The sequence below is a fragment of the Dipodomys merriami genome, unplaced genomic scaffold (assembly GCF_024711535.1).
Source record: "Dipodomys merriami isolate MVZ:Mamm:240054 unplaced genomic scaffold, mDipMer1.0.p SCAF_3, whole genome shotgun sequence".
Taxonomy (NCBI): domain Eukaryota; kingdom Metazoa; phylum Chordata; class Mammalia; order Rodentia; family Heteromyidae; genus Dipodomys; species Dipodomys merriami.
The window spans coordinates 16,518,369-16,590,457 of record NW_027204492.1 but is presented as its reverse complement, the minus strand read 5'-3'; the positions used below and the strand labels follow the sequence as shown (position 1 = coordinate 16,590,457).

General features: G+C 40.2%; 1 protein-coding gene across 1 annotated transcript; it reads right to left on the bottom strand.

The window, feature by feature from the left end:
- Window positions 1-18,467: 18,467 nt before the first annotated feature.
- Window positions 18,468-64,121, bottom strand: Usp26 (ubiquitin specific peptidase 26). The gene is given in 7 exon segments (XM_070039307.1): window positions 18,468-19,765; window positions 19,768-21,274; window positions 56,962-57,011; window positions 59,143-59,207; window positions 60,970-61,014; window positions 62,054-62,130; window positions 64,072-64,121. Coding segments are annotated over 2 exon segments (2,727 nt in total). The 5' UTR covers window positions 21,197-21,274; window positions 56,962-57,011; window positions 59,143-59,207; window positions 60,970-61,014; window positions 62,054-62,130; window positions 64,072-64,121.
- Window positions 64,122-72,089: the final 7,968 nt, after the last annotated feature.

The following is a 72,089-nucleotide window of genomic DNA, read 5'->3' as shown; positions in this document are numbered from 1 at the left end:
AGTTAGCCTTGAACAGAGGGAACTCAGAGACAGTGCCTAAGCCCAGAGTTTGAGCTCCAGGACTGGTGGAAAAAAATATTATTTTTAAGTACAAAGGAATTACCATTCAAAAAAAGCAGTTTATGAATACAATATGTCTTGAGCCAGGTCAACCCTTCAACATTCTCACCCATGCCTCCCAACCCACCCCCTCCTCCATTTAAATTTTGTAAGATGCACATTGCATTCTTCATTGCATTCTTCCCCCTCTCTTCTTGAATCTTAATAACATTAAGAAATAAATAATCATGAACAGCTGGACTCTGTTGGCTCCTACCTATAATCCTAGCTATTCAGGAGGCTGAGATCAGAGGATTTCAGTTCAAACCTAGCCCAGGAGACTCTGATCTCTAATAAACTAGTTTGTTTGTTTAAGCCAGGCCAGGCACTGGTGGCTTATCTCTGTAATACTAGCTACTCGGGAGGCTGAGATCTGAGAATCATGGTTTGAAGCCAACCCAGGGAAGGAAACGCTATGAGACTCATCTCCAATTAACCACCAAAAAACCAGAGGTGGAGCTGTGCCTCAAAGTGGTAGAGCACTAGCCTTGAGCCAAAAAGCTCAGGGACAGCACTCAGGCTCTGAGTTCAAGCCCCAAGAGACTGACAAAAAAAAAGCTGGAATTAGAGGTATGGTTGAAATGGTAGAGCTCCAGCCTTGAGTGATATGGCCAAGTAAGAATGAGAGGCCCTGAACTCAAGCTCCAGTAGCAATGTGCACATGCACATGCACGCACGCACACACACACACACACACACACACACACACACACACACACACACACAAATAACTAAGAGCAGACTGGCAATCCATGTCTTCTCTATCCAATCTATTCATCATTTCTCTTGCGTTACTGCCAAGTTTGAAAACTCAACATGCATTTACCAGGCCATCTGGCCACTCTTGTTGGCCATATGCAGCCTGTAATGTGTGAGGATGCAATAGTTGGATTAGAAGAAGAACCACCAAGCCAAGGAGGGCTTAAGGAGGGCTGAACTGAAGCACTACAAAAACATCACTTTTCACGACGCTGTCCAGCCACTGCACTACAATCAGGACGACTCCCTTGGCTCCCCTCAGTACTATCTATTGTGGATAGATAAGGTTCCACTGAAGTTCCATTGGGTTTTCAGTTATGTGCAGCCAAAGGCACTCCCACCTGCCTCAGGAAGAGGCAACACCTCACTCTTCTTTCTTTTGTTCTTTCTTTTTAAATATTTCTTTATTGAGATTAAGTGAATACATAAAGTTCACAATACTGTGGCATAGTTATACTTGGCTAAAGTCACAAACACATTTTAACCTTCACAATGATAATCATCATTATTTTAATCTATAAAGCCTATGAACGCTATGGGCTTTAAGAATAAAACGATTTTTTACAAATCAGGTGATATGTACATGTCTTTCCTTTTGCTTAATAGCAGTTGATCCCTCTTTCTCTCCCAGTCCCTCCCTCCCATCACCGCCCTCCAGTTGCTTAATTGGCTTTCATCAATGTCCAGTGCAGCTGATGGGCCTCTCTGTTGTATATTTCCGCTGTTTCCTTTTGATTTTGTGTCCTCCTCCTAGCTTCCCTCAGATGTGCACATGTAAACACCATATATGAGGTAAAGAATACAGAGTCATTTTAAAGCAGTGGGACAAATTAAGATAAGGTCCTTGGGCTGGGAAGATGGCTTAGTGGTAGAGTGCTTGCCTCACATGAATGAGGCCCTGGCTTTGATTCCTCAGCACCACATAAACAGAAAAAGCTGTATGTGGCGCTGTGGCTCCAATAGTAGAGCGCTAGCCTTGAGCTGAAGAGCTGAGGGACAGTGCCCAGGCCTAGAGTTCAACCCCCAGGACTAACCAAAAAAAAAAAAAAAAAAAGAGGTCCTTTGCTTACTTATCTTCAGGGCTCTTTTCAGCATGTGTATTATTTTATATACAAATGAAGAGGTGCTTAGGTATTACAAGTTGGTGCTTTTCTCCTGAGACTATCCTCTTTTGGTCTCTCACTGTGTATGGGTAACTTGAGTCCTATTTGTCATATCTCATTGCATTTTAAATCTAACATCCACATGTCAGGGAGAACATGCCCTGTTTGTCTCTCTGATTTTGGCTTACCTCGCTCAACAAGATTTGTTCTAGTTCCATCCATTTCCCTGCAAATGAGGTAACACCTCCCACCCTCCCCTCACGTTTGCTTTTTGTCAGTCATGGGCTTGAACTCTGGGCCTGGGTGCTGTCCTGAGCTCTTCGGCTCAAGGCAAGCACTCTACCACTTGAGCCACAGCGCCACTTTGAGTTTTCTGATACTTAATTGGAGATAAGAGTCTCACAAATTTTCCTGCCTGGGCTGGCTTTGAACCATGATCCTCAGGTCTCAGCCTTCTAAGTAGCTAGGATTACCGGCATGAGCCACCAGCGCCTGGCTGAGTCATCACCTTTCTAAGCAGACAAGAAAGAATTGGTTTAATAACCAGATCTCTGAAAGGTAAAAAAGGAGAGCTCATTTGTAGTGTTTACAACTTCTCCTTCAGAGTAAGTATTTTAAACTTAACCAAATTCTAGTTAATAACAGATGCCACAAAATATGGGTCTGGACAGTAGGGATGGGAGGGAGAACATGGGGGAAGAATGAAGGAAGGAGAGACAAGATCAAGAATTATACTCATAACCTGACTTACTGAATTGTAAAGCCTTTGCACAACTATGCAATAATAAAAGACAAAGTGCTGGTAGGTAGCCTGTAGATACCCTTGAGCAAAAAAACAAAAAACAAAACCAGAAAACCAAAAACAAAACTCAGGGTCAGCACTCAGGCCCTGAGTTCAAGTCCCAGGATGGACACACAAAAAAAAGGAGGGTAGAAGGGGGAGGAAGAATGTGGTTTTTTTTTTTTTAGAGTTGGTAATTGCCTATCAAACAAAACCATTAATGTTGGCTCTTAGGTATCCTGGGATATAAAGAGCTTTGAAACTCTATGAGAGCCACAAGTTGGAAGGCAAATATTTTATATTTTTTGGCTATTCCATCTAGTGCCAATTTGGTCTCCTAACCATAAAGCAAGCCTAGAATACAGGTGTCCCTTCTTAACTCTTTCTTATAATTGAAGACTATGCACAGCACTTTCTCATGAGGTTATCTGTTGTACAATTAGCAAGTAGAGAAGGAATTGTTTTTGTGTGTTTAGCGTGCTAGGAAACTGATCCTCCCAAATCAAATAATGGATCAAGGGCAGACGACACCTCTCTTAGGAGTGAAAATCTTTGATAACGCTTTATGACTGCAACCCCAACTCATGCGGGAGGAGAGATCCCCAGGTGCAAGGCGGGTGTTCATTAGTGACTTGTTAGGTCTTGATTTAGCAGGATGGTTTATAGTGAAAACAAATATAGTCCCTTGTTTTCCTTTATGGAAATTGCAATAAGCCCCCAGAGACAGCGTGTGAGAGGTACTATCAACTTTTTACATCTATTCTATAGGCTTTGTAGTTTTCAATTTTAAGAATAACACCTCAGATCCCTGACACTTCAGTTGCACTTACAGATAATTGCTTGTAAAATGAAAAGGGCAAAAAGAAAATTAGAAGCTTCTAAAAGAGGAAGCTGAAAAATCCTATAGAGATGATAATCACCTTCAATAATGGTCGTAATTATCACTAAAGGATAGTCTCTGCTTGGCAAACTCTTCATTTCCTATTTTTCCTTCCCACTGCTGAACTCAACTTCTCCCTTAGAATTATTAATATGATCCCAAGTGGAAAAATACAGCCATTTAGAGTAAATCCAAAGGATCTAATGGCTAAATCAAGTATGTCATATCCCTCCTCAACTCTACAGTAATATGAGAACCCCATCTCTTTCCCACAAGACACCAAGGACAGGAGAGCTGAACTTAAAAGAGTTCATCTTGACAGTATACTTTCTATCACGCAAGCACTGAAAAGCCCAGTAAGGGAAGGTCCCAGTAAAAAAGAGAAGCAAAGGTAAGAAGTAGTTTAAAATCTGATACTTGCCAGATGTCCGTGGCTCATGCTTATAATCAGAAAGCTGAGATCTTAGAGTCCTAGTTTGAAGCCATCCTGGGCAGAAAAATCCAAGAAACTGTTATCTCCAATTAACTGGAAAAAAGTCATAAGTAGGGTGTGGCTCAGGTCAAGTGGTAGAGCTCCAGCTGTGAGTAGAAAACCTTAATGAGCCAAGTGCTGGTGCTCATGCCTGTAATCCTAGCTACTCAGGAGGCTGACATCTGAGGGTCCCAGCTCAAAGCCAGTACAGGCAGAAAAGACCGTGGGATTCTTACCTCCAATTAACCACCAAAAAACAAAATAGAGACACAGCTCAAAGTGGTAGAGCACTAGCCATGAGCAAAAGAGGCTAGGGACAGTGCTTAGGCCTTGAGTTCAAGCTCCATGATTTATTAAAAAAAAAAAAAAAAGCTCAAGGCCCTGGATTCAAGTTCCAGTACCAACACACACACACACACACACACACACACACACACACACACACACACACACACACACACACACACAATGTGATACTGTGATACTTGGGCAAAGGTAGACTTGTTGGTGCTACTGAAAGGAGGGTGCTAATAAGCAGAGAGGTTTTGAAAACAAAATAAATACAAAAGTAGACTATGAGAGAAGAGAGGATTTGATCCCAAGCAGAAGTGATCGATTACATAATAAGCCACACTACATATAGAGAAGCTGAAGAAATGAAACTGAGCAGAACAGAAAACTATTTCCTCAAAGCCATGTAGCAAACCAAGCTATATTTGTAGGAGAAGGCCTAAATAGAAAGGTCTATACCATGGCTTGTCCAAAGCAGATGGCCTCCTAATTGTAGCATCCAAGACACAACTTGAGTGCACCCTCTACTGGCGGGGCTAGGACACATCACCATTGCATTAAACCCTAACAAAAGGCCATGGAATTGATTCTCCCTTCTGTCACCTGGAGTGAGCAACTGCTTAGTACTTCAAAACAGTTTCGTTTTCAGAATGAGGCTACTAGTGCTTTGCAGAAGGCAAGTGAGGCCTAACCTCAAAATACTTTTTTTCTCTTCTTCCTGTTATTACTTTGGAATGCCAGATATTACTATTCTTTTTTGTTTTGTTTTGTTTTGTTTTACTCCCAACTTTTTGGTTCTTTTATTAGAGATAGGAGTCTCACAGACTTTCTTGCTCAGGCTGGGTTCAAACCACAATTAGATATTACTTTTCTATGCGGTGAAAATGTACCTAAGTATGTGATTGTAAGTTGAAAAATAGGGGAGAGAAATTAGGTATTAGCAGCTTTTCCATTTTCATCTGTGTGCTAATTCTTTGCCTGTGCTGGGACTTGAACTCAGGGCCACTTTCAGCCTTTTGCTTATTACTTGGAGATAAGAGTCTCTGAGGTTTGTCTGCCTAATGTAGCTAGTTGGCCGTGAACTGTGATTCTTAAGGTCTCAGCCACTTGAGTAGCTAGGATTACAGGTGTGGTCATGGACACCTGGCTGTGTGTAAATTATTAATGTAACTGTGGGGAATGTAAAGAATTTATGCAAGTCAAAATGTTCCAGTGAACAAGTTCACTAGTCTGAACTCTATAACAACAAATAAACCTGTAATTTTGATTTCTGGACATTAATATTTAGAACTTAGTATTTGCATCAGTTAACTGTAAAAGAAGAGTTCGTGGGCTGGGAAGGTGGCTCAAGTGGTAGAGAGCTAGCCTTGAGCTGAAGAGCTGAGGGACAGCACCCAGGCCCAGAGTTCAAGCCCCACGACTGACCAAAAAAGAAGAGTTCGTTTTGACATCTTCATTTATGCATATCGTGATCAAGAGTCACCTTACTCTTGCCCTTCCCCTCTTCTCCTACCTCCTTCTTAAACTAATCTCAACAAGCTTTATTGTTCCATTTCCACATATGCACATAACATGTTTTATCCATATTCACCCTCCTTTACCCTTTCCATTTGCCCTTTCCCTTCGCTTTAGTTCCTATGCCCCAGACAGGACATATTTCATCTTCCTGACATTCATTTTTAATAAAGTGCATGTTAATTGCTCAAAGGGCATCCAGCATGGTATTTCGCACCTGCAGTATACTGTACTTTAATTAGATTGATCAGATTTATATGTATGTATTTATAGATGTCTATTTTTGAAGTCTACTATCAACATATGAGGAAAAGAACATGACTTTTGTCCTTCTAAGCTTGGCTTACTTCACTTAATATGATGGTCTACAGATCAAAGGATTTCCCTGCAAATGACATAACTCTACCCTTCCTTTTTTTTTTGCCAGTCCTGGGGCTTGAACTCAGGGCCTGAGCACTGTCCCTGAGCTTCTTTTGCTTAAGGCTAGCACTCTACCACTTGAGCCACAGTGCCAACCTCTGGCTTTTTCTTTCTTTTTTTGAGGGGGGGGGTCCGGTCGTGGGGCCTGAACTCGTGGGCCTGGGCACTGTCTCTCAGCTCTTAAGCTCAAGGCTAGCGCTCTACCACTTGAGCCACAGCGCCACTTCTGGCTTTTTTCTTTTTGCTTATGTGTTGCTGAGGAATCAAACCCAGGGCCTTGAGCATGCAAGGCAAGCGCTCTACCACTGAGCCACCTTCCCAGCCCACCTCTGGCCTTTTCTGTGTATGTGGTGCTGAGGAATCGAACCCAGGGCTTCATGCATGCTAGGCAAGCACTCTACCACTAAGCCACAGTCCAAGCCCAATTCTACCCTTCTTTATGGCTGAATAATAATCTACCATGCCTATGTGGGTTTTTTTTATTGACAGCACTTCCCCCTTCCCCCTGAAAAAAAGCACAATGCAGAAGCTAATAGGAACTGAGAATAACCCCATGGACATTTTTGAACCCTAGACCTTCTGAATAGGATACCAGTCATGCACAAAAGTACTCACCATGCACCAGATGACATACTAATGACTCAAGCCATCTCATAAGCTGCTGGTTCACATGATTTGCAGGGCTTTGTAGCAATGAGTATAGGAAATAATCTCAAAGAGAGAAAGCAATCACTGCATCGGGTCAGCTACTCATACTTTCCTTACTACAAGCTCTTCTTTCCTAATGCAAATCAGCCAACCATCTCTTCACTGAAAAGACTGGAAGGAAAGGGAGGTTGGTTAGGATGAACATTCTTAATGAAATTCTTTCCTCAATAGACTTTTAAAGCTTTAGGTTTGTTAACTATTGAATACCTTTTTTGAAGGAGTCACAACAGTGGGATAAATGTTTGTTTTTTATTTTATTTTATTTTATGCTTTTGATGACTGTCCTGAAGGTTGAACTCCTCCTGTCCCTGAGCTTTTGTGTTCTACCCACTTGAGACACAGATTCACTTCTGGCTTTTTGGTGGTTAGAGATAAGAGTTTCATGGATTAATCTGCCTGGACTGGCTTTGAACTGTGATCCTCAGATCTCAGCCTCCTTCCTGAGTAGCCAGGATTACAGGTGTGAGCCACTGGTGCACAGCTCTTGCTTTTAAACTTTAAGTGAAATATTCTAGGGGGTAAAAAAGGATTAAAAATTTTAATTATGAAAGAACTTGTTTGTGTTCAATTAGGGAATATGTTGCTGCAAACACACAAATATGTTCTTCACATTACAGGGTTGGTGAATGCACCTTTTGAGCTATTTTCTGAGCCAGAAAACTGAAAATGAGAAATTTACTATCTCAACAGTCAAATTGGATTTTGATGCAAATAGACAAAGTCATGATGATATTTAAAAGTTTGTGCAGTTAACAACGTGAATACATGCTCTACGACAATAGCCAGAGTTCATTTGAACATTTATGCTTTACAGTGTGCACAGTTGAGTTTTACCAGTAGAGGGCACTAAAGAGACACTGCAGGAGGAAAGGGCTCTCTGCTGTGGTTTCTTACACTCAGCTTCCTTGTGGAATGGTACCAAAAACTATGTGAATGGAGGACTTGGAATGGACCTAGACTGTGAAGATATTAGATAAACAAAATGATACAGTCTGTAAGTTAGCTTCTCTGTTCAACCACCCATAGATTTGCTCTATGGGCCAATGAACAGAGCGGTTATAGTAGCAATGATGGAGGATCTGCAGAGGCAAATTCTCCTATAGCTCTTGTATTGCTGAGTACTGAAACTACTGGTGAGCCAGATGGAAAATGAGTCCTGCAAGTAGCATCATTTCTCAGGAAGACCAGCCAATCATCTGGCAGGAGTCTGATGACATGAGACCTCTATCACCATAAATGGGACAAATATTTGTCCTTTATAAAAACCCATACATAAAGCTGGCCACTGATGGCTCATGCCTGTAATCGTAGCTACTCAGGAGGCTGAGATTTGAGGATTGTGGTTCAAAGCCAACCTGGGCAGGAAAGTCTGTGAGACTCTTTTTTTTAAAATTTTATTTGTGAACATACTGTACAGAGGGGTTACAATTACATGGGCAGGATAATGCGTACATTTCTTACCAAGCATTGCAGCCTCCTCCTTTGTTTATCCTTCACATCCCTTCCCAGCCTCCCCCTTCCCTCCCCCAGTCCCAATTCTGTGAGACTCTTATCTCCAATGAACCACCAGAGAACCAGAAGTGGCTCTGTAGCTCAAGTGATAAAGTGCTAGCCTTGAGCAAAAGAGCTCAGGGACAGTGCCCAGGCCCCAAGTTCAAGCCCCATGACAGACAAAAAAGTATATAAATTTGGGTATAGATAAAGATATGGTTATCTTCTCTGCCAGTAAGGCTTTTCCTAACATTTTCATGAATTCACAGAACACTTAATCTATAATTATGGTGATCCATCCAACCTTGCACTGCTCAGGGAACTCACCACAAAGCAAAGGTAATAGCATTGCACTCATGAGCCACACAGCCCATCTCCCAGAGTCAGCTGGCACAATGTAAAGGTAGAATGGGTGTTTGGATACCCTGGTTAAGATGCTAATTGGAAGAAAATACTCTAGAGGAATTGGTCTTCATATAGGACTGCAATGTGGTGCTCTCTTCCACACTCCCAGAATGGGGGCCTAGAAATCAAGAGGAGTGGCTCCTCTCATGATGACATCTGACAACCCATTTCCTGAATTTCTGCTTTTCTGTCAAGAAATCTGAAGCACTGCTCATTAGGATTTATTAATTACCAGGCTGAGAATGCTTCTCAGGGACCACAATGATTACACCAAAATAGACATAGTGCCACCTAGTCATTTTGGGTTCTTTTCTTTCCTTTCCTTTTTTTTTTTTTTTTGTTATGTGTGTCAGTCATGGGGCTTGAACTTAGGGCCTGGGTGAACTTAGGACTTTCCTGCCTGGGCTGACTTCAAACAAATCCTCAGATCCGAGCCTTCTGAGGAGCTAGGATTACAGGCTACTGGTGCCTGGCTCTGTGTGTGTGTGTGTGTGTGTGTGTGTGTGTGTGTGTGTGTGTGTGTGTGTGTGTGTGTGTGTGTGTGTGTGTGTGTGTGTGTGTGTGTGTGTGTGTGTGTGTGTGTGTGTGTGTGTGTGTGTGTACCAGTGTGTGTGTGTGTGTGTGTGTGTGTGTGTGTGTGTGTGTGTGTGTGTGTGTGTGTGTGTGTGTGTGTGTGTACCAGTCTTGGGACTTGAACTCGGGGCCTGGGCCCTATCTCTGAGCTTCCTTTTGCTTAAGACTAGTGCTCTACCTCTTGAGCCACAGCTCTACTTCCTGCTTTTTAGAAGTTCATTGGAGATAACAGTCATAGATTTTCTTGCCAAGGCGGGCTTCAAGCCTCTATCCTCAGATCTCGGCCTCCTGAGTACTTAGAATTACAGATATGAGCCACCAGTGCCTGGCTAGTCTGGCCTTTTGTTGGTTAATCTATGATGGAATCTCACTGACTTTTCTGTCCAGACTGGTCTCAGACTTGTGTTCAAGCCCCAGGGACCAGCACCAAAAAAGCATGAGACAGTCCACATTTTTATGCCACTACTAGACCTAACCCTTCACTTAAGATGCCCCTTTCTCCACATATTTCTGTAACTTTCAAGGCTCAGCTTAGTTACCATATCTAAGCTTAAACTAATCAACCAAGGCAACAGATACCTCTCTCTGTAATTTTATTCCTCAGTCTTGTTCTCTTTGTTTCCATATAGTATCATCATTTATATTTTCATATATACATCAGAGACTCAAGGGATTACTAGTTCACTGAGTTGATTGATTGCAGTCTGGTCTAACCTGGTAGCACTGAGAATGAAGGAAGAGACAGATGAGTAACTGCCTCTGTGGTAGATAAATAAGAGGGTAGAATTAAAAGTTGATACTATTGCTGCGCACTGGTAGCTCACTCCTGTAATCCTAGCTACTCAGGAGGTTGAGACCTGAGGATCCAAGTTTGAAGCCAGCCCAGGCAGGAAAGTCTGTGAGACTTTATCTCCAGAGTGCTAGCCTTGAGCAAAAAAAGAAAAAAAATAAAATAAAAAGCATAGGGGCAGTGCCCAGGTCCTGAGTTCAAAACCCAGGACCAGCTCAAAATAATTATTCCAAATACAATTATTCCAAGATTTTTACTGCTCCTACAAAAATGGATCAAAATTTCTATTCTCATCTAGGTTACCCATTTTGCCTCATTAGAATAGGTAAAATGTTAAATTTTTTTTGAGGGGTGTGGTTTGGTGCCAATCCTGGGCCTTGAAGAGACACAGTCCATGAGCATTTTTGCTCAAGGATAGCACTCTATCACTTGGGCCACACCTCCAACTTATAGCTTTTTCTTTGTTGGTGTTTAATTGGAGAAAAAAGTCTCACAGACTTTTTTCTAGGTTGGCTTTGAACCATGATCCTCAGATCTCAGCCTCCTGAGTAGCTAGGATTACAGGCATGTGCTACTGGTGCTTAGATGAGGTACTTTTAGCTATGCAAACAGGAAAATTTCCAAATGATGTCATTCTAATGGGGAATTCAAACATTAGCCTACAGAAGGGGTTAGCAAACTTGTCCTTTTTTAAATTAATTTTTTCACTGTTATTATAAAGGTGATCTACAGAGGGGTTACCATTTATAAGTCAGATAATGAGTAAATTTCTTTTTGGACAATGTCACCCCTTCTCTCTCTCCCAGGTTTTTTCCTCCTGTCTCTTCCTACAAGTGGTATAGTTCACAGTCTAGTGAGTACCACTGCTGCATTTGTTCACCTTTTGTCCCTCCATTTTTGTGCTCTCCCTTACCCTGTTCCAAAGAAACAAACAAGACAAAAAGAAAATAAAAAACTTATTTCCATTTCCTGGAATTCATTTCAATGAATACTATTTTATATAATCAGCAGCATAGAGGCATTGCCCCTTTGTGTTCCCTGCCTAAGAGTATCCTCCTTTGGTCTCATTGTGGCAAGCTTGTCCTTTAAGGGTCCAGCTAGGTAATAGTTTAGGCTTTCTGGGCCTTTTGACAATTACTCTGTAGAAACTATGTAGTAAATTGACACAGCTATATGCCAATAAAAATTCCCTTACAAACATAGTGCTTCAGATTGTCCACTGACCAGTTTGCTGACCCTGATCTTCTTTTTTGGCATTCCCAGTGTCCCTAAAATAACAATACAAAAGCCTATAATCTTAGCTACTCAGTATGCTAACATCTGAGGATTCCAGCTAGAAGCCAGCCTAGGCAGGGAAGTCTAGGAGACTCTTATCTCCAAAAGGCTATCAGAAAAACTGAAGTAGAGTTCTAGCTCAAGTGGTAGAATGCTAGCTTTGGGCAAAAAAGCTCAGGGACAGTACCCAGGCCCTGAGTTCAAGCCCCATAACTGGCACATACATGTGCATGTGCACATGTACACACAAAATAGCAATATAAAAACCTATATATATATATCAACTGTATATATCTGTATTTCAGGAGCTGGGAATTTTGTGACATGCAGAAAATGGCAAACTGGTGTGTTCCCATTGAGAACTGTGGATTGAATGTTAGAGACACTAGTAGAACAGGCAGAAATGCAGAGATGCTTTCCAGAAACATTGGGAGCTCGTACAAGTAGACCTATAAAGGAAATTAATCTCTTTGAGCTAACCCATTTTTGGAGAACTGCTAATTTTATGCACTATGTTTTATGCCATAAAAATTGTGGTCAATAGATGATATAACAGATGATGCAATAATGAAGCTGGATAGCTGGTTGGGAGTTTTACTAAGTAGTCTTAAGGTTTCCCTAGGATGTGGGTTTTTTTTTTTTTTTTAAATCTTTAATGTCTTTTTTTTTCTTCTGGTCAGTTGTGGGGCCTGAACTCCAGGCCTGGGCACTGTCCCTCAGCTGTTTAACTCAAGGCTAGCGCTAAGCAGCGCCACTACTGGCCTTTTCTGCTTATGTGGTGCTGAGGAATTGAACCCAGGGCCTCATGCATGCAAGGCAAGCACTCTACCACTGAGCCACCTTCCCAGCCCCATCTTTAATGTCTTTAATACACTCTTTCTGAAATGTTGTTCCTAAAATTACTTTATCCTGTAATAATTTAGGATTATAACACAAAATGCACAATGTTGCTCATGCTCTTCTGAGATTCTGCATTTAACATGTGATGATTAGTTCCGTTTTTACTCAAACGGTAATTTTGGTGTTCTTGTGCAGGTATTTTGTTCATGTATAATCTGCTGACTTTAAGAAAAGGTATTAACCACCTTTGTTATGTGGGCTAGCCTCATCAATCAATTAAGAGCCTTAAGAGAAAAATCTAAATTTCCTAAAGAAGAAATTAGGCTTGAAAATTGCAGTCATTTCCAACCTGTCAGTTTACCTTATGGACTTAACCAACTCTTGCCCAAGTTTCCAGCACACTGGACTTCAATATGTAATTCAGAAAAAGACAGAAATCAACAAGATAGATAGGTGACAATAAGTAAAGAGACAAAAATACTTACCATGAGAGATTGGGTTATGTGATTGAGGAAGCTGAGAAGTCTGATCTTCCAACTACAGGTTGAAGGCACAGGGAAGTCGATGGTGTGGTTCCAATACAAACCAGAAACCTCAAAATAAGGGAAGCAAACTGGTGGAAGTATGCTTGGAGTCTGATGGCCCAAAAACCAGGTGGACTTGTGTCTAAAGAGTAGAAGATGGACATGCCCCCTACTCCTTTTTCTACTCTTCAGGGCCTTAACAAATTGGATAATTCCCTCCACTAATGGCAAGCATATCTTTTTTGTCTACTGATTGAAATTCTATTGTCTTCTAGAATCACCTTCATAGAAACATCTACAACTAATGTTTTACCACCTCTCTGGGCTGGCAATAATCACACCAGCTCCATATAAACATATATATACATTTACTCATGCTCTGTTGATTCTGTTCCTCTGGTGAACCTCTCTGATGAAACCCAGTAAGTTTGTTAGACTAGCCTGGTTATCATTTTAATAACAATTTTTAAAAAAAATTCTAAAAAATCCTTGCCAGGTGCCAGTGGCTCATGCCTCCTAATCAGGAGGCTAAGATCTGAGAATTGTGGTTCAAAGCCAGCCAGCCGGAGCAGGAGCCTGTAAGACATTGACCACCAAAAGAGCCAGAAACGAAGCTGTGGCACAAGTGGTAGAGCACTAACCTTGAACACAAAAGCTCAGAAACAGCACCCAGGCCCTGAGTTCAAGCATTAGGACACACACACACACACACACACACACACACACACACACACACACACACACACACACACACACACACACACACACACACACACACACTAGCTCTGGCTATGATACTAATAATCTTATGTATGAAAGCTTTCAATGTCAATTAGGAGAAGCAAACCACTCTTTTAGGTTATAAACATCCACTGGATTTCTTTCTTCTCTACTGTGCCTGCTTGGGGCCTGACTTCCTTTCATATCCAATCTGCCTTCATTCACTCCTTTCATATTCCATCTGATGAAAAAGGAACGTTTGCACAAACTGTCAGATCAAACCTTGCTTGATATGCAGACCTATGGGGCCAATTTTTCCCAATATTGGGTCTATCTTATGAGTCATCTTTGGGGAAATTTTCACTCATTCAAAGGGTCACCCTACCTTCAAAACTGGGAACTGCTGGAAAATGTGGAATGGATTGATGGGCTTAATTTTCTAGAATGGACACTTTCTTCATTACCCTGGTTTCCTTCCCCAAGATTATGTCTAAGAAAAACTCCATCCTTACTTTCTTAGTCCACATTTCAAACATAATCTTTTCTAAAATGTATCAAGCCTGAAAAAATAGGTAATAGGAAGGATGCAAAGAGCATGGGAGCACATCCAAGTCAGGAGAGTTATACATAGGACACTGCATGGAGGCTTCACCCTTTGTTCCTAGCCACACTGGAATTCATCTAAGGCTAGAGATATCCCCATCACTAGAAGTAGGGTTCCCCAGGACTCTCTCTGGGGATAATTGGGACTACAGGGCACGCGCATGGTTGCCAATCTGTATGTGCCAATACCTTCCTGTTTAGCCATTTATTTTCGTGCTAGTAGTGGGACTTGAACTCAGGGCCTTATGCTCTTGCTTTTTCTCTCAAGGCCTACATTCTACCACTTTCAGTGTGGCTCCTGTTCAAGCATTTTTCTTATTGATGTCATCTTTTCTGACAAGGCAAAATGGGCAGAGCATCTTCTAGTCCCTCAGACTGTCCCCTAGAATGGATCCAGGACCAATTTCATCCTGACAACAAACACAACCAGGCACTGGTGGCTCACACCTGTAATCCTAGCTACTCAGGAGGCTGAGATTTGAGGATCATGGTTAAAAGCCAGCCTTTGCAGGAAAGTCCATGAGACTCTTATCTCTAATAAACCACTAGAAAACCAGAAGTGGTGCTGTGGCTCAAGTGGTAGAGTACTAGCTTTGAGCTGAAGAGCTGAGGGACAGCGCTCAAACCCAGAGTTCAAGCCCCATAACCGACAAAAAAAATGATTCCTCAATATAATCTGAGGGATCAACAATGGCCTTTATGAGGCCATCTGTATCTTACAGCTAGATTTATTCTGTAGAAAAACTTAAAACTAAGGTTCTTATGTCCAGGCCTTCATAGCCTTGTATCAAATAAAGACTAAGTAAGTCCACCCAAAAAAGGGCAGACTTGGACACTCCTGATGATCTGGTCCTGCACAGAGCCCCTAGTCTCTTGAAGGAACTCCTACCATGCCTTATCCAGTTCCGTAGGATCCCCAAAGTTCTCAACCAGGTTATGCCATACTTTGACCAGGGTCGTTTAATCATTGTGCATACTTCTGTATCCCCAGCTCATTATCTATACAACCTCACACTTCTGCACCTGTAAGCCAGCTGTTTTTTTTTTTTTTTTTTTGGTCAGTCATGGGGCTTGATCTCTCTGGGCCTGGGTGCTGTCCCTCAGCTCTTCAGCTCAAAGCTAGTGCTCTACCAGTCGAGCCACAGTGCCACTTCTGGTCTTCTGGTGGTTAACTGGAGATAAAAGTCTCATGGACTTTCCTGCCTGGGTTGTTATTGAATGGTGATCCTCAGATCTCAGCCTCCTGAGTAGCTAGGATTACAGGCGCGAGCCACCAGCTTCCAGCTTACTGCTGCCTTTCGGTGGCATGCTGGTGTTGTGTAATATATCTCCTTTCTCTGCCCTTCACCATGTCTCTTTATTTGATGGATAAGGACAAGTGGTCAGACCTGGTATTGGAACTCTTGGGGTCTAAAGCCCTAGTAAATTTTAGCTTTGCTGAGTTGTGTCAGAAGAAAATATGCCCTCTTTAGGTGCTAGCTACTGCAGCTGGTTCAACACTGGATGGAGGATAGTTCCCACTACTGATGGAAACATGTTTATTCCAGGGAACTTTTCTTGTATTTTCCAATTCAGCCAATACTGGCTGCTTTTTAATATCTGGTTAAGCAGAGAAACAAACATCATAAGTATTGTTTTCTGATACCCATTTGTCCACTGACCAACTGGACAGGGACCTGTACCCTTTCTTTTACTTGCTATTTTTATGGATCCATAAACTAAAGAACCAATTTACATCAATAGCCACTCAGTTGTTGAAGAAATACTTCCATTTTTTATTTGAAATAACAGTATAACATAAACACCCAAGATCATCCCTGTATACATGTTAACACATTCTGGCTCTTCACTTTTTAATATTTCCTACATTAGGAAATACAATATATTGGGGCTGGGCAGGTGACTCAGTGGTAGAGTGCTTGACTTGCACGCATGAGGCCCTGGGTTCAATTCCTCAGCACCACATAAGTAGAAAAAGCTGGAAGTGGCACTGTGGCTCAAGTGGTAGAATGCTAGCCTTGAGCTGAAGAGCTGAGGGACAGTGCCCAGGCCCAGAATTCAGGCCCCATGACCGACAAAAAAAAATTTAAAAATAAAAAAAATAAACACAATGTATTGAAGGACATGTTCAGGAAATAAACTCCATTCCAAAAAACTAAATCTCAACTGACTAGTCTATTCATACTGCTGCAAACAAGTCTTATACTCTTGAAAAAAGTACTAAAGTCTATGTTATCATCACAATTACCTATTATAAAATGAAGCTAAAACTTGCCATTTCGAAGCCAAACTGTCACTGTTTGCCTCCTCTGCAGGCAGTTCCACTCTTTATCTTCGGCTGCTCAACTGCTACAGAATGGGAGATACATCTATATCCCTGCAATCTTCAGGTATCGTTCAAATCTACTCTTAAAAATATTACCCATTTCCAACAATACTTAGGGGCAGTATCTAACTTGTTCACATTACTAACTTTGAATTCACTTCTTTAAAGGTCACTAGAGTGGAGAACATCAGCAACAAATCCTTAAATTAATCCAGTTGCACTACCTAACTACACAGCTGTTGGTAAAGATGGGATTTGAACACCAGTCCCTGTGACACGAGAAAGCCTCACTGTACAAGTCATCACCACCTTCTTAGAATAAGTCATTTGTTCCTAACAAAGGTGCAACATACTATAGATTCACTATCTCACAGGCAAGAAAAAGCATTACAGTAATGTTATGTTTGGTACTTTGAGAATTACTAAATCTGTGGGTTACACAATGTGCTTACAGAATATGCACACTCCAGAATCGATGCCAATTTCTTCATATAGAATTCTTTTGCTTGTTTTTATAATTGGTGGTACTAGGCTTTGAACTCAAGGCCTTTCACCAAGCTCTCTACTTGAGTCATACATCAGCTCTTTTTGCTTAAGTCCACAGATACTTGTTCCTTTTGCCTGAAGATGGCCTCATACTATGATCCTCCTACTTACACCTCCTGAGTAGCTGGGATTACAGGTGGGTACCACACCACACCAGGCTCCATGTTTTTTTTGTGTAATGCTATAGCAAGTCTTGTTACTTGTCTTTCAATTCCTTTGAAGTCCACTTCAAAGCACTTATTGTTCACTCGTTGAAGGAACAAAGACACTGCTATAAGGTACAAAGATGTAGGAAAAATATGGATTTAGTCTTTCATTAACTGTGTAGGATTGTTCAATGTTCTGCAGATAAAGTCCTGGTAACAAAGTTCCTTTTAGGCAATGCAAATGTCTCTCTGACAATGCTGAAATGCCAACATGGACTCAGATAACCGCGGGCCAACAACTTGGTATAACAAATAGGAAAAGTGGGCCAATCCTTTGAGAGCAAATCAGCTTCTTGATCCATAAGATTTAAAGTCTGAGCATATATGCATAGCTGCTCTGGCATTGAGGAAAAGGAGGGCTTTTTACAGAAGCCAAGCTGTAGACTTGACTGTAGACTGGACTTGTTGTCCAGTGTCATCATCTATATATGCCCAAGAAGAGTCAAATGGTTTCTGTGGCATTTAGTCATTACTATCAGAATCTAACTGGATATGGTTGCTTCAGTTCCAGCAATAACATTTTTCTACCAAATCACTGAATATGAGCGGAGGAACAGTAGATTGTTTGCATGTATCTTGTTTCAGTGGTGCTTGGGGATTGTACCCAGGGCCTTGCACATGCTGGATAAATGCTCAACCACTTAGCAATTACATTCCCACGCTGCTTTTTCTTAAAAAGTTTGTAAAAGAAACATATGTATAAAAGTACGAAACATAAAAGCATAATCAAAACCTTACAAGGGAGGCAATTACAATGTCTAACAACGAAATCTATCACAATACATACTATACAATAGTGGTTCTAACTTTATGAAACATCAGAATCTCCATCTTTTGCCCTGAATTTCTAGATTACTAGTCTGCCGTAAACTCTAGCTTTCTAATGAGTTCCTCTAACCAATGCAGTATTAGACATGAAATGCACAGTTCTAGTCTTCTAGGACTTAAGAATGTCTACTCGTCAGAACTGTGGGACTGAGGTATATCAGTGCTAGAAAGATTTCCTGGTATAGTATATGTTTGAACTTTGGTCTTGGGCTAATCACTTCAAAATGATCTTTAGTTCGAGTTTTAGAGTTGACCTCACAGGGAGGAAATGAGGCAATCAAGGAGATCTGTGCAACATGGAGTCAGTTCCTCTTACTCCTTCCGAGAGGATTCTGTCTTGTGGCTAAACCTCTGCAGATCCTCTGTCCTCTCCAGCAATTCTTCAAACGTTTCATTATACATGTAAAAGAAGATGTAGCCAGTGCAAATCCTAGCCTCCTGCATACTGACCTCAGGAATACTCATGACATGTAGGTCATTATAGGTAAACCACTTCTGCCTATTAAAGTTGTAGGCATCACTAATATAGTGGCCTGAATGGGGAGTATTCCCAATATGGCTAATAACACCAAAGAGCCGATAGGTGTAAGCAGCATCCTTATCAGCATTTATCATTGGATCCTTGGCTTCTGATTCTTTCTTTGTGACCTTTTCAGACTTCTTAGAATTTGGTGAATTTAAGTAAGCCTCCATATGCCCCTGGGCATTCAGCTTTGAACGTCGTTGAGTAAATGCCTGTTGAATAGCTTCTTTCTTCATTCTCACCTTATCACACATCTGGGTCTGTTTGCCCTTGTTTTGGAATGTGTCTGGAATAACAGGGTTATCTTCAAATAAATCTCTCCAACACTCACCCATACTATGCAAATCTGACTCCATTGATGTATTTGTCTTCTCATATTGGTCTAGTTTTGGACTTTGAGACAATTTTTCAATAAAACCATCTCCGAGAAATGCAACTGGGCTACTGGAGGGTTTAGGTTCATCCTTTTGGACCAGAGAAGCAGAAGCATCATTCTGATATTTTGAGCCAGCTGAGAACTCATCTTCAAGGATCTCTTCTTCAAGGAGCTCTTCTTCAAAGAACATCTCATCTCCTGAGTCAGTTCTATCACTATCTCCTCCCAGGTCACTCTGCAGTTCTTCACTACTTGCTCCTTGAACTAATTTCTGTGATTCTGATTCATTTTCTGATCCAATGGGTTCATCCATGAATTTTGAGGTAAACTCTGAAGAGTTTGGTGAGTTGAACAGGTCAAAAGTCATCTTTTGAAAACCTTTTAATAGTTGATTATCTCTTCTATGCCCATTCTTGCTAAGGGGAGGAGGTAATTTTGTGTTCCTGTTGCAATGAGAAGATAGCTTTAAATATTTGGAAACAATAACTTCCTGTTTATCCTTCTTTAATGACTGAAATTGATTAAAACTGTAGCGTTTCAGATGAATAACAAGGACCCTGGACAACTTATTGAGCTTGTTCACTGCAACAGATCTGTTGTGCTTGCATTTCTCACACTTATACTCAAGCTCCTCTGCACTAAAGAAATGATCAAGAGCATACTGAATAGACAAAGGACGTGTTTTTATTCCTTGGGGAAGGTTAATGGAGAGTTATTTGGGTCTGTTTTGAGAACAGCATTTCCACAAGATTTACAAAAAATAGAGCGCAGCAACTCAACCTCAAAATTAGCGACAACAGGACAAAAGGGACTTTGGGTTGCAGCATTATCAGCAAAAGCTAGTCTAGGTAAAGTTCCTTCCCCACATTTATTTTTCGCTTCCTGAATTGCATTTAATGTTTGTATGGTCTCCTTCATCTCATCCAAACAGTGACTTAAAAACTCGTGAGCATCATTCTGCATGTCAGTAGAAAATACTTTTGCTACTTCTGAAATGGCAATTTTAATGTCTACAAGTACCTTCTCCTTGGCTTTCATGTTAAAAATATCCTTCAAAAAAAGTATCTGTGTCAAGTACATGCTGAAAGAATCATGGGGAATTTCAGACCATGGGTAACCCTGATTAAGTAAATCATTAACAAATGGTGTCACTGAACACAGGCACTGTAAAACTGCATTAATGTAACAGGTGTTTCCCAAATTGGGGAGACCACGCAACATTTTCTCTGGATACATTGAAAAGAACACCTCAAATTCATCCCAATCTACGCCATCCTCATTACAACTGGACCCAAACAGATATGGTAAAAATTTTTTCTCAGGGACAGGTTCAAAAGCAGTGCCCTTTAGGCAAATATTTTCAACAGAATTGGTTACAAATGAAAATTCAATTGCAGATTTCTTTTTCTTTTCCATCTTCAATTGATTATCTGAACTGCTTTCACACTTGAAGGACTCTTCCTTAGATTTCATTTGTTCTATGAAGTTATTGTCTACTAGAAAGCTCTTGTTTTCATTGTCTGAATCACATGATAGGGTTCTTTTCCTATTCTCAGGTTGTTTTTGGACTAACTCTTTACTAGTAGATGTTGCTGGAAACACAGGCATCTTTGGATCAAGATTTTTAGCTTTGTTGGCTACCTCAAAGTATCCAATATTTGTTTGCTTAGAAACTTGTTTCTGTGAAGGCTTACTGATCTCCTTTGTGGCTGTGGTGGCAGCACAGATATTCTGTGCACTTGTGCTGGCCACAATACTCTCTCTGTTCTGTGTGTCTGTGTCAGTAAAGATACCCTTTTGCATGTTGGCTATTGTGATGGGTTGAAGTCTGTTTTGTTGGACTCTGTCAAAGAAACTCTTCAACTTTTGGGCATCCAGGAAGGATAATTTTTCAATAAGCAAAAAGTCGTTATTATGAAAAGCTAAATGCAGGAAATACTGATTTCCTTCACAGGCTCTAAGGGTCACACCTTTAATATTGTCACTTAGCAGTAAAGTTTTAATTTTTCCAGTGCTGAAATAGAGCACAAGCTTAATGTATTTCTTTCCTACCACTGTTTCAATGAATGCTTCTTTTGACATAGACATCCATGGCTTCTGGTTCTCCATTTGGACATAACCATGTACCAGTATTGATATCATACTCTCTTTACAAATAAAATATTCATTTTTCTAGATTACTGACAATCTTGGAGGTTTGAATGCTTTTTCCATCTCCACCTAAAGAGACAAGTCCAAAGAAATAGTTTATTAGTTCCGTATAATCTTTCTTCTTCTATTTGTCTTATATTATTGTATACTACATTAGTCATACTCTAATTATACTATATTGTCTTAAACTCCTTATTTATTCTGGCTATCTAACTCTTTACAAGGCCTTTGAAAGCCATCCACAGTTGTATAAGGGCAAAAGTCTTGGCTCCCAAGGCAATTTTACAATCAAGGAAATCAAGAAAAGTTATTTCAACTGCCAGAGCAATGCTAGGATAAAGCTGAAACTCTACTTCTGTACACCAAATCTCCTTTCTACAATATGGAGTCTGTTCTGGTTAATTTCTCTACTTCAACTGAAATCATGATATATACCCAAATACTTTCAACACACAGCTACAAAGCATACTGAAATATCTCAATGTATGGATACAGCATGCTGATGTTCCTCTTGCAAAATCCCCACAAACAGCAACCACAGGAAGTAAGGAAGTATAAACACTGCTCTGCATGAAATCTCATGCCTGTAATCCCAGCTACTCAGGAAGCAGAGGTAGAAATACTGAAGTTCAAGACTACCCTGAGAAAAAACCAACTAGTGAGACCCTATCTCAAAAACAAGTCAGAAGCTGAACACTGCTGGCTCACACCTGTAATCATAGCTACTCAGTAAGAGGCTAAGATCTAAGGATCATGGTTCAAAGCTAGCCTGAGAAAGAAAGGCGAAGAGATTCTTATCTCCAGTTTACCACTAGAAAACCAGAAGTGGTGCTGTGGCTCAAAGTGATAGAGTGGTAGCCTTGAGCAGAAGCACTCAGGGACAGCAGGCCCTGAGTTCAAGCCCCCAAACTGGCAACAACAACAACAAAACCAAAACCCCAAACAATGTCAGAAGAGTCCCAGTGATTCACACCTGTAATCTTAGCTGCTCAGGAGGCTGAGACTGGAGTACTGAAGCTTGAAGCCAGCCTAGGCAGAACCAGAAAAAGCAGAGCTAGAGGTGTGGCTCAAGTGGCAGCAAGAAAGCTGAGCAAGTGCAAGGTCCCTGATAAAGCCCCAGTATTAGGGAAAAAAACCCAAACAATAAAACCCCAAACACAAAGGAACAAGACAAAACCAGAAGACTGGAGGCATGGCTCAGAAGTAGGAACACCTGTCTGTAAAGCATAAAGTTCTGAGTTTAAACTCCAGTGCCACTAATATACATGTTTATACATACAAATACATGCATGGTATTATTTTCAATATTCATATTTAAAGTAGTATACCCCCCAAAAGCAAATGGAAATTAAGAAAAACAAACCAGGAGTGATGGTTATGCCTGTAACACAAGCTACTTAGAAAGTAGAAGTAGCTGGGCATTGGTGGCTGACGCCTGTAATCCTAGTTACTCAGGAGGCTGAGATCTCAGGATCACAGTTCAGAGTCAGCCGGGGCAGGAAAGTCCGTGAGACTTATCTCCAATAAACCACCAGAAAACTGGAAGTGGTACTGTGGCTCAAGTTGTAGAGCACTCACCTTGAGCTGAAGAGCTCAGGGACAGCAGAGAGAGAGAGAGAGAGAGAGAGAGAGAGAGAGAGAGAGAGAGAGAGAGAGAGAGAGAGAGAGAGAGAGAGAGAGAGAGAGAGAGAGAGAGAGAGAGAGAGAGAGAGAGAGAGAGAGACAGAGAGAGAGAGAGAGAGACAGAGAGAGAGAGACAGAGAGAGACAGAGAGAGAGAGAGAGAGACAGAGAGAGAGACAGAGAGAGAGACAGAGAGAGAGACAGAGAGAGAGACAGAGAGAGAGAGACAGAGAGAGAGAGAGAGGAGAGAGACAGACAGAGACAGAGACAGAAACACAGAGAGACAGAGAGACAGACAGACAGAGACAAACAGAGACAGAGAGACAGTGACAGAGAGAGACAGGAGGAGAGGGAGGGAGGGAGGGAAAAGTAGGAGAATCATGCTCCAAAGCCAGCCTGGATAATGAAAAAGGAAAAAAAAAAGGACTGGGAATGTGGCATAAGTGATAGAGTGCTTGCCTTGCAAGTATGAGGCCCTAAGTTCAATCCCCCATATCACCAACAGAAAATCAAAAGAAAGTAGAAGCCCTAAGTCTACTCACAGGATATGCCTGGATGTCTAGATAACTTCATAATGGGATACTCCAAGTAAGTCAATCCACTTCCTGCCAAATGTAGTACTTATTTTCACATGGCATCAAGGAAACTCCATGAATTTTACCCCTAATTCACTACAGTTTCAGAATAAGAACAAAAACTTTTTGCCCATCAGATATAGGATAGAAAGGTTTCTGCAGCCAGTTCTGGTCACAGAATACACTTAAACTGAACTAGCTCTCTGTCACAGGGGTATAGATACTGTTAAAAGAGTTTGTACTAGGGCTGGGAAGGTGGCTGAGTGGTAGAGTGGTTGCCTTGCATGCATGAGGTCCTAGGTTCGATTCCTCAGCACCACATAAGCAGAAAAAACTGGAAGTGGCACTGTGGCTCAAGTGGCAGGGCACTAGCCTTGAGCTGAAGAGCTTAGGGACAGTGCCCAGGCACACAGTGCAGGTCCCAAGACTGACAAAATAAAAAGTGTGTACTAAAAATGTATGAGGCTCTGGAGTCAATTTCCAGCACCCAAACAAACAAACCATAGGGGAAAAACATCAAACGCATCCAATCACTGAAAATCATACATTTCTGAATAATTCTGAGGACAATATTAATTAAAGCAGCTAGCACTACAAATGTTTGTATCACAAAGTATGTGCCCATAAATTGATTGGAAGTTGTATTTTCGCCCAAACAGTTAAATATTCTTCCTGAGTCCTTTGTATGATATTAACTTGCTAAGCAAATCCTGGCTTTATGAATAATATATAGGAAACTTCTCCATGATTCCTGTCCAAATAACCAAAAACTCAAAAATCTGGTGGAGCATGAATGAATGAATTTGGTTTTATAAAGTATTTCATCTATCAACCTATGTTCAATGAAGTAGGGATTGTACCCATCCATATACAAAAGTGCATATGCATCCAAGTGAGAGAACAATTTTATTTATCATGGTAGAAATGGGGTCATAAAAACATTCAGGCATAGAAGCAAATTCAAGTTCTTGGGATCCATTATATACAGCTCTACTGTAGAGGCTAAGTAAGGCTTTAAACTATTTCCACAAAAATACAGTCTTAATTATTGCTTTTTATTTTTTAAACCACTTCAGAAAACTTGCAATGCCACAGCCACTCATAGTCCATATTCAGAAAACTTGCAGTTACAGCTCATGTGTATTTTTCTGAAGAATTTTTCTTATTGGGTATGACGATACATGCCCTATAATCCCAGCATTTGAGAGGCTGAGGTAAGAAAATTGAGTTTAAAGCCAACCTGACAAAGGAAGAGGTGACACTGTTAAAAAAGGAATATACTCATTACCTGACTTATGTAACTGTAACCCCTCTGTATATCACCTTTTCAATAACTATATTTTTAAAACGAAAGGAACAAAAAGCGAGCCTGGACTACATTTAAAAAGTCTCTTCTTTCTAAAGATGGTTGAAATAATCTAAGATCCCCCTGCCATTTCCTTGCTTGGTATTCAAAAAAGTCAAGAAATTTGTTTGCAAAATAGTATCTGCATTTGCCATTTCTTCTTCACAGTGCAGCCTACTTAAATTTCATGCTAGAATAAAGGCATACATAGGAATGAGACACTATCTGAAAAATAACTGAAACATAAAGGGCTGAGCTGGGCACTGGTAGCTCACATCTATAATTCTAATTACTCAAAATGCTGAGACTGGGAGGCTATCAGTTCATAGCTAGCCCAGGTAGAAGACGACTTGCCATTCAACCTCTAATTAATCAGCAAAAAGCCAGGTTAGAGGCATGGATTAAACAACTCAAGTGGAAAAACCAAATGAGAGTGAGTAGCCTATAGTTCAAGCCCTTATACTAGGACAAAAAAAAGTCAGGGTATAGGGGTGGCTCAGGTTCAAGTCTCCAGTAGCACCTCTTCAAATCTTTGCTGATGGGAATCTGATTGTTAGTTCGGCACAAGGTAAGCTTAAATCTCTTTCTTGACTGTCATTGCTCAATGCTTTTGAAGCTTCCTTTGATTGGTCATCCATAGAAGATTTGAAAGATCACACACACACACACACACACACACACACACACACACACACACACACACACGTGCGCTCACGCACACAAGAGGGGGGGAGAAGAAAGGAGAGAGGAGAGAGAGAGGAGAGAGGAGAGGGGAGAGAGCCGAGAGTAAGAGAAGGGGAAAGGGGGGAAAGGGGAAGGGGGGGGAGAGAGACTCTCCAAGACTCAATTGAAAGGCCATTTGTGACTATTCAACAGACTAATGTAAACTTCAGTGTAGTGACATTTCTATTCTCTTGCCACTGCAGACTAAATTCAAACTCAAAACTTGTGGATGGTAACTGTATTTAAAAGTTATTCAAGCCAACATGCTTTTCTCTCACACAAATTCAATCTATCAGGTTGATGGATTGATCAACTAATAGTGCAACACACTGGGATAGTTGTTAACCTTAAAGCATATCCAGACACACAAAATCACACTATTTTATTTGTGGTGCTAGAGTTTGAACTCAGGGCCATGTACTTGACAGGCAGGCACTCTGCTACTTGAACCATGCCTCCGGCTCTATTCCCTTTTTGCTCTTTGTGTGTATGTATGTGTGCGAGTGAGAGAGAGAGAGGGAGGGAGAGAAGGAGAGAGAGGGTGGGGGAAGCTAGTCCTGGGGTTTAAACTCGGGGCCTGAGTGCTATCCCTGAGCTTGGGTGCTCAATGCTAGCACTCTACCACTTGAGTCCTTTACAGCTTCTTGGTAGTTAATTGGAGACAAGAGTCTCATGAATTTTCCTGGCCCTGCTGGCTTCAAACTGCAATCCTTAGATCTCTGCCTCCTGAGTAGCTAGGATTACAGGGGTGATCCACCAGCACCAAGTGCTCTATTTCTGAGATATGGTCTTGCTTTTTACCTGAGCCAGCCTGGACCATGATGCTCTTATACTTCCCACTGTAGCTAAGACAACAGAAACACTCTACTATAACCAGCTTTTGGGGTCTTGGGAACTTTTTGTTTAGGCTAGACTGGAACCAAGATCCTCCTGATTGGCATGACAGATGAGTACCTGTGATTGCACTACTGTCAGGTTTAAAGGCACAATGTGGTGCCATGAAGTCAACCACAGGTTTTTTTTTAAAAAAAGATGCTGAATGGTAACACCCTAAGTACAACTGAAGATAATAAAAATATTTAAAAACAACAGTAGAAATGTCTGCTTCATTATTACTTTACTCAATCACGCTAGATCATTTTTTTGGCCACTATTTGATATTTAGTGAGTATGTGCTCTATGATGCATATTAACATTTGCTAAACATTTGCTGAGTGCTTGGCATCATAACTAACCAGTTCTTACAGACACAGAGATATGAAGATTCACTGTGCCTCAGTGACTTACAATGTATACCAGAAGTGTGCATGCACCATAACTGAAGGATTTTCTTCCACTGGGGAGAAAGGGTCTAGGAAATACCTTGTGGTGACATTTTTCTGGCCACTGCAGTGTTTTGTAAAAGAGAAAAAATAAGAGAGCCTCTTCTGGGTGGAGATTCTCAGGCCCTCCCTCAATTCCTCAGTATGCCTGATTAGTCTCATGCCTTGCAGAGTAAAGCCAGTAAGTCAAAAGCCCAGTTTTTTTACTCCAAATTAAGGCAATTTAATTAGGCTATGTGCAATTTTTGGAATATTTACCCTCTGCATTTATATTTCCTATCATCTATGCTTTACTTATTTCAAGAGCAAGAAAAACTCAAAAGTAAATGACTATATATCTTTCAAATTTGAATATACATTTCTCAACCCCAAAGAGTTTCATTACAGAAGAGGATTAATAAAAAAAAAAAGAAAACCAAAAGAAATAATTACCTTCTTCCCAGGGATTCAGTTAAATGGATGGTGCTTTAACAAAATAACCATTTGTTTTGGTAAGTTTAAAGAGTTACTACTTGGACAAAGATGAATATACACTAGAAGTTCCTTTTAGGCTCAATGACTATGAAAAAGCACCATCTTTATGTCAGCTCTCTCCCATTGCCAAGAGTACAACTGTGATCTTCCACACACACACAAAAATCAAGTATGTGTTTTTCTCATTGAGTAGGCACAGATCAATCTAGAGAGGTGATATGGTACTGGTGGTGTTTTAATTTCTGTCTTACTTCAAAATTTGTTAACATGTGAGGTAAGAGAATAAAGACATACCAAATACATAGTAAGAAGTCCTGCTTAGTTGCCCAAAAAGCCTTACTGGGATAGAAATGGTGAAGGATCCACAAGTGGTATACTTGGCCTACATATACAGTGGGGGTAAATGAGTTATCACAGGGATTTATAATCATTTTTGGCTATCTCCAACAATTCCAAGCAATATCTTCAAAAACTATATAAATTCAATTCATATTTAACTGAATCTACTAGTATCGTAGTGGACTTTACTATACTAGCAGGTCCCACAAAATTCACTGAAAAATTGATGTCAAAGCTGTCTTTGGAGGGCTGGGCATGGTAGCTCATGCCTGTAATACTAGTTACTTGGGAGGTGGAGATTAGGAAGGATCGTAGCCCTGGCCAAAATTTGCCACAACGAAAAACATACCAAGTTAGTGAGACACTATTTCAAAGAACAAGCCAGGTGTAGTAGTACAAACGGGTAATCCAAGTTACCTGGGAGTCACAGGTAGGGTGTATCATATTTACAAAGTAGTCATGGGCAATAATACAAAAAAATAAACTGAAGCAAAAAGGGATAGGAGGCAGTGCTCAAGTGGTAGAATACTTGCTTAGCAAGCACAAAGTCCTGAATTTAAAACCCCAGTATTGCCAAAAATATAAGCACGCCTACAAGCAAATAAGAAAAGTACCTGTGAGGATTCCATATTGGGTGCTTGGCAAATGAGAAACAGAAAGCAAGCCATTGTGGCTAGGGAATGATGAAGACATTTGACAACAGAAGTTGCAAAAGTCTTCTGAAAGAGCAAGAGAGACAATGGAGCAGTAGTCACCTTGCTCAGCAGTACTGAGCACCTAGGGCTGATTTAGGCATGTAAATTTATAGTAAAACCAATCAATATTTGGTTTGCTCCAGCTACATTCAATTGCCCAGTTGCTATGGTGCAGGTATGGTGCAGGCAGAGTCTTGAGTTTAACCTGCTCAGGATTCTGCCATTTCTAAGTAACCAAGTAAGGAGAAATGATAAATATCAACCTGAAAAAAGGTGAAATGGGGACAAGCAAATAGAGACACAAGAAAAGGTATGTGGAAATACTGTGAATAGCTTTGATAGTAGCAACAAAGGACCACGAGTCTAGCTCTTATTTCAGTAGCTGTAATTATGCCCCCTGCTTCTAAAGCAGTTGTGAACTACTTGCAGACTTCCTTCTCTCATTGTCCTCCCATCTTCTTTTTGATTTTTCTATTCATTCTTACTTTGGCTCCCAAGCTAGAACAAATAATAGGAATGGCCGAGAGAGTTGAATGTTAAGGGTACAAGGCCTGGGTTAAAGGCAAGTAGGATGGGATGTAGGGGGTGGGGAAGTAGGCTGGTAGAAGGGGAGAGGAAGCCATCCCCTCCCTTTTTCACCCTTCCAAGTTTGGGTTAAAGGTCAACACATTAAGAGGCGCATTGCCTCTAGAGCATTAGCAATTAAATCCTGTCATTATGTTTGGTCCCAGCTTCAGTGTGTGCAAGGCTTTTCAAAATGATTGGATCAAGGCAGACTCTCTTTTCTCTTTCTTTGGTTTAAAGGTGAATTTCTGCACTCAGCAAACGTCCGAGTCATTGTGTAGCAGAGAAAACGCCATTATTTTGCCTCTTGACACACACTGCACATAAATCTCTCCATAGGAAGCCCTGACCAAAATGGGAAGAATTCTCTAGACTAGCAAATTGTTCCCATGAACCATTCAAGTTTTCAACCTTTTCTGAGAGACAGACTTGGCAGAGCATTTTTTTTATTCTTTAAAATAATTAGGCTTGCACTATAAGATGTAGCTGCTTAAGGAAACACAATGTAAAGACAATTTTCCAAATGTTAGATATGCGTTCATTAAGACCGCGTTCTTTAATCAGGAAGTGGGTACTGGCTGCACTGAAATCATCATACTGTCTGGAAATTCTTTTTGTCCTGTTATTGAAAATCTTCCAAGTGTTATTGTGGTCCTTTCTGCTAACTATGGTATTCATTAGTTTTTTCCTCTTAATGACCAAAATATTTGTTGATATCTAGTCAGGTATGGACATCAACTACAGTCTAGATCCAAAGATGAAGCACTAAAACATTCCTGATCAAACCTGTTAAGATAAATAAAATTCAGTTTATGTTAACTACAAGTTTCTTTGTTTCCTGCCATCTCAGCTTCTTATGGTATTTCCTTTTTGTCTAGAATTCCCTAATATTTCTCTTATATCTGTTTTGGTTTTACCCTTCCTTTTAAGGCTCTGTTTGAATGTCACTTTGCTTAAACAATTGCCAGGTCAGATTTTTCCTATCATGGAATTCATGAAACAATCACTTGAAAAAAATTACTTGAAAAAAATTCAGGATCTCATACCCCTAAGCCCTTTTTTCTCTAGTCATTTTTCAAGTAGGGGCTCACATTTATGCCCTGAACCACAATCCTCCTATTCATGCTTCCCACATAGCTGGGGTAATGGATGTGTACCACTACATTCAGGTTCTTGTTAATGTTGCTGAGCTGGAGTCACTAACTTTTTGCCCAGACTTGCTTCAAACTGGGAACCTCCTGATCTCTTCCTGAGAAGCTAGCATAAGCCACTGTGCCTATCTAGCAGTCATTTTCTTTAAGACTCACTTCACCGTGTTACCTTGCACTGCTACTCCAATCACAAAGTTAATAGATATCAGAGAACAATAACTTTGTTCAATACATACAATAAGAAATATTCCTTTGTCCAGGGCAATGATGAAATTGGACAAAAATATCTTAAAATTCATAACCAAATACTTTTCATAGGTGCTAGTTTCAGAGCTCAAATGCACTGCTGCCCAGTGAATCCCAAAGCCTGCAAATTCAAATTCAAACTCCAGTCTCTGTCTCTGTCTCTCTCTCTCACACACACACACAAACACACAGAACTTTCGTTTCTCTGAAGAGCAGTCCAAAGTTTTATTTTTAAGGGGCTGATGAATGGTTGGAACTATTACTAGACCACCAAACTAACTATGATGCTAGAATAGTTTAAATAAGACAGGTGAGGCTTAGTCAGTACCTACCAAATCTAAAATGTATATACACTTTAATGAAAGCTTTGTCCTTAAAAATCTTTTCAGCCCTGGGCACCAGTACCTCTTGCCTGTAATCCTAGTTACTCAAGAGGCTGAAATCTGAGGATTGTGGTTCAAAACCAGCCTGGGCAAGGAAAGTCTGTGAGACTCCTATCTCCAATAAACTACCAGAAAACTGGAAATGGCGCTGTGGCTCAAGTGGTAGAGTGCTAGCCTTGAGCTGAAGAGCTCAGGGACAGTCCCCAGGCCCAAAGTTCAAGCTCCACGACCAACCAAAGGTGGCTAGTGAGTAAGGTAGGGGCAGTTAACTTGTTATCAACAAGCTCAAACAGTAAGAAGGGAGTGGTGGGAGTCAATTTGTGCAATCAGAAAAATAAGTTGCAGGTATACCTGAAAAATGAAGATTTTGAGATGGTGTCAGATAGGAAAACCTTAAGTACTAACCTATGTTGAGATTCACTAGCTCTAAAATTCATTTAGTTGAGAGCCAGATGCCAGTGGCTCACGCCTGTAATCCTAGCTACTCAGGAGGGTGAGATCTGAGGATCTGGTTCAAAGCTAGGGCAGAAATGTCCAGGAGACTGTTATCTCCAATTAACTACCAGAAAACCAGAAGTGACATTGTGGCTCAAGTGGTAGAGTGCTAGCCTTGAGCTAAAGAGCTCAGGGACAGTGCCCAGCCCAGAGTTCAAGCCCCTAACTGACCAAAAACAATTCATTTAGTTGAAACAAAAAGCAGCATTGTAGGAAGTTTAAAGAAGTCTTTTGGAGCCAATGAAAATTGAGCTGCAATTGTTAGATTCCTTGGGCTACTGAAGTTGCCCAACACACCCAGGTGCTCTTTTCCCTCCTACAGCCGATCAATCAGGGGTGTTGTTGTTGTTTTTTTTAATCTTATGCAACACAAGAGGGAGCTATAACATTTTCCTTTCCAAGGTAAAGAAACATGGCAACAGTTCAACTCAGCTTCAGTATTGCTAAAGACTAATACAATAGGCCTGGTAAGAAGGGTGAAAGAATTTGCAAAGCTGTTGTTTCAAAGTAATTTTGAAAATGTATTAAGTGCCTCAAGTGCTAGCACAAAATCCCCCAAAATGCCTTCAAAATACCAATATGTCTTAAAGAATCAGTTCCCTGAACAGGAAAAATGCAAGACAAATTCAAGTTGCCTTAATTTTTTTTAACTTGTCCTGAAATATCATTAATACTAGATTCCTAAAATCTAAATCATACCTAGAGAGGAGTGATTTTCATCCATCTCCCTACTTAAGTGGTATCTCATTCAACAACCAGATCTTTTCTCTCTTTTCAATCAAGTGTGTGTGCACACATGTGTACATGTGTACATGTGTGTAAAAGATGAGACGGAAGAGGGAGAAAGGAGAACACAAGGAACCATGAAGAGAGCGAAAAATAAACTACTATCCCAAGTCAATAAATTTATACCCAATGATCACAAATGTTATCTCCTCCATAAATGAATACACCATTCTTCCAATCTAACAGCATACTTAGTTCTCTGAACTTTTGCTTGCAACCTCTATGACTTTAAAATACTAAGTATCGCTGGGCACTGGTGGCTCACGCCTGTAATCCTAGCTACTCAGGAGGCTGAGATCTGAGGATCACGGTTCAAAGCCAGCCCAGGCAGCAGAGACCATGAGACTCCTATCTCCAATAAACCACCAGAAAACTGGAAGTGGCGCTGTAGCTCAAGTGGTAGAGCGCTCGCCTTGAGCTGAAGAGCTGAGGGACAGCGCACTTGCCCAGAGTTCAAGCCCCACGACCGACCAAAAAAAAAAAAATTAAAATACTAAGTATCTAGAGAACAGCAAAGCACATTTATTCCCAATGTACAGTAAGGCTGAGAAACCGAGCCATATATGCCACATGATTTATGCCTTTCATTAACATACTTTTCCACTATACATACTTATCAATATTTTACTGTTCTGACACTCTTGCCTCAGAAGATTCACATTTATACCTTGATTGTTCATTCTAGCAAGTCTTCAATAGAAAGTACGATGTACTAAGTAGAATATCCTCTTCTAGTACTTATGTCTTGACCTCTAAAAAAAAGCCATGATGTTAGGTGACCTTTGAGAGGTGATTAGGTCATGAGGGATAAGCCCTAATAATATGGATACATGTCTTTGTTAGAGACCACAGGAAGCAAGCTAGCCTCTCCCACTATGGGAACAAGCCTTTAGTCTATGAATCATGAAGTGTTACCTTATGAAACCACCAAATTAGCCAACCATTGATTTTGGATATCCCAGCCTCCCAACCTGTGAAAAATAAATTTCTGTTGTCCTTAACCCACCCTTGTTTACGGGATCTCGTCACAGCAGCCTGAACAGACTAAGATAAAAGAAGCCACTGGTTCACACCTGTAATCCTAAATACCCAGGATCACTGTTTGAAGCCAGCCCAGGCAGGCAAGTCCAAGAGACTTTTATCTCTAATAAACTACCGTAAAAATTTGGAAGTGGCTGGGTGCCAGTGGCTCATTCCTGTAATCCTAGCTACTTAGGAGGCTGAGATCTGAGGATCATGGTTCAAAGTCAGCCTGGGCAAGAAAGTCTGTGAGACTCTTATCTCCAATAAAGCACTCAGAAGACTTGAATTGGCACTGTGGCTCAAGTGGTAGAGTGCTAGCCTTGAGCTCTGGGAAAGTGCCTAAGCCCAGAGTTCAAGCCCTACAACTGACCAAAAAAAAAAAAAAGTTGGAAATGGCACAGTGGCTTAAGTGGTAGAGGGCTTACCTTGAGCAAAATGAAGCTCAGGGACAGAACCCAGGCACAGAGTTCAAGTTTCAGGACTAGAAAAAAAAAGATAAACTTTGCACCCTAAGATTTGTTGAATTTGTTGCCACCAAATCTGTTTTTACCAGGCCTCCAACTCTAAACTATTATGCCATAATTTTCTATCCAATTCTAATCAAGCCCCTTCCCTCCCCCTGCACACATTAGACTTCCAAGTTTCATTATCCTGGCCTTGTCCTTCCCCTCCTAAAATGCTATCAAACCTCTGTTAATGTTGAATTCTCTCGAAGTTGGCAAGCAATAAACTTAGCTGGATGTATCTTAGCAACCAGTTATTCTGATGATATTTGAAGGTGCCAGTACTTACAATATCTCCTACTTTTGTTTTATCAAGCAATCCATTCATGAAATAAAATGATGAGAATGGTTTGGACTCAGCAAGCATGAAGTAGCTGTAAAAAGAAATCCTTACTTTGGGGTTTAACTTTGAAATCATTGCAAAAGGACTTGGATTTAACTGCTTTTATATTCTTGTTTTCATAATTACTGCTTTATAGGTTTTACTTTTTCATGATTTTGACTTCACACATGGAAGCACATATAACCTACATACTCGATACCAGGTGCAAATTTAAAGTTAACACCAGAATAGTTGTTTTCTTTTCTTTATAGTCCACTTGTTTCTGCTGGATAAGCAGGCATTTTGTGAACAGCACTAAGTTCTCTTCTCTGAGGAGCTGCTGAGCAACTAAGTAGGCTTCTGCTGGATGTATCACTCACCATTATAGGTTTAGAAATAGAATAAATGGAAAATACATTCAGGAAAACAGGATGCTTAATGATTTACTTGGTGTCTCCTGACAAAGGTCAAAATTCATGAGAATTTCCTGGAGATTTGCAAATTTCTCACTGAAGGAGACAATGAGTTGCAATGGGCACTTCCTAATGCAGTAGTTTTCTTCAGTTTCTAGGATACTTGTTCATTTGTGCTGAGAGTGAGATTTAACAATTCCTAAACATCAAGGCAGGGATATTACCTATACAGAATCACGGAACGTCCGTGAGACTCTTATCTCCAATAAACCACTAGAAAACCGGAAGTGGCACTGTGGCTCAAGCGGTAGAGCGCTCACCTTGAGCTGAAGAGCACAGGGACAGCATCCAAGCCCAGAGTTCAAGCCCCACGACCGACCAAAAAAAAAAAGATTCTAATTTCCTGTCAAGTATTTTTCTAAGACAAACAATAGGTTTTCTATGTTTCTTCTGGACACATGAAAACAAAGCAAATCTCTATTGTCTACCAAGAGTAGTAGCAGCAATAGGAAAACTGAGCCATATGAGGATACTCAGAAATCCTGAGTCTGAGATCTCTCCATACAATAAAAAAGGAAAAGCATAAGACACTGGCTCTTCTTGCCATATGGAAATAGTCTTTGTGTCATGAAAATGTTAAGATTTGGAGAAAAAGAGAAAATGCAGTTGTGACACAGAAATACTACATGTAAAACTAAGTGCCACCATATAATTTCTCGTTAACAAATTTTCTTCTTTATAGGCCACTTTGAATTATTTTTCTTTCTGAAACCTTTACAGTACTCAGTTCAGAATATACACTCACTCTAAGAAATCAATGGGCCTAGTGCCAGTGGCTCACATCTGTATTCCTAACTAAAGAGGCAGAGATGGGGAGGACTGTGGTTTGAGTTCAGCATAAGCAGAAAAACTTGAGACCCTTTGTCAATTGATAGGCACAGTGGGTGTGCATCTGCCACTCTGGCTGGAGTGAGAAGCCTAAACAGGTGGATCACAGTCCAAATATGCACAAGGGCAGGAAGCAAGACCTTTTATCAAAAATAACCAGCACATAAAAAGAGGCCAATGATCTTGGCACAGTATTAAAGCAACACATTCACTATGAATTTAGAATGAGCTCATGGTGACTGAAAATATGTACAGAAAAAGGGAGCAGAGGTAGCTGAAGTGCTAGTGGCTCATGCCTGTAATCCTATTTGGGAAGCTGAGATTTGAGGATCACAGTTTGAAGCCAGCTCAGGCAAACAAATCTGCGATTCTATCTCTAATTAATGACCAAAATGCTGGAAGTTGGGCTGTGTACAGGTGTACAAGTAACAGAGGGCCAGCCTTGAGAAGAAAAGCCAATGTCTATTACTGAGGCCCCTAGTTTAAGCCTCAGTACCAGCACACAAAAAAAAAAAAAAAAGAAGAAGAAAAGAAGAACAAGTGAGTAGAGGGCTAACATTCTCTACAGCTTCATACCTAAGTCAAGCAAAAATTAGGTTAATTTTTAATGTGAACATTCAGGAGGCTGGCCAGTGTTCTTTTCTACCTGTAAGTAAATCCTGCCTCTTTTGAGACATGCCAGTAGGCCACAGAGTAGCAACCTCTCTGAAGTTAGGTCTTCAAGTTCAGGGACTTAAGAACGCCAAACTTTTCAGATAAGGACCTTTGGGTGTGAGAGGTTGTAAGTATTTGAGCCAAGACTGGAACTCAGAACTCCTAAGTACAGTCTTCTTACCAGTCTATCTTGGGATTTTATTCTATTTTAGTGAAAGAGTAGCATCAGGGCATTCTAAAGATGATGGAAAGCAGCATAAAAGGCAGAAAGTAGGAGATGTCTTGGGCTGAAGAAGAGAATTTAAGTAATAAAGATGTCTGTTATTTTAGTAACTAAACTCTCCTGGATACAATCCAAGAATGTCTGCCGTATCCTGACTTTGACTTTCTAGTGCAGAGTTAGGACAAATTCCTGGGGCTATCTTTCCTACATGTGGGCAAAAGGTTAACAGCCTTTAGCGATTCTCAAGATGTGACTCATTCAGCATCCTCTAAACAGCATTTAATTTTTTAACAAAGATGTGGCTGAGCAGGTGGGAGTGTCATGGGTCCCACAGCTCCAATTAAGTTTTTCACCTCCTTTTCTGCTCACTTTACATTTTCCTTCTGAGTTTTAATGATGCAAACAGCACCGAGGCACCATCATTTTCCATCCTAAACTGAAATAGATTCACATAATAGTTTTATAGTGCTGAGCATTCAAGTCACAATTGGCTGTCTGGTTTGCCTTGCTCTGCCTTAATGGCCAACAGAAAATACTCCCAGAGACCTTTATAGGAACACAGAGAACTTCTTAACATAATAATAGCATCTTAACAATTGACTGGAATGCATTATGGGATTAGCTGGTTTTAAGATTCTGTCTTTTTCCAAGCTTCCCATGTACTTTTCCCCCCTTTGCCCATAATGAACCTCATTCTCTTACTCTCTTAATTTATCAGTCATTCAAAATCTGAGTGACTTGAAAATCGAAGGCCATCCACTTAGATAAATTACTTGGTGTAATAATGGCTAATGATACATCCTAAATAATCATAGCAAACCATGTCCTCGAAATCCTAGTTTTGCATTTTATTACCCCATTTGGTTATCAATTCAGCCTAACCAACAAAATAACTGGCTCTTGGGTACTGTCACTAAACTACAATGTTGACACTAAAATTACAGGTGTTATCAGGTAAAACATCTGCTACAGTCCTAGAAGACAATCACAGAGATAGCTCTTAGATGGCAGAACTCCAGCTTCAAAGACTGACCTGAAGTACAGTAGCTAGTTAAGGAGCTCTGTTGAAACTTTCAACAGAGACATGCTCATGAACACTTGAATTGTTTTTAAGAGGCCTAATTTTTGTGATTGCCTGCACAAATGGCCAAGTCTGTCAGAACTTACTGAAAAGGGAGGTATGAGGAAAAGACCATTTTCAGTTAAGTCTTAAGAGACATGATGTTCAGTAGTTGGTGAAATTCTGAGAAAGGGATGTAATTAATTAGGCACACCACTAGTTTCTCAATTGAACTTGGTAGTTCAGCTTTCAGAAGGTTGCTAGCAACGAAGTAGAGCAGCACACACATAGCAATGGCCTTTTGCAGTGAAAGTCATTACAGTAGATGTCAGAACACGTAAATCACAAGCAAAGAATGCAACCCCCCTATTTGCTCACCAAGATTAGAGTAACCTTGGAATTACTATGTCAAATGCAGTTCCACTATTAAAACACAGAACTAACTATAAATCAAATCGCTCTTTAAACAATTGTAAACACCAAGTTACCATGAAGGGGATTTCTTTATCTGTCTTTTATATAAGTAGGCACTATTCTATAATTGTTTTTCCCACAGATATTCTATGGCTGTGGGATGTTTTAGCTCAGGCTGCTGTAACAAATACCATAGACTGGGTGGCCTAAGCAACTTAAAGGAGTTTTCCCACAGTTGTGAGGCTAAGATTTCAAAAGCAAGTTCCACTAGGGTTTGGTTTCCAGAAGAGGCCACTTCCTGACTTGATATGGTTATCTTCTCCTTAGGTCTGAACATGAACTCTGCTTTGTGTGTAGGAAGGAAGGAATGTGGGAGGAAAAGGAAGGAGAGGAGGAGAAGGAAGAAGAGGAGGAGAAGGAGGAAGACAGAGAAAGAAGGCAAGAGGAAGAGAGCTCTCTCTCTTTTTTGTAGGTTGTAGGGCTTGAACTCAGGGCCTAGGCTCTTTCCCTGAGGCTCTTTGGTTTCAAGGACAGCATTCTACCATTTGAGCCACAGTCCTTTTTTGAGTGGTTAATTGGAGGTAAGTCTCTCAGGACTTTTATGCCCAAGCTGGCTTTGAACCATGATCTTCAGATTGTAGCCGCCTGAGTAGCCACCAGCACTTGTTTTTTCTTTTTATAAGGCAACCACTCCTACTGGATTAGAAACCAATGTTATCATTTCATTTAATGTTAATTTTTCTGCAGAAAGCCCTATGTCTAAACAGTCACACTGGGGGTGAGAACTTCAATATATGAATTTGGGAGGTGACACATTTTAGTTCATTGCAGAAGTGACTTCCTTTCGGGCTGTAGCATAAATACTCCATTTTCATAATTACAATCATGTTTTGTGTATGTATGTGTATGTATATATCCACAGACTGTTCATATGAGAAAAAATCCTTGACACAATTTTAATAAAGCTGAAGAAACATGACAGAAAGTAAAACAGGATCTGTTGAGAGTGGAAACTACTAGGAAGGTGTTGGTCTAACAAGCAGGGTAAACAAGACCAATATAGTTGAACTCACTTATTTGCATGTACAAAAATAAACCAATGAAACTGTTTACTGTTTTAAGACGGGATAGAAGATATCATTAGGTAAGCTAGATTGGGATGCATTCGTAGTAGTGTGGAAATGTAACTGTAAACCCACCCAGACTTATATAACTAATGCATGATGATTAATAAAAAGGTGTGTGAATGGCTAGGTGAGGCCTTCAGAATACCTGCTTGCATAAGGCAGAAAAAGATGTGTGGCATGTTTTGTTTGGCTGTAGGTACCAGCAGGAGGGGAAACAGGGGCAAAAAGAGAAGGTATAAAGTGTGAATATGGTTACAGTCCTCTGTCTGAGGTTACAAAAAAAAAGGGAAAAAATCTGGAAATTATTTTTTAGAAGTGGGAGAGTGAGTGAGGGAGAAAAATAGAGGGATGAACACTACAAAGCCATGAAGAATGAAATCATGTGATTTACAGGAAACAGATGGGATTGGGACTGGAGAGCGTAATTTGGGCAAGATAGGCCCTCAAAAAGCCAAATATTTTGTTTTTGTTCATATTTGAAGGAAAGACCTACATATTCATGGACATGTACATACATTTACATACTTATGTATAAAACTTTATACATATATTTATAAAACATTATTTGTTTCTAACTATGGGGCTACTTCAGAAAAGGAGGGGAAAAGAAGTGGGATGAATAATTTCAAAATATATTGCTACTACATATAAAGGGTCTCAATGAAAGCTGTGCATCAATAGGGACTTGTTGGGCAAGGAGAGAAAGCAATAGGGAGCAAAACGCAATATATACACACACATCTGCAATATCATTTTGAAACCTTTTCTCAAAAGTTTAAGACTAAAATATAAATCACACTAAAAACATAAATGACATGAAAGTAAAACAGGATCTGTTGGGTGGGAGAAATAAAAGGAGTCAGCAGGGCTAACAAGTGAGAGGTCAATCAGGATAAATGTATTTGAACCAGTTTGTTTGCATGTGTGAAAATAGAACAAAAGAACCTGTTAAAATGGTTTATAGATGGGATATTATGTGTGTTTGTGTATAAATTTTTATGTATGAAACACAGAACATGGTTCTATCTATGGGACTTAGTATTAGGAGGATGGGAAAGGCAGAAAAAGATGGTGAGTAATACTCAAATGCATTACAACTACATATAAAGAATCTGAATAAAAGCTGTTCAACAATAGGGGATTGGGTTGTGTGAAAAGAAAAAGCAATAAAGAGATTTATTCTGAGTAAACCTCAAGCATTCACATGTGAAATATGGTGAAACCCTTGGTGAAATTCTAACACACACTGAAAAAGGCACACGTGATAGGGGGTGGAAATGCCAAAAAAGGGGAGTAAATAAGGATGCATATTTCAGTGAGTTGTAGTATTTGTTTGTACATATATAAAGAGTATAATGAGGTAGAGTGCTTGCCAAGCATGCACGAAGTCCTGGGTTTGATTCCTAAGTACCACATAAACAGAAAAAGCCAAAAGTGGTGCTGTGGCTCAAGTGGTAGAGTGCTAGCCTTGAGCAAAAAAACCTCAGGGACAGTGCCCAGGCCCTGAGTTCAAGCCCCAGGACCAGCAACCTCCCCCCCCCCAAAAAAAAAGAGAAATATACTACACTTATTTTAAGAAAAAGGTTAAGAGAACAATGGGGAACAAGATATAGACTAGAATGCATTTGCACATATATAGAAATGTCACAAGAACCCCTCACTCCCCACCTTATACAACTAATGCTTGATTATATAAGGCAGATAAAAAAGAATGACAGCAATGTAAAACAGTCTCTGTTTGGAGGTCAGCACCAGCAGGAGGGGAGAGAGCAAAAAAAGACAAGGTATGAGGGTAAATATGGTCACAGCACTCTACACACATGTATGAAAATAGAACAAAATCAGCTGAAAATGTCTTAAGATGGAGGATAAGGCAAGAGAGGGAGTAACAGATGGGATGAACATTTCCCAGCCATGAAGGAAAAAAATGAAATCATGTCATTTGTAGAAAAATAGAGGAAACTGGGGGACATCATTTGAGGGAGACAAGCCAAAGTCCCAAAGACAAATATATGTTTTTACACGTATGTGGAAGCTAGACATTAAAGATATATTCAAGGACATGTACGTGTATATACAGACATACACAAACTTATAAATGTATACATATAATGATGCTAACTATTGGACTATTTTGAGTAGTAAGGGAAGAGGAGAAAGAAAAAGTAAGAGGGTAAGTAATTTAAAAATGCACTATAACTACATATAAAGAGCCTCAGTGAATGCTGTTGTTCAATAAGAACTTGAGGGGGGAGTTGGGAAAGAAAGTAATAGAGTTATTATGAGCAAACCACAACACATGCATATCTGAAATACTACAGTGAAATTCCTTGTTGCACTTTGAATACACACTACAAAAATGAGTGGCAGGAAAACAAATCATGCTGTGTTGCAGGGGTGTGTACTAGTAGAAGAGCATTTAGCTAACAAAAGCAAGTAAATGAGAAAGGATATGGTCAAAGCAATTTGTTAGCATGTATGAAAATTGTTGAAACATAACTAAAATTGTTTTAAGAAGAGGACTAAGAGAAGTGATGCAGGGTGAGATAGAATGTGATGCTTTCGTACATGTATAAAAGTCACAAAGACTGCCTGCATTGTACAATTAACATATGACCATTTAACATTTCATTTATGTGAATGGTCCAAAGCAGCACTAATAACACCTATTTTCACAATGCAGAAAACAAAAAGGAATGACACACTTTGTTTGGAAGAGAGTACCAGCAGGAGGGCAGAGCATGGAAAGAGAAGGTATGTAATAGGGAATATTGTCATAGTATTCCATATGCATGTATGAAAATAGGGCAAGTAAATCTGTTGAAATTGTTTTGAGAGAGGGCATGCAAGGGAACAATACAAGGGCAAGTATTATATAGCCACGAAGAAAAATGAAATCATGTCATTTGCAGGAAAATGGAGAGAATTGAAGAAAATCATTTGAAGGATTAAACCAAGCTATTATCTGGAAGTATCTCTACTTGTTACTGGAGACGTTTTTAAAGTAGTTCATTTAATGTATAACCTTACATTATTTTTAGTTACCTAGATTCCAAAAAAAAGTCAGCACAATGTATAGCACAAATGTATAGCACAAATTCACAAAAATAAATTCTATTCAAGGTGCAGATCTAGCATTGTAAAAGACAAATTTAAGGTTGTGACAAATGAGAAATCCTGGAACTAGTGCTTTATGTTGCATAATGACATCTCAAAGAAAAAACACTATATTTTCATGAAAATTAAGGATAAAGACAGAAAAGCATTTTATAAAACAGCAAGATGAGAAACAATGATTTGTCTACAACCTAGTTATAGTCATAAACATGAGAAACTTAAAAGGGACTGCTAACAATGGGACCTAGGAAAGACTTAGGAAACTGAAGAAGTTGGAAGTCCACTGTGGTCTTATATAAAGGGTATATACTGAGGATCATGGTTCAAAACCAGCCCATCAGGAAAGTCGAGACGCATGCTTCCAATTAATCATAATTTTTTTTAAAAAAAAATAAAGTTCTAAGTGGAGTATGTAGAGTATTAGTCTTGAGGGAAAAAAAAAGCTCAGGGATACTGCTCAGGCCTTAAGATGAAGCCCTGGGAGAAGAAGGGGGAGAAAAAGGGGGAGGGGAGGCTCGGGAGGGATGTGAAGGATAAACAAAGGAGGAGGCTGAAATGCTTGATAAGAAATGTACTCATTATCTTGCCCATGTAATTGTAACCCCTCTGTACAGTTATGTTCCACAAAAAATTAAAATTAAAATTAAAAAAGGGGGGAGGGGAGGAAATAAGAGGAAGGGATGGGAAGAATCTATGAGTATCTAGTGAAACATGAATTCCACAGACTAGACGAGATGAAAAGAGGACAAAAGTATCTACAAGTATCTAGTGAAACACGAATTCCACAATCTTGGGAAAGTATTCCCTGAACATAAATAAAAAAAAAACAAACATGTAAAACAAAATGTAAATTGCAGATGATTGGTCCAAGAATAAAAAATCCAAAAAGAATAAAAAGAGGAAAGAAAATAACCATGGACCTATGGTTTTGAACCTAGAATTCTATATCAAATTATCAACTAACTGTAATGCCTAAAAAATATATGGTCAAATAGTATAAAGTTCAGAACCTTAGTTTTACACATACCTTTATTAAGAGTTTGCTTGTAATGATTTAATCCAATAAAATAAGGAAATTATAAATGGACCAGATACTTTGTCTCCCACCTGAAATCAGGTACTTGGAAATCAGAGATGAGGAGCACTGAAGTTCAAGGCCAGCACAGGCAAAAAGTTAGAAAGATTATCTTAACCAACAGGTGGGCATGGTTGTATGCACCTTGCCATCCCAGCTGCTCAGAAGTGCAAATAGATTTGGTCCAGGGTAGCCAACCAATAGCTAGGCACAATGGTGCATACCTCTCACTGTAAGCTACTCAGGAAACAAATAGGAACTCTAAGCTACTCAGGAAACAAATAGGAATATGGTGGTCCACACTGGCCCAGGGGAAATATATATATATATGTGACCCTATCCCAAAAGTAATTGAAACAAAAATGGTGAAGGTTCAAGTGGTAAAGCACCTACCTACCAAGTATGAGGCCCCAAGTTTAAGCCTCAGTACTGCCAAAATAAAATTGAAGTACAGTGGCTGATGTTGCAGAGGTAACTTGTAGAAAAATTAATAGTGCCATAAATTCTGCCAAGAGATAGGATAAGTGAATTATTACTGTATAAAACAATGTAAGGAAAATTGAATACTAGTTATTAAGAGTGAAGGAGATAAGGAAAGAACTAGAATAGCTCAAGTAAATATAAAGGGGTTGGGAGAATGGAGAAACATGGGAGAAGCTATTGGTCAAAATTCATTAGTATGTGTTAAAGCAGTTTTTTTTTTATTTCAAAATGGTTTTAATAATTAAGAAAAGGTATGATACCTCTGTCCTCCTAGCAACTGTGTCAGAAGATTCTAGGTATAGCTATCTGGCTGTTAAGAAGTGCGTTCATCATAATCAGGAACCCATGCATTAATCATAATCTTGTGTCTGCATTTCCTTGGAGGCTCTAGCATATAGTCTTTGCAGTGCTCTTACCATGTTGCATCTTTGTTGCTCCCTTTCTAACATTTAATTACTTTAATTTTCTAGTTGATCCAATGTGCTTAATGTGGATTATATAAATTTCTCATACAAGGATTGAATGTTGGTTGATGGTCTGATTTATCCTTCAGATTTCTTTAACCTAGCTGATTTTCTCTTCTCAGAAAACTGTGTTCATGTGCCATTTAAATATTATTTGCTGACACAATTAAGCTTCAGGGTGGTATAAAGATATTTTCAATTTAATAGTTTAAAAATGTTGTTATGCCATGCTGATGAATTTCTACTTGTTAGAAGAAAATCTCACAGAATTAAAGTAACTACTTGGACAACCTGATACAAGCTTCAGGCCTCAGTTATAGAATTCTTTACTACAAAATTAAATCATTTTGGATAAAACCTAAAACAAACGAGCAAATGATTATCGGAATGCTGAATATAGAAGCAGCCTAGGGACTAAGAGACTGTGAAATGTCTTCCATAGAGCCTTTAGCATCATAAACATTTGAACTGGATTTATTTGGAAGCATTTGTATGAAGTACAATTCATACCTTCCTCATATGAGGTACCATTTTATCCACCTCCTGCAGCCACTAAAAGTAACTTGACCTAGTAAATACTTGGTTGAAAGGATTTCATTTCTTTAAAAAAAATGCTTACAGGTAGCCCAACAAAGTGAAATAATCATGTAATAGTAAAAAATGACTAACACAGTAATTATAATTCTATTATCAAGTGCCATACATAGAGGCTGACAGTGCTGCAATACATTCACAGCAACAATCATAGATTTTTTTTCCCTAAACCTCTGGTCTTCAAACACCTAATACAAGTCTTTGAGCCCTTTGTTTCTTCTTTTTCAGCTTCTACTCAGTGTTCCATCTTACTTGATGGCTTGTACTATGCCTAAAACAGGGCTGAGTAAACAAAGCAACATAAGGAATTTTAGGGATCAAGCCATTAGAACACTAATTTTAAGCCTGGGCCCAGGTGGCTCACTCCTGTCATACTAACTACGCAGAAAAGCTGAGATCTGAGGTCTACACTGGAAGCCAGAGAGGACAGAAAGAGTCTACAAAGGTTAGAGTCTACAAGACTCTAATCTCTAGCAAAAAATCTGGGCTAGAGATGTAGTTCAAGTGGTAGAGTACCCACTATAAGCAAAGAGAAAAAGAGGGCTGGGAATGTGGCTTAGTGTTAAGAGTGCTTGTCCAGCATGCATGAAGCCCTAGGTTCAATTCCTCAATACCACATAAACAGAAAAAGCCAGAAGCGGGGCTGTGGTTCAAATGGTAGAGTACTAGCCTTGAGCAAAAGAAGCTCAGGGCTGGTGCCCAGGACTGGCAAAAAGTTGGATTGGTGGCATGTTTCAAGAGGGTATGATTAATGCATGGGTTCCTGATTATGATGAACACACTTCTGAACAGGCGGATAGCTATACATAGAATCTTCTGACACGCTTGCTAGGAGGACAGAGGTATCATACCTTTTAATTATTAAAACCATTTTGAAATTAAAAAAACTGCTTCAAAACATACAAATGAATTTTGACCAATAGCTTCTCCCATGTTTCTCCATTCTCCCAACCCCTTTTTATCTATTTGAGCTATTCTAGTTCTTTCCTTATCTCCTTCACTGTCTTAATAACCAATATTCAATTTTCCTTACATTGTTTTATACAGTAATAGTTCACTTATCCTATCTCTTTTTTAGCAGAATTTACAGCACTTTTAATTTTTCTACAAGTTACCTCTGCAACATCAGCCACTGTACTTCATGTATTCCCAGCTTACAGGGCTGGGAGTGTGACTTAGTAGTGGAGTGCTTGCCTAGCATACATGAAACCCTAGGTTCGATTCCTCAGTCCCACATAAACAGAAAAAGCCAGAAGTGGCACTGCGGTTCTAGTGGTAGCATGTTAGCTTTGAGCAAAAGAAGCTCAGGGACAGTGCCCAGGTCCTGAGTTCAAGTCCAGGACGGGTGTATGAGTGAGCACACGTGCTAGCCAGAGACCAATGTCAGGCTTTAGTGGCTCATGCCTCTAATCCTAGCTACTGAGGACATTGAAATTGAAGGATCAAGATTCAAAGCCAACCTGAACAGACAAATCCAAGAGACTCTTACCTGCAACTAACCAGGATAAAGGCAGAAGTGGAGATGTGACTCATGAGGTCAAGCATCAGCCTTAAGTGAAAACTCCAAGAGACAGCATCTTGGCCCTATATTCAGCCCCAGTACCAGCACAAAAACAAAAAGCAAACAAAATTCTACTTTTAGCCACATGAGGTGTTGTGTTGCCTATATCCTTCCAGCACTTAGGAGGCCTAGATGGAAGCATCACTTAAGTCCAGGAATCCAAGACAAAGCTGGCTTTCTTGGAAAAAACAGCACTCATTTTAAGTTAAAGGAAATGAGACCTTGGTAGTCAAATGCAAGTCACTTGCCTGCTTACTGAAGAACTTACTAAAGAACTAAATACAGGTCATGTATTCAGCACAGGGACCAGAGGTACATGGTAAGCAGAAAAATGTCTCATAACCTAATAAAAAGGTAACTGCTTAAAAAAGAATTAACTGCTTAGACATTAGTGGAGATTCTTAAACTCAGTAATGCACTCAACTCCAGATGTACTCCTTAAACCCCTAGAAAACCGAAAATGTCCATGGATTAAGTATAAAGGCCTATTTTTCCAATAAAAGGATGTACATTGTCAACATTCTATCAAATTGATCTGTAACCAAAAGACCCTACTATAATAGAATAAAATGCAACCCTGTAAGTAAAACTTTTGCCCTTACAGATAGTGCAATCTGCTATAGAATCATCTGTGTGTGAGTGTGCATCATATGCATAAACACAAACATACATGTACACATAAATGTACACTAAATGGGAAAGAGCCTAGTTTACAAACAGGCACATTGCCAGATACTTAACTCTATACTTAACCATTTCTTGGTGAAGACTCTACTTTTGCCCTTCAATAACAATAGAGTTACATATGACAGAGCATTTTATTTTATTTTTTATTTTTTTAATTTAATTTTATTTTGAGAACATACTATACAGAGGGGCTACAATTACATGGGCAGGATAATGCATACATTTCTTACCAAGCATTGCAGCCTCCTCCTTTGTTTACCCTTCACCTCCCTTCCCAGCCTCCCCCCTGACAGAGCATTTTATAAATGACATATGAAGAAAAAAATTCTTACATTTTAAAGTGAGAATACTATGAAGCTGAATGTAACACTATTATTTCAGATTATGTGGCAAATGCACAATGACTACGAAGACTGAGAAAGTAAGCTATGTCCTTTGGCATGAAGAATTTTAGTCCTTATCAGATCCAAGAAAAAATCCAAACCCTTTAAATGTCATCTGTAGATGGTTTCTATCCTATCTACCACCAATTTAACCTTTTCACCAAAATGCATGCTCAAGAGCTAAAAGTAACCTTGTAGGTCCATCTGAGTAACCTCCATCCTCTTTGGAAGCATTCTTGACAGCCTATAAACACAGACTAGCCTAAATTATCAGAATGACAGCCAACTTGACTGTGTTTATTTTCAGACTGCTTCATGAAAGGATTTGGAATATAGTTTTCTGAAGAACTACAAGCATTTATTACATTGTTGATATTCATCAAATCCTTTCAAAACTAGGATGAATAATTCGAATAGAAAGGCTCTCAAAGAAGCTGTAATTAACAAGGGTGATATTTTATGGCAAGAAGTATAGCAGTCAGTGTATACAACAACATGCAAAGTAATTGTGGCTTTTAGTACAGAATCTGGGGTGGGAACCCATTTCTAAACAGAAAACTGGTAGTCCATCCACAGAGTTAACACTGGCTTTTGGCTTTGTAAGTCACTCATTACTCATTTCAATATATAAGCGAAATAGTAAGTTATTAAATGTCCTCAATCTGACCTATTATTATAATAGAACTCACTTATTTGCTGAGCTAATGAAGGGGGGACATGATGGTTGTCCAAAGCCATTTCATGAGATCTTAAGAAATAATTCATACTTTTCCAATGGCAATCAATAGTCCTATTTATTTTCCTAATTTCACAGAAAACACGTGCCTAAGACATTTCCTTTTTTGTCTATACCTTATAGTAACACTTTTGAGTGCTGACTTAAAATTAAGAATTAGGTCCAGATACAGACCTCAAAAGGTACTGCGTACTATTTGCTATCTTCTAATTACATGCGTATAAAACACGCTTATTAAATATGCCTAGAAGCTCCTGGAAAGCTAAAATTCAACTGGCTTCAACTATGTACTCACATCATTCCCCTTTCCACTCCTTAATTCCTCAACCCAAATCCTAATCCATCTCTGGAAACAAGCACTCAAGAAACACTACACATAAACTTTACATTCTAGATTAATGCCAAAGTCTTTCTCATGGCTGAATTTCCAAACAGTGCATATTACTTAATCTAAGTAATGACAACATTAGCCATCTAATTATATAACTTTTCTTCCTAAATTTGTCCCAGTAACCAAACAGCCATATTCTTGACTTAATCCCCTTCTCTGGCCTTGTGGCTATGGATAAATTATTTAAGGTCATTATGGTTTCATTCTTCCATATGAAAAAGAAATTAATTTATTGTCCTTGTTTAACTCTTTAACTTCCTGAAAAGGGTTGAGTTTTGAGTTCTCCAAGCAAGAAAGGTTCACGATGGAAATAACACAGCAGGAGACAAGTCTCTTCTTGCTCAGTCATAATTTTTATGGCCTTTATACTTACTAAATAGCCATTTCTTCACCTATACAGTGGAGTCATCTTCAAAAGGGGCCCCCTAAGCCTTAACAATATGAACATGTGGATTGTAAGAATTATTCAAGAATACTAGGAAGCCATTAATTAGTCTTAAAAATTTTGATATGAAAGAGGACATTGTGTTTATTTCCTATCACTAGATACAATGCTTCTTTTTACATGAATACAACTGATTTTCTCTTAGGTACCCTCTATTATTTTCATTTTTAGAGGATACTAGAAAATGAAAAAAAAATACTGGTGAGAGATCAAACATACAAAGAAATACATGCATGCAAGGGAAAAAAAAGATCTCAAAGAAAAATTCCTCTAAGAAGCTTAGACAAGGTTCACCATATACTTAGTAAAGCAACTAACCTGTGACAAACAAGCCATTCTTTTTTTCTTTTTAATGCCAGTCCTGTGGCTTGAATTCAGGGCCTGGGTTTTGTCCCTGAGCTTTTGTGCTTTAGAGTAAGAGTGTGACTTACTTTCTTGCACCTACTGGCTCCAAACTGTGATATTCAGATTTCAGCTTCCTGAGTAGCTAAAATTACCAGTGTGAGCCACTGAGCCCAGTTCTTTTTTTCTTTTTTCTGTACTGAGTTTTGGTGAGAGAGGAAAGATTTTGGTTCATGCTTTTAGAGAGCAGTTTACCTCATGGCAGACAGTAAACCAAGAGAGACTGCCTGCAGTAACAGGCATTAGGATAATGGGGTGCCAATGGCTCACTCCTGTATCCTAGCTACTCAGGAGGCTGAGGTCTGAGGATCTTGGTTCAAAGCCAGCCCATGCAATAAAGTCAGTGACACTCTTATCTCCAATTAACCACCAGAAAACCAGAAGCAGAGATGTGGCTCAAGTGGTAGAGTGCTAGCTTTGAGCTGAAGAGCTGAAGGACAGCACCCAGGCCTATAGTTCATGCCCCATGACTGACAAAAAAAAGATATAGAATAGAAAGAATATACAGAATATGTATTAATACTATCTCCACTTAATCTGCTCTGGATATGCTTTCACATGCACGTGTAAAGATGAGCTTTACTCTTACGTGCTTCTGAATCCAATCAAGAAGATAATCAAGATTAACCATCACACAGATTAAGATACTTTTATCTCTTCTACAAAACTGTCAGGTCCTTCAAAGAAAGTATTTTCTTTTTCTTTTTTTTCACATACTCTGCAATGTTTTTAATTTTTTTTAGTTTAGTATGTGATATATTTTGTTTCCTGAGTAAATCTATTTTTTCATTGCTTGTGTCTACTAAATGAGATAGGAAAACTATTGTGTACTTAAGGCCCCTTCCATGTTTTTTTCATGTCAATACAGATTTGTACAATGGCCAAATAATACATAGCAATGAGACTATAGATGGGCACATATTAATTAGCTAGGGATGACAGAGAAGACTATTCCAAGCAGAGGAAACAATATGAAATAATCCCTGAAATCAAGTTTTTGATGTGCATATGGAACCAAAAAAGGCTGAGTTATGAGAGAGAATGGGAATCAGAAAACTTATGTGAGACAAGTTGTCAGTTTACTAACACTAAATGGATTGGGACAGTTATTACCTTTAAACACAACTATTTTATCAATAGCCCTATAGCTATGGATTATGAAATTAGGAGAGAATTCCACACTGAAAATGTAACAGGTGCTTAAAAGCTGCATTTGCTGAAAAGGACATGACTCCCTACTTCTATCCACAAATTAATATAAAGCAGGAGAAAAAATTGGCATCTCTACCTCCACTTGGTATTGGTCTTTGCTCTAAGCCAGTCTCTCTTCAGTCACTGTATAATCATCATGAACTCCAGGAAGGACAGACTGATGGATAATATCTTTATGACAAAGGATTGAAAATAACCCTCCCTCCTAAAATGAGGACAAGTACCTGTAATGATAAGGCTACACCCACAAAGAGTAATCATCTCATGGGAACTAAATTGATCACCTCAAGTGATGATGGAAAGAACAACTCTGGAACTTCAGGGAAAAAAAGACAATACCCCTGACTAATTATAAGACAATGAATTGCCAGATCATCTAATCACCCTCAGAGCACTGGAAAATGCCTGTGACTGGGGCTGTTTGATAATATGCAATACTTCTCCTTCAGCTTCCTCCAGTTCTCTTGTCCATTTAAGCCTAGTTTACCAGGCACTGGTGGCTCACCCCTATAACCCCCATAACAGGAGGTAAGATATGAGGACTTCAATTTGAAACTATCCAGGGCATACAAATCCGAGAGACTCTCATCTCCAATTAACCAGAAAAAAAGCTTCAACTGGAGGTGTGGCTCCTGTGGCAGACTGCCAAGAAAAAAAAGCCCTGAGATCAAGCCCCAGTACCAGACACACAGACACAGACACAGACACAGACACAGACATAGACACAAGACACACACACACACACACACACACACACACACACACACACACACACACACACACACACACACACACACACACAACAATCCCCCAAAATATAGCTCATTTCTGTTCCTTGAAGATGAACTGAAGTGCTATCTTCCTACCTTTTGTTGCCCTTCATTATCTTTTGTTTTGGCATTTGTGGTGAGTGAAAAAACCTGACATAAGGAATCCCAGAAGTTTGGACTTGGGTCCTAACACTGGTTTTAGCTTTGGCAAGTCAGAAAATACACCCATGCGGTGTCAGCTACTTCACAAGCAACAAGTCAACCCTGGATCAAGGAGGAAAGATAGAATTTCTTCTACACAGCTGCTGGAATTACATTTATTACAGGGACTTTCTTATTTTTCCACTTTGGCCAGCTTTTTACCATCATCTGGTAGGGCAGAATAATGGCCATTTGAACACTAAAGTCCCTGAATTCTGACTGTTCTCTCCAACCAGTGCACCTTGGCCTTCCCGTTCTTTTCCCTTGCTGTCTGGAGGCTCTTTTGGGCCGTTTTGGGTTTTGTTGAACTAATTTTGGCTTTTGCCATTCATCTTCCAGGGAAGCTTTGAATTCCTTGTGGTTTGGAGGCTCTCCAGAGCCCCTTTTGGGTTCAGTTGAACTATTTGGACTTCTGCCATTTGTCTGACAAGGAAATTTGAATCCCTTGTTCAGAGGCTTTGCTGAGCATTTGAGTTCATTAGAAAACTTGTGTTGGCAATTAGCAGGGAAGTAAGGAACACAGAGAAAGCAGAGTGTTTGTGTTGGAGATCTATCTCTGTTGTGATCTGCTCAAGAATGAAAAGCACCAAGTCTATCTTGCCCCTTAGGGAGAACTCTAGCTGACTTGTCTACTAAAAAAGAAAAAGAAAGAAAAAGGCAAAGGGTAGTTTGGTCTAAAAGTGAATTGTGAGTTAATTGTGTTTGTATCATTTTGTATGTCTATATTAGTCTGTCTGTTATGATTGGCTTGGAGAAAGCTAAAATTCTGATGGCTATACCAATAGTCCTACTGGAAATGAACTCAAAACCACTTTTCCTGACATACACATTTGTGTGTCAGCCACCAATATAAACTCCCCAGATTTACTCCTAGAAGAATACAGTTGGACACAACTCTATCTTCTCCTAGAATTCATAGAAAAAAAATGCTTACTTGTGAACACTACATTAAAAATTCACATTTCTTGCCAGATACCGGTGGTTCATGCCTGTAATCTTAAGATACTCAGGAGGCTAAGATCTGAGGATCATGGTTTCAAGCCGGCCAGGGCAGAGAAGTCTATGAGACTCTTATCTCCAATAAACTACTCACAAAAGGCTAGAAGTAGAGCTGTAGCTCAAGTGGTAGAGTGCTAGCCTTGAACCAAAGTAACTCAAGGACAGCTCCCAGGCCCTGAGGTTCAAGCCCCAGGACTGGCAAAAAAAAAAAAATTACATTTCTTGAGTTCTTGAATTTTTTTTCTTTTTTTTTGTTGATTGTGAGGTCTGAACTCTGGGCCTGGGCGCTGTCCCTCAGCTGTTCAGCTCAAGGCAAGTGCTCTCCACTTGAGCTACAGAGCTACTTCCTGCTTTTTCTGCTTATGTGGGGCTGAGAAATTGAACCCAGGGCCTCATGCATGCAAGGCAAACACTCTACCACTGAGCCACCTTCCCAGCCCAAGTTCATGAATTCTTAAATGGACATCTATGTGATGTCTAATTTTTTATCTTTCTTTTTAAAAAGTTTTAATTGTTATTATAAAGGTAGTATACAAAGGGGTTCATTTCATAAGTCAAGTAATGAGTACATTTTTTTGGACAATATCACCTTTTCCCTTCACTCTCTCCTGATTTTCCTCTCCTGTCTCCACCCACAAGTTGTGTAGTTCATTTTCAACATAGCGTCTAGTATCTCTGCTACATTTCTTCACCCTTTGTCCTTCCATTTACAATTTTTAAAAATTGCATACATGTCTATACATGTATGAACAAAGATAATCTAGTCCTCTACATTATGCCTGTTATGCCTATTTTTTCCTCTGTTGTCTGTCACTTCTAGGAAACCCGTTTTCCACAGTTCTTATAACCAACTTGAACTAAAATGCAGGCCTCTAGGAATTAACTCTCAAATGTATGACTGAAGAAAAAACAAACATTAAGATGAGCAGAAGTCTTGATATGTTTTATTCTGTTGCAATTTGGATCCAACTTTTCTTATTAATATATATGGGCATATTGACAAATAAAAATGTAAATGAAATTTTTAATTTGTTTTTGTATAGAGAAGTTTAAGATTGCTTTTCTTATCCACCTGCCAGTGGCTAACGCCTATAATCCCAGCTATTCAAGAAACTGAAATGAGAAGGTTTACAGTTCAAAGCCTGTCTACACAGAAAAGCCCAAATGACTCTGTCTCCAGATAACCATTTACTGGTGGACACATGGCTCAAATGATAGAATGGCGGCCATAAACAAGCTAACCAAATGAGCACAAAAGTTCTGAGTTTAAGCTTCACTATCAGCCATTACAACCACCAAAAAGATTGCTTTTCTTCTTGGGTCTTCACTAAAATATGAGCCCATTGAGAGTAGAAAAACAATCTTGTCAAAATTCTAATATAAGTACAAATTAAAAAAGAAATACAAATATATCATCAAGTAGAAAAGACAAAGAAAGAGATAAGGACATGTTTTTGTAGAAAAAGTTAAAGGAAAATCTTTTAAATGAGAGAGGTTTTGTGTAAAACATACTCTGTCCTAAAGGACTCTTCCAAAATGGAAAAAGAAAGTGGATGCTGGTTGTTCATGCCTGTAATGCCAACCTTGCTACTCAGAAGGTTGAGATCTGAGGTGCAAAGCCAGAGTGGGCATCAAAGTCTATGTGACTCATCTCCAATTAACCACAAAAAAGCTGGAAGTGGAGCTGTGCCTCAAGTGATAAAGCATCAACCTTGAGCACAAAAGGTAAGGCCCAGCTTACCCTAGTCAAGTATCTAAGCCAGGCTTGATGACTCAAGCCTATAATCCTAGTCTTTGGGGAGGTAAATATGGTGGTAAAGGTTCATTGAGATTCATCACCAGCCTGGATAAAAAGTTCATGAGATTCTATCTCCATGAATAGCTGGGTAAAGTGGCTTCCTCCTTTTTTATCCTAGTGGAAGCATAATGGAATGTGCCTGTCATGCCTACCTACACAAGGAAACCCAAGTAGGAGGATCACGGCCCAAACTGTCTCAGACACAAAGAGCCTGTACCTCAAAAATCAATGCTGAGCCAGGTGCGGGTGGCTCACACCTGTAATCCTAGCTACTCAGGAGGCTGAGACCTAAGGATCACAGTTCAAAGCCATGAGACTCTTTTATCTCCAATTAACCACCAAAAAGCTAGAAGTAGAGCTATGACTCACATGGAGCACCCGCTTTGAATGAAAAAGCTAAGGGACACGGGAGAACGGGAAGGGAAAGGAAAAGTGAAGTAGGAAAAAGGGAGAACAGGAATGAGAAGACGAAGAGAAGGGAGGTATTTGAGGTCACTGGCACTATCTCTACCAGATGCAGAGCTATCGGACCTTAAAGCCCTTCCAAGTACCTCTAATAGAAGGCAAATGTACACTTCCGACCAAAGACTTCTATTTAACTAGAGACAAAAGAACAACTACTTCTACTTGCTTCAAACATTATCTTTTTAGTTGTTTATGCTCATTATTTAAAAGAAAATCTCTTACATAATTTATTTAATTGTATGTCTTGACTTTTTAACTCCTTGTAGTTTGCTTTATAATGTTGTTTCTAGTTTTAGTCTTACACAAGTTATTTATGACATATATATTTGATCTATTTGTCCTCACCTTGCAATCTAGGAAGGAGGAATGAAAAAAAAAATGGCTCAAAGGAAGGGAGTATCAGAGCCTCCCCAGAACCAGCCTTATCACCTTCTCCTGAGCCATCCCAAGGACTGAGAGAATAGTCAACCGGGCATGCCCATGACTAGGATTATTTATCATTATCTTTCTCCCATTACCACCCAGTTCTTTTTCTATTTAAATTTATGTCCCATTCTTCATAGTAAAGAAGTGCTATCTTTGTGAAGCTGCTTAGGCCATATAATAAATCTACTTTCTATGTCCTTCACTATGTCTCTTTTAGTGTATAGAGGTAAATGGCTTGATCTGACATATGGGAGCCAAGGATCTAAACCTCCAGCTTCCAAAGAGAAGGGATTTTTGTTGTTGTTTATCCAATGGTCCTGGTGATGACATCTGGGGTCTCAAACTTGTGGTATACATTGCTGAACTAATACCTGCAGACCCAAGCAATAAATACCACCAAAAGGGCTTCAAGTAGAGCTGTGGCTCAAATGATGGAGCACCAGCCTTGAGCAAAAAAGCTAAGGATAAGCACCTAAGCCATGAGTTCATGCCCCCCCACACAGAGAGAGAGAGGGGGGGGGGAACACCAGGAAAGATAGGGAAAATGAAAAGGCTGAAAGAGTTCAAAAAATGCTTATGGGCGATATGGTTTACTGTGAAATTAAATAGTAGGGTCGATGCACTGATGGAGAACATTTTATTAAAATATCTATATCTTAAATCTGATAAGTGATAAATTAGCAAGAGAAGAAAAGGTTTCCAAGGTAAGGGAAGTATTTATGTCATTAAGATGCACCAAATTACTTTGCATTCTTGATATATGTATAAAGAATCCACCCAAACCCCACAAAATAAGACATTTGGAAATTAAGATAAAATTGATTTCTAGACTCAAGTGTAAGTACAAGGAGTCCCAGGGGCAATGTGCAGGAGCACATTCATATGGAAAAGCCATTACTAGCTCCTCTGGAATGCCAAAAGAAATCTGTTAATGAAAGCATTTGCTATGAAATTTCAAACATTCTACTACAGTACCCTGACATTTGCAACCTAACTACGTGTTTTTGTAAAAGGAGGACATGTTTACAGAATACTGACAATGAGAAATGCTGACAAGATAACTGGAAGGTGATTTTTACTTAGTGTGAGTCAAAATTTCCAATGGAGCTGGGTTCTGTTGGCTCATGCCTATAATCCTAGCTTCTTAGGAGGCTGAGATCTAATGATCACAGTTTGAAGTTAGCACAGGCAGAAAAGTCCATGAGACTTTCCAACCAGCCACCAAAAACATGAAGCAGAGGTATGGCTCTAGTGGTAGAGTGCTAGTCTTGTGCAAAGAAGCTCAGAGATAGCATCCAGGCCCTAACTTAAAGCCTCAGGACCAGAAAAAAATATTCACTGGGTTGATGTATCCAAATGATCTATTTCCTTCTTGTAACTATCTTTCTATAAATCCTTTGGTCAAAACCCAAAAGAATCAGGGCTAATCTGGGTTTCCTGGTGGTTTGGTGCCAATCATGGTTTGAAGCAATAAGACATACTTCCTTTGGATGTATATTTAAATTAAACAAGTGTCACACACAACCAAATCTTTTTTCTTTCAGTACAGTGATTTCAACTCAAAACCTCACATGTGCTAGGCTGGTACTTTAGCTCTTCAGCTATGCTAGTTTTATTTGAGACAAGGTGTCTCACCTCCTACACCGGCATACACGTGAGCCTTTATCTGCCTATTTTAGGGTTTCTTGTTGCTAAGATCACAGCCTGTGCTACTGTATCCAGCATCTCTTGAAAGACAAGAGTCCTGAAGACTTTTCTGCCTGGGGCCTCTCACCTCAAACCTTCCCCATTTCAGGGTTATAGGTGTGGGCCTCTAGCATCTGAGAAGAACTTCCTTTGCAACCATCCTATTTGAGTTGTGGGCCACTAGCATCTGAGAAGAACTTCATTTGCAACCATCCTATTTGAGTTATATGCATGCATGTATGTATGATATGTAAATGTATATATTTATACATGTCTATATGTTTTACTTATATTAATAACTTATTTAATAGTAATTTGTTTACAATATAGTATGTGATCATTATTAGTTATCTAATTATAATTTAAAATATATGTAAAATATATTTGCATAATTTTAAGTATTTTACGTAACTATACTTTTATTTCACATATACATATAAGTATGTAAATACTTTGTATACAATATGCAAATACATTATACAGATTCTCTTCAGAACCTCTTACAGATTCTTACCTCCACAAGAATTTTAAAGTCAAGCATCCAGTAGTCTAGTGAAATGAGACCTGTTGGGAAAAGATCAAATTTAAAGAGCAAATGTTACTTTTGACAGTAGGCCACACATTTATGTCCTTTTATGGATCATAAACAATTCTCACTACTCTCTACCATATTTCATCATTTCTTGCCCTATCTCCTCTTGTGAATTCCTGTCCCAGATATCAATCACTGTGTCAACAGAAGGAGGACCTAAGCAAGGGAGCAAAGTCTCAGACCCTGCAAAGAAAGTTCATGAAAGTTTCCAGCTCTGTTCTTGAGGAATGGAGCAACAGCAAGAGTTTCTTCTCTCCTGAGATCTTCAGGGCTATCAATCAGAGTGTTCACTTGATCCAGCTAAGAGGTAGCAACTTCATCAGCTCCTTCAAGGCCTTGGGCACAACTAATTAAATGATATATCTCATAATCAAATAGCAGTACTTTCTTTTTCTTTTGATGCCTCAAGTAGACCTAAATTCCTCCACTAAGAGGCAGTACAGTTCATATACTAGAACTACAACAGGAACAAGTCAGAAAAAGCCTCTCTCACATTTAAGTTTACATTGCCATGTACCGAAGAACTAATTCTATTGCATCAAACTCTACAACAAAACAACATTCCTATGAAGATCATGCTCTTTACATCACTTACACATATGCTGTTATTGAACAATAAATATTCAGGAACCACACAACTTTGATTTTTCTTTCTGCTTGGTAATACTGGTGTTTGACTCAGGGCTTTGTACTTGCTAGATAGGTGCTCTATTATTGGTTTTTTTTTTTTTTGGTCGGTCATGGAGCCTGAACTCTGGGACTGGGCACTGTCCCTCAGCTCTTCAGCTGAAGGCTAGTTCTCTACCACTTGAGCCATAGCTCCACTTCTGGCCTTTTCTGTTTATGTGGTGCTGAGGAATCGAACCCAGGGCCTCATGCCTGCAAGGCAAGCACTCTACCACTGAGCCACCTTCCTAACCCTGTACTCTATTATCAATGCTCCATTTCCTGCCCTTTTTCTCTGGCCATTTTTAAAACTAAGATCTTGATTTTTGACCAGGCCAACCTAGACAATATTCCTCCTATTTAATCCTCCACTGAAGTTAGAATGACAGGCATACAACATTAATGCCCAGATTTCTCTGTTGAGAGTCTCACTAATGTTTTTGCCCAGGCTGACCTGGAACTGTGATCCTCCCAATCTCAAACTCCCAAATGGCTATGACGACAGATGCACATCCCCTCTCCAGCAATTTATAAACTAAAAAGTCACAGCACGGTTTAAGAAAAATTAGAATCTTTAAAGTAAATGCCTTTCCTAAGTGTTTGCTTAATATTTGAGTTTGGAAGTTAGGGATGAAATCAAGAATGAGAAAGCATAGATTTACTTTCATAAAACCCATCACAACTTTCCTTCCCAGAACCAATATGGATACTTTCACAAAGATTACTCAGAAGATCATCAAAGTATTAGTTCTATAGTAATAATTATACAGATGGATTGCCAGTGATTTGAGTTTATTTAAGTGCTGTGTGAGAAACAACTTGTAAGCTAAAATCTCATTCAGTTACGTCATACTGGTAAACTGAAATTAGCCACAGTGGGAGTATTAACACCTGAGAAATTGCAAGACGTGCCTATCAGATTTTTACTTTCCTATGGAGAGCCAGTTGTTTAAAGAAAAAAAGTACTGTTTGTAGTCCATAGACTTTCTTTGTATGCACATATGATAATTATCAGAATTTGTAAAGAAAACTGAGCCTATGAACTTTTCTATAGTGATTGTTTTCATGAATTAAAAGCTTTATAATCATGATAGGCTTGAGCTAAAATTTCCATTTCAATCCAAACTCTCTCAGTACCCATATAAACAGGAAGCATGAAAATAGGTCTCATCACACCATAAATTTGTAGCATACTAAAATCCCAAATGATTTTTAACTATTCACAAAGCATACCTCAGATGATAAGGATAAGTGACAATTCTGAAATAAAAAAAAACTAGGTTCCATATTAAATTCTGAATATTACAATCACTTTCTCTTCACCTATGTTTCTGAATTTCCAGTTATTCACTTGGAGATTTACTCTATACGATTCCTCTGACACACAGCAATTTTGAGATACCAGAAGTTAACCAAAGTATCCACTTAACCACTTACCTATTCTCCAAACCACACAAATGAAGAGACCTAAGATGACTGTGAAGGGCAATGGGTCCAAGAACCTGGGGAAACATTAAGTGTCACAGTAAACTTCTTTAAAAATATTTTAATTTTTAAAAAATTTTTATTTATTTTTTGTTTATTTGGTACCGAGGAATAGAATTCAGGGCCTCATGCATGCTAGGCAAGCACTCTACCACTAAGCCACATTCCTAGCTCTATTTTTTTTTTTGATTAGCAAGGTCACTGTAATACCACATGATGAAGGAACTTGGCTGTCACAGTAAAGCATCTTTAAAATAATTCTGGCTTCCATTATCTAGCAAAAGAATAACAATGATCTCTGCTACCCAGGAATTTAAAGTAATTAATTCTAGGATGAATTGAAAGACTTTAAAATCTTAATATGCTGCACTAGAATTACACATTTTTCTTTTCTTTCTCTCGTGTGTGTGTGTGTGTGTGTGTGTGTGTGTGTGTGTGTGTGTGTGTGTGTGTGTGTGTGTGTGTGTGTGTACATACATGCCAGTCTTGGGGCTTGAGCCACAGCTCCACTTCCTGCTTTTTGATTAATTAGAGATAAGAATCTCACAGACTTTCTTGCTTAGGCTGGCTTTGAACCTCCACCCTCAGATCTTAGCTTCCTTAGTAGACAGAATTATAGGCATGAGTGACCAGTGCTCAGCTGATACTTTCTTATCTAATTTTCAAAACATGGTTTTTGTTTTTTTAGCTGGGCAAACTTCAAGTTACATGATACTACCAGAGTAACATATATGCTAACAGAAAAGTATGGATCTATTGATAACTCAGTTAAAATTCTCTTGGAGAATCTTACATAGTGCCTGTTTGTATTTAAAAGTTTTTACATCCTTTCTTATATTGTCCAGTATCTTTATCTAATCTCAATGAACTATAATCACCTTCCAGAAGTGAAGTTTTACAGGTGAGAAAAAGGATTTCTAGGAGTGCCAGTTAACAGGAACCTTCTAGCCTGCACATTTAGAAAGCACTGCTGGATACTACTCTATGCCAGACTCAGTGTAAGGTGTCTACATAGGGGAGAATACAACTAACATTACTGCAAGGAAAAATCTGGACTTCTCAGACACTTTTTACTTCACAGCAAGATTACTTACAAAGTTGTGGCTTCTGGAGAAATCAGTGTAACCTATAAGAAGGTATACCTGAGGAAAAAAGGTAAATAAAGGGAAGGAGAAGGGAGAGAGCTAACCCAAAGTATCTTAATCTATTACATAGTTCCGAAAATGAGGGCTAATTTCTGAGTACTGTGGGCATTACAAAGATGATTGCACTCTACTTGATTCTTACAGCATCCTTGATAACATATGATTTCCATTTTGCAGATAAGAAAAACTGAGGCTCAAAGCATTAGATAGTAGTAAAGACTGACACTGGTAAAATGAGTTTGAACTGAGGTCCAATTGACACCTGGGATTTTCCAGAGAAAATCTATAAGGCACTGAGTTAAAGCTATATAATGCAACCATTTACAGATGTTACCAATAAGTACAAGTCATAAGACTGTTAAATGACTGGGGAAGACCATGTTCAAAAGCATATATCACAGTGGGAAACAACTCCCAAAGTACAACCTTTGGTTACAAGTTCCTTGGCTCTGAAATTTGATATTATAATATAGTGAAAGCTTCAATTCCAAATTCATATGTAATTCAGTATACCTTGTAGGAAAAATAACAACAAAGGTAAAACCAAGTTTAGACATAGGACTTCTGCACATCTGGGGTGGGGGGAAGCACATTGGATAGCTGAGAAAACAACAGCAAACATAGAAGAGCTTACCAATCAAACCTTGTGGTTTGGCTGGTATACTGAACAGTGACTGATCTGAATAGGGACAAGAGAGAACATTAATCACATATAATATTCATTGCAAACCACCTGACATTAGCACTTTTTGCCATAATAGTCTATCTTACCCTGATCCATTTACCACTGTGTTTCTTTTGCATGAAACAAGAGTGGAGAAACAGGTCAAGGAGTCTTAGTATGCAAACCCCAAATCCTTGCCATTACTGACTTCACTGACAACTTTTAACAGTGCCATAATGCATAGAAAAAGTTGGTTAAAAATCAGCTGAGCTTGGGCTGGGAAGGTGGCTCAGTGGTAGAGCACTTGCCTTGCATGCATGAGGCCCTGGGTTTGATTCCTTACCACCACATAAGCAAAAAGAAAAAAGCCGGAAGTGGCGCTGTGGCTCAAGTGGTAGAGCGCTAGCCTTGAGCTGAAGAGCTGAGGGACAGCGCCCAGGCCCAGAGTTCAGGCCCGACAACTGGACCCAAAAAAAAAAAAAAATCAGCTGAGCTGCCAGACTATTGCTGTACAGTGAAAATAAGCTAAGTATCTTTTAGCTTCAGAGAATGCAGCCTCATAGTCCCAGACATGTCTACAAAGGAAATAACAATAGTGTATGGGGGGGGGGTAAGGATTGGGGAAATACCAATCTTCATACTGTAATTGTTGGTATGCCTCAGAACCCCCAGCAAATAACCCCCTAAAGTGGGATGCGTCAGTAAGCTCCCGTTCCCTGCCATTCACTAAATCCACATTTCCCGTACAATTCCTCCTTTTTAGATAGATAGAGATGACTTTCAAACTGCCTCCAGAACTCAGAATCAATACCTCTCTCCCTCCCCCACTCTGTCTCTTTTCCCCCTTACCTCTTTCTTTCTCTTGCTCAAGGCTAGCACTCTACACTTCAGCCACAACTCCACTTCTAGCTTTTTGGTGAATTAAGAGGTAAGTCTCAGAGACATTCCTGCCCCCTAGACTAGCTTTGAACCTTCGTCCTCAGATCTCAGCCCCCTGAGTAGCTAGGATTACAGGCTTGAGCCATCAGCATCCAGCTAGAACCCATTCTCTTACCTGAAATAAAGTCACTCTTTGTGGTTTCTTTTGTACAATCACCCTGGTAGTGCTTCTACTATCAGCTACTGCCTTACCTAAAATAAAAAGCAAAACATTGATGTTAAAGAAAGTCAAAATTTTTTTTTTGAAATCAAAACAGTCTGCATTACTCAGGAAGTGACCTTGCCACTCACGATAGCACAAAGGATAGGGCTTGCCCTCTAAAGAACATCTGTTATTTCACATAACCATGTCTTGAAATTGGTTACCATTCTACTTTCTTCATTTTATACACCCCTAGAACAGGCTAACCAGGCTAAAGTGGTTTTTGTTTTTTGCTTTTTGTCAGTCATGGGGCTTGAACTGTAGGGATAGTGCTCTACCACTTGAGCCACAGTGCCACTTCCGGTTTTCTGGAGGTTAATTGGAGACAAGAGTCTCACCGATGTTCCTGTCTGGGCTGGCTTTGAACTGCAATCCTTAACTGGCCCTCAGATTTTTTTTCTTTCTTTCTTTTTTTTTTTTTGTCGGTCGTGGGACCTGAACTCTGGGTTTGGGCGCTGTTCCTGAGCTCATCAGCTCAAGGCTAGCGCTCTATCACTTGAGCCACAGCACCATTTCCAGCTTTTTCTGATTATGTGGTGCTGAGAAATTGAACCCAGGACCTCATGCATAGAAGGCAAGCACTCTACCACTGAGCCACCTTCCTAGCACTGGCCCTCAGTTCATTTAACTTTCCCATGTGACTATGTGAACCAGTGCTACCAATCTAAAATGGCGGTTGTGGGAATTCGTGACCTCGCTTCCTCAGCCACTCCCCCCCATCTGATTACCAGCAGGAAGAGCCGTCCCCCCTGTAGTACAAGCTATTCCCTCCCCAGCGCCCCCTGCCCCCATCTTGGTATTGCAGGCGGTATGCCCGCATTGCGATCTTCTCACCTCAGCGCCGTCCCGGGCCACATACCGGTATTGCAGACAGCATCCCTCACGCCAAGGCCTTCTGGTGCCAGCGTTCCCTACCCCCACAAAGTGGTAATGCAGATGCCAATCTTACACCCGCCATGCATTGTGGCCTTCTGGAACCAGCACCCCTCTCCCCCAGTTTCAGTATTGCAGACAGCACCGTTTGTCAGGGCTTTCCCGAGTCAGCCATCCCCACATCCCCCTCCAACCCCCGCCTACGCACAATGCGGTCTTTTGGCGTCTGCGGCCCCTCCCCCAGCTTCGGCATCGCAGATGGCAACATTCGCGTCAGGGCCTTCCGGAGCGAGCCACCTCCCCCCCCCAAATTCCCGCGCACAATTTAGCCTTCTGGCGTCAACTCCCCCTCCCCCAGCTTTGGTATTGCAGATGGCAACCTTTGCGTCAGGGCCTTCCGGAGCCAGCTTCCACACACACCCCCATTCCCATGCACAATGCGGCCTTCTGGCATGGGTCCCCCCCCTCCACACCCAAGTTTCCATATTGTAAACAGCAGTCATCGCGTCTGGGCCTTCCATACTCAAATCTTTTCCCCTTCGCCACCACCACCACCACACACAATGCGGCCTTCAGGCGTCAGCATCCCTCTTTCCACGTACCGCCATTGCAGACGGTACCCAACACGTTGTGGCCTTCCAGCGACAGTGCCCCCCCCACTCAGTATCAAAGATGGCGCATCGTGGCCTTCAATGCCCCTACCCCCACCCTATCGCGGCCTTCCCACATTAGTGCCTCCACCCCCATCCCCCACCCGCGGCCGCACAGGTATTGAGGACTGTGCCATGGACGCTCAAGAGCTCCCGGCCTTGCCACAGGTTTTCCTCACTTTTAAGTCAAAAAGGCCACAAAACGATAAAAACATCGACAAGAGGCTAAATAAAACATATTTAAAAGAAAATTTTGACGAGTAATACACACCGTAACCCCCGGCCCTGTGACAAAATTTGTCTGAGACTCAACTAATATAAGCCGAAAGCACTCCAAAGTGTTAAAATATAGTAATAAATTACAATATTGCTAGTATGCATTACTTTTTATGAAGTCAATAAACTTACTCTGGGACAGTCTCTGAAAGCATCCGCTGTGGCAAAGCACTCCACTGAGGGTAATTTTCCCCTCACGGAGAGCCCGGCTCCGCTACCGGCACCGCAGCGCGGCTTGGTGCAGCCGGCTTGGTGCAGCGAAGGAGACCCACCCTTCCAACTGAAGAAGTGGGCACGGCCAACTGGGCTGCGCTCCTTTTATAGACAGCCTAAGGCCAACCCCCTCCAGGGATCCTGATTAGCTACGGCTTATTTGATTGACATAGACACTGTGCAACAATATTGTTTGCCATGGCAAAAATGTGCCCGCCCCCCCCTGTACAAAGTCGCATATTATTGGTGAGAAACCTTTCTATTCAGAATTGTGCGTTTCAAGTGGACAAGCAGAAATGGCGGAATAGGCTCACCTGACATTCCTGTTTGGTCCCGGGAAATTTTCAAAAAGAAATCTGATATGCGCCTCTTCTACATTCTTTCCCGCCATTTTAGCTTTCTACAGTCATACTCCATTAGTTTCTGCAAGGAGTAAACCTCCCCTCCCCCCGCCACAGCACGTACATTTAAGAAACAGGAATGTGGGTGAGAGCAAGTGAAAAGGGGTCTAACATAGTTGTTCTAACAACTGTCCATCTTCATTAGGGACAATAATAGGTGAAAACTAGAAGATTCACAGAGGGGGTAGTGCTTCTATAATGGCGGAGGGGACGGGCGGAAGAGGACTAAAGAACGGCATGATGACAAGTCAAATGACTATTGTTTGAACCCCAGACTCTCCCACACCAAGGTCTGTGCTTTAGGACTTGGTATTAATCTTGCAGCCTTTTGTCTACCTCTTACTACAACATCCTCCCATTTCATATGCCCACCCCTCAAAGCTCCCAGTTTGAATGTCTCCTCCTTTGGGGAGGTGGGGGGTGGGGTTGTCCCTTATCCTCTTTCTGTCAGGTGAAAACTCTCCTGTTGCTATTGGAAGCTGACTAGGAGAAAACCAAGTCTGAGTATGAAGCAGTATTGAGGGCAGTGGGATCAGTTGGCATAGGTTAGACAAAGAGAAGGACCCAAATTGGTACGTGGACGTTTTGCATTCATTTTGAAGCGGCAGAAATGCGGCAAAGCAACAAGCAATGGAATAACCTGTTTATACTTTCTGATTGTAATCACTATGTGGCTCAAGACTGAAATCTGTATGTATGTAATGCACTCAAGAGTGCAATTCATGTATCGTGCACTAGTGACTATAGCCCGGATGTGGCATGCTCGTGATTGAAACAGTGATGTATCTCGTGCTTGTGATTGTAGCCCGGATGTGATCTATGCATGATGCTGGCCCGGATATGGCATATGCATGACTGTAGCTTGGATGTGACCTGCTCATGATGGTGGCCCGGATATGGCGTGCTTGAGATTGTAGCCCGGATGTGACCTGCTCATGATGGTGGCCGGGATATGGTATGCTTGAGATTGTAGCCCGGATGTGACCTGCTCATGATGGTGGCCCGGATATGGCGTGCTTGAGATTGTAGCCCGGATGTGACCTGCTCATGATGGTGGCCCGGATATGGCGTGCTTGAGATTGTAGCCCGGATGTGACCTGCTCATGATGGTGGCCCGGATATGTTATGCTTGAGATTGTATCCTGGATGAGATCTGCTCGTGTTGGTGGCCCGGATATGGTGCGTTTCTGATTGTAGCCCGGATGTGATGTGCTCGTGACTGAAATGCAGATGTACCTCTTGCTTGTCACTGTAGACTGGATGTGGCTAGCTCTTGTTACCGGAACTCATGTTTACTCACATTTATGCTGCTCGAGTGACACCGGTTTGTATGTGATGCACTCGCAACTGTAACCCGAAAGTGGGTAGCAGTTGTGACTGGAATCTTTTTTTGTTCGTATTCATGACTGGATTGAGACTGGAACACACACAAAGGAAGATGGACAACTCCAAGAATTATAGACTTTATCCTTTGGAAAGCTATTATTGTATAATCAAGCTTGGTCAAGGAAGTGTCTAAACCTTCCAAATAAGGCAAAATTACATAATAGAAGGTTACTATTGTTTCTTTTCTTTTCTGTCGGTCATGGGGCCTGAACTCTGGGTCTGGGCGCTGTTCCTCAGCTCTTCAGCTCAAGGTGAGCGCCTTACCACTTGAGCTACAGCACCACTTCCAGTTTTCTGGTGGTTCATTGGAGATAAGAGTCTCACAGACTTTCCTGCCTGGGCTGGCTTTGAACCATGCTCCTCAGATCTCAGCCTCCTGAGTAGCTAGGATAACGTGTGAGCCACCAGCACCTGGCAAGTGCCTTGGTATATATGCGTGTGTGTGTGTGTGTGTGTGTGTATAATGGTATATATTTATATGTATGTGTGTATAGTATATATGTATATGCATATGTATATAATGGTATATGTGTATATATGTATATGTATATATGTATATATATGTGTATATATGTATATGTATATATATATGTACACTTTACAAACTAAAACAGGAATCAGATATTTGGGGATGAATGCAGAACAAAACAACTAGTAACCATTTATATTAATAGTAAAATAATATTTTACTATTTTGAAATGCATATAAACATTTAGGAACAAGCTCTTCACTCTATATCTGTAGATGTAATACTATATATATATATATATATATATATAAAACCTTAAAACCATACGAAAATAGGATATCACATCACTATCAAACTAACAAGAAAATGGTAGATAATGTACAAAATTGATAGGTTCTTCCAAAATGCACCTAAGAGATGAATGCCCAGATGTAAGTTGAAAGAAACTTAGCCAAAGAAAGTTTGGATATGAACTCTGAGCTCGTGTGTGTGTGTGTGTGTGTGTGTGTGTGTGTGTGTGTGTGTGTGTGTGTGTGTGTGTGTGTGTGTGTGTGTGTGTGTGTGTTAGTCCTGGGGCTTGAACTCAGGTCCCTTAAGCTTTTGTGCTCATGACTAGCGCTTCAGCACAGCTCTACTCCTGACTTTTTTTTTGGTACTTAATTGGCTAGCACTTTACCACAGCTTTACTTTTGGTGTTCTTGATGCTTAATTGGACATGAGTCTCAAGGACTTTCCTGGTTGGGCTGGCTTTGAACAATGATCCTCAGCTCTCAGCCTCTTGAGTAGCTAGGATTACGAGCATAAACCAAAAGCACCTGCCTTGAACTCTTGCTTTTATGGGGATAAAGCATGGTACAGGGAGATGTGTGATGTTATTCACAGAAATTCAGCTGAAACCAGGCTCTGGTAGCTTATTCTTTCAATCCTAACAACTCAGGAAATCTGAGATCTAGAGGATCAAGATTGATGGCCAGCATGGGCTGAAAAGTCTGAGATATTCCATCTCTAAAATAACTAACAACATGCCAGGCAGAAGGACTGGTTCAACTGATAGTGTGCCAGCCTAGCAAGCAAACTGTGTTACTGGCTGAAAAAAAAATCAGCAGAAATGTTAATGCATTGAAAAGGTCATGAGTGTGGTAGCATGGAAAGCCAGAATTTCCAGGACTGTCTAATCTAAAGAGAATTCACACTATCAGACTCTTTTCTTGGACCTTAGTTAGTTATTGCTATAAATATTGGGGGCACAGAGAACAATCCTCTTATCAGAGGCATGTAGCTACTGACAGAGCTCCTCTACTCCACTAGAAAATGAAACTTCTGCTGGGCACCTGTGGCTTATTCCTATAATCCTAGCTACTCAGGAGGCTGAGATAGGAGAATCGCAGCCTGAGCAGGAAAGTCCATGACACCGTTATCTCCTATTAAGCACCAAAACAGCCAGAAGTAGAGTTGTGGCTCAAGTGGTAGTGTGCTAGCCATGAGCACAAAAACTTAGGGGATAGTGCCCTGTCCCAGAATTCAAGCCCCAGGATCAGTATAAAAAAAATTCTAAGGGGGGTGGTGGTGGAAATGTTTAAAATCTTGATGTTGTTATGTGACAAATGACAACCTGTTAGCTGGATGGCAAGTGGAATAAAAAAACCCTCTAGACTTGGGGTTTGGGGTTCAGAGAATTCACACTAAGCATAATTACCATTTCCTCTGCCATGAGGAGAAAAGAAGAATCTCTCAGAGCCAGAGACACATCAGTTTGCTTAAAACTGAGGTGGCCCAAGACCTTGAATTATCTTAGCATCTCCATCACTAGGGCTTTAAATTACTCACAAAGAACATCAAGCTACTGCTAGAGGAGGGGAAATGCAGGGAGCAGTTGGCTCATGTCTGTAATCATAGTTACTCAGGAAGTTGAAATCTGAGAATCATAGTTCATAGCCAGTCCAGGCAGTAAAGTCCATAAGACTCTTGTCTGTAATTAAGCACCAAAAAATCAGGAAGTGGAGCTATAGCTCAAGTGGTAGAGCACTAGCTTTAAGCAAAAGCAGCTCAGGAACAGCATCCAGGCCCTGTGTTCAAGTCCCAGAGCTGGAACAACAACAACAAAAAGCATAGCTTCCTACAAAACATCTAGGAGCGGAAGAAAACTCTGAGAGTAGGAGAAGAGTAATGAAGAAAACCTAATCTAGCCTCTAAAACAAAGCACAAGGTAGTGTCAGAAAAATTTGAAACTGGAGATTCACTGAGGGTTCTAACTGCCAAAACTCAGCACCATACTTCACTACATGAACTCAACCTGCATGCTAAAACATTAACAGATAAAGGCACAAGAATTTCCAGGAACAATTATTATTTATTTCATTTTCAACTGCCCCATAAAACAGATCTAGCTTACAAATAAAACTTATGAGAATCCCAAGTGCCAGTGTCTCACAGCTACTTAGGAGGCTGACATCTGAGGATCATAATCCCAAGCCAGCCAGGGCAGGAAACTCCGTGAGATTCATCTCTAATTAACCACCAGAAAACTGGAAGTGGCGCTGTGGCTCAAAGCAGCAGATTGCTAGCCTTCAGCAAAAGAGCTTAAGGACAGTACTCAGGCTGAGTTCAAGCCCCATGACCAACAAAAAATATAAAATAATTCTTATCTCAAGGATGGATATCGGTCTTCACAGGGGTGTGAACAGAGCCCATCTTTTGTTGAAGGAATGCCCAGATATCAATGAACCAAATTTAGTGAGAATGGTAACTTTGACATCTCTGGGCCCAGTTGCTAAAACAGTGCAATAGCAACACAGATGGATTATTCCAGGTGTCAGGTCAAAGGGCACATGATTATTCTAAAGTCAACTGTCAAATTCCAACCTACTTTTTTTTATGCTAGTACTGGGGCTTGAACCTACGGCCTGGGCTTTATCCCTGAGCTTTTTCTCTCAATGCTAGTGCTCTACCACTTGAGCCACAGCTCCACTTCTGGTTTGGGTAGTTAATTGGAGATAAGAGTCTCCCAGACCTTCCTGCTTGGGCTGCTTTCAAACTGTGATCCTCAGATTTCAGCCTCCTGAGTAGCTAGAGTCGCAGGCATGAGCCACCAGCACCTGGCTCCTGACCTAATTTTTTTAGCATATATACCCACATGTTCAAGTACTCATTGCACATGTTACTAGATATGTTCACACTCTTGTAAGGGAGTTCAGTTGGCGAGAAACAGAAGCCACATTTGAGAGATTGGATTGTGAGTCTTTATTGAAAAGTGGGTGTCTGCAGGTGGTCTCCTGTCTCAAAGACCTGCAAGCACAGAATAGAACTTGACCAAAGCTTTATAAAGATAAAAACCACAAGGCTTGGAAGGTGGCTCAGTGGTAGAGTGCTTGCCTTGCATGCATGAGGCCCTGGGTTCGATTCCTCAGCACCACATAAGCAAAAAGAAAAAAGCCGGAAGTGGCGCTGTGGCTCAAGTGGTAGAGCACTAGCCTTGAGCTGAAGAGCTGAGGGACAGCGCCCAGGCCCAGAGTTCAGGCCCCATGACCGGACCCCCCCCCCAAAAAAAGATAAAAACCACATCTTTGGGTGGAGTACTCAAGTGCAACAAAACCAGACCATATTAGGAAGTAGCTCAGGTACCAGTAGAACTTTCCATCTAGGGAAGTAGCTAGGGAAGAAGTAACTTAGACTTTTCATCTAAGGGGAGAGGGGACACATCCCAAACCTTCCATATAGGGAGATAGCCTCAGATGCCAGTCAATCAAACCATTTAGGGAGATCATCAAGGATGAGCATTTCCTGCACAAAAGCTCTCCTAAGGCTAAACAGCATGACATATGCAATTCAATAAATGGCCTCCCTTACCCCTAGGCTTTTCAGAGCTGGGTGGAAAGCCCTCTCCACCCAGCAAGGCACCAGGATGGCTGTGAGGACAAGGCATATTACTTAGACACAGTCTCCTTACTTCAACACAATGTCTGGGCTATGTACTATTTCGCTTTCCTTTGCTTCAGTAATACAATTTCATAGTACCCAACTCAATGTATCCCCCATTATTTTTTTGTCCATGACTGGGACTTGATGTGGGTATCTGATGCTTTCCTTCACTTGGTGATACCATCACCTGAGCCACACCTCCAACCTCTCTTTTTTTTTCAAATTTCTTATTGTGATTAAGTGGTTACATAATTTCCTAAATTTCACAGTATTGTGGGATAGTGATGCTTAGTTAAAGTCACAAACACATTCTAACTTTCTTGGAGCAAATTGTCTATCATGGTCTATAACATTTATGAGTTCTATGAGCTTTGCGATAGTTATTTCTTCAACATTGGGTGATATGTACATTTCTTTTGTATTGTATAGCATCAGCTGTTCCCTCTTTCCCACTTGTTCCCTCCCTCCTATTGCTGCCATTGAGTTGCTTAGTTCATTTTGGTCAATGTCCAGTGTAGTTGATGGGTCCCGCTGTTGTATGTTTTTGCCTGATTCTCTCTAGTTCTGTGTTGTCCTCCTGGTTTCCCTCTGGTGTACACATATATACCATACATGTGATCAGCAGCATGGGGTTATGTAGTAGTGATTCGACCAGATGAGTGGAAGTCCTTGTTTCTTAAGTCCTGTTAATTTAGTCGTATCACCTAACATTTTGGATTTAACATCCACTTATCAGGAAGACCATATGCCGTTCGTTTGTCTCTTTGTACTTGGCTTACCTTGCTCAACATGATTTTTTCTAGTTCCATCCATTTCCCTGCAAATGCCATTATTTTGTCCTTTCTAATGGCTGCATAATATTCCATTGTGTATAGATACCACACTTTTTGGATCCATTCATCTGTGGTGGGGCATCTGGGTTGTTTCCATATCCTAGCTATTGTGAACAGTGCTGCAATAAACATGGAGGTACATGTGTCCTTGTATACTGGTTCTTGTTGTTCAGGATAGATGCCTAGACGTGGTATGACTGGGTCATAAGGGAGGTCAATATTTAGCTTTCTGAGGACCCTCCAGACTGCTTTCCAAAGTGGTTGTATAAGTGTACATTCCCACCAGCATGTAATAGGGTTCCTCTTTCTCCACATCTCTTCCAGCATTTGTCATTGGCTGACTTGAGGATGTGGACCATTCTGACTGGGGTAAAGTGGTATCTCAGGGTTGTCTTTATTTGCATTTCCTTCACAACCAGGGATGGTGAACATTTCCTCATGTGTTTCTTCGCCATTTTTATCTCTTCTGAGAAGTCTCTCTTTAGTTCGCTTGCCCATTTAGTAATTGGTTGGTTAGGTTTGGGAGGGATTCATTTCTTGAGTTCCCTGTACCCCTTGTCTAATATACTGCTGGTAAATATTTTTCCCAATTAGTTGGTTGTCTTTCTTGTTTGGTTGCTATAGCTTTAGCTGTGCAGAAGCTTTTTTATTTTAAGATAGTCCCAAAAAAACAGTATCATGAACTCTATACCCAAAGGTCCAGGCAAAGGCCTTGAAGATCCTGGCTCTCTAGAACATTAGCACTCACCCATCCAGTAACAGAAAACATAAGAGGAAAGTATCTTCATATTGACCAGATAATTTTTCCATTAACCTTTCACCTCCACCGCTTTTCTTCCATGCCACTATTAGCAGCTCCTTAGCTGCCCAATTCTATCCTCACCCATAGGTACCCACAGCACCACCAGCCACAGCTGCTCCTCTGGTGT